Source organism: Eleutherodactylus coqui, unplaced genomic scaffold, assembly GCF_035609145.1.
Source record: "Eleutherodactylus coqui strain aEleCoq1 unplaced genomic scaffold, aEleCoq1.hap1 HAP1_SCAFFOLD_467, whole genome shotgun sequence".
Lineage (NCBI taxonomy): Eukaryota > Metazoa > Chordata > Amphibia > Anura > Eleutherodactylidae > Eleutherodactylus > Eleutherodactylus coqui.
The window spans coordinates 1,217-72,823 of record NW_027102348.1 but is presented as its reverse complement, the minus strand read 5'-3'; the positions used below and the strand labels follow the sequence as shown (position 1 = coordinate 72,823).

At 49.3% G+C, this 71,607-nt stretch overlaps 2 protein-coding genes across 2 annotated transcripts in view; both read right to left on the bottom strand.

The window, feature by feature from the left end:
• LOC136601930 (octapeptide-repeat protein T2-like) overlaps nt 1-751 on the bottom strand; it is a 3,189-nt gene extending 2,438 nt beyond the window's left edge. Inside the window, exon 1 of the mRNA XM_066588852.1 lies at nt 422-751. Within this exon, the coding sequence (XP_066444949.1) occupies nt 422-751 (330 nt within the window). The remainder of the gene's footprint in view (nt 1-421) is intronic.
• Nucleotides 752-22,618: 21,867 nt separating this feature from the next.
• LOC136601929 (gastrula zinc finger protein XlCGF66.1-like) lies at nt 22,619-59,619 on the bottom strand. The gene is made up of 4 exons (XM_066588851.1): nt 59,582-59,619; nt 42,417-42,540; nt 22,849-23,001; nt 22,619-22,777 (listed from the first exon to the last, which is right to left on the bottom strand). The coding sequence occupies exons 2-4, from the start codon at nt 42,504-42,506 to the stop codon at nt 22,634-22,636; spliced, it is 387 nt and encodes a 128-aa protein (XP_066444948.1). The 5' UTR covers nt 42,507-42,540; nt 59,582-59,619; the 3' UTR covers nt 22,619-22,633.
• Nucleotides 59,620-71,607: the final 11,988 nt, after the last annotated feature.

The following is a 71,607-nucleotide window of genomic DNA, read 5'->3' as shown; positions in this document are numbered from 1 at the left end:
TCTCTCTCTGTCGCTCGCTCTCTCTCTGTCGCTCGCTCTCTGTGTCGCTCGCTCTCTGTGAGAGAGAGAGCGCGACACAGAGAGAGAGCGCGACACAGAGAGAGAGCGCGACACAGAGAGAGAGCGCGACACAGAGAGAGCGTGACAGAGTGAGCTCTCCGTGTCGATCGCTCTCTCTCCGTGTCGCTCTCTCTCTCTCTCCGTGTCGCTCGCTCTCTCTCTCTCCGTGTCGCTCTCTCTCTCCGTGTCGCTCGCTCTCACTGGGTCGCTCGCTTTCTCTCTGTCGCTCTCTCTCTGTCGCTCGCTCTCTCACTGTCGTGCTCTCTCTCTCACTGTCGTGCTCTCTCTCTCTGTGTCGCTCGCTCTCCCTGTGTCACTCGCTCTCTCCATCCGTGTCGCTCTCTCTCTCCATGTCGCTCGCTCGCTCTCTCCGTGTCGATCGCTCTCTCTCTCCGTGTCGATCGCTCTCTCTCTCCGTGCTGATCGCTCTCTCCCTCTTTGTGCCGATCGCTCTCTCTCTTTGTGCCGACGCTCTCTCTCTTTGTGCCGACGCTCTCTCTCTCTTTGTGCCGATCGCTCTCTCTCTGTCGCTCGCTCTGTGTCGCTCGCTCTCTCTGTCGCTCTCTCTCTCTCTCTCTGTGTGTGTTGTTCGCTCCCTCTCTGTGTGTCGTTCGCTCTCTCTGCCGCGCTCTCTGTCGCGCTCGCTCTGTGTTGCGCTCTGTCTGTCGTGCTCTCCCCCTCTCTGTGTCATTCTCTCTCTCTGTCGCTCGCTCTCTGTGTCGCTCGCTCTCTCTCTCTGTGTCGCTCGCTGTTTCTCTCTCTCTGTCACTCTCTCTCTCTGTCGCGCGCTCTCTCTGTGTCGCGCTCTCTCTCTCTGTGTCGCGCTCGCTTTCTCTCTTTTGCGCTCGCTCTGTGGCGCTCTCTCTCTGTGTCACACTCTCTCTGTCGCGCTCTCCCCCTGTGTCGCTCGCTCTCTCTGTGTCGCTCTCTCTCTCTGTGTCGCTCTCTCTCTGTGTCGCTCTCTCTCTCTGTCGCTCTCTCTCTCTGTCGCTCTCTCTCTCTGTCGCTCTCTCTCTCTCTGTCGCTCTCTCTCCCTCTGTGTCGCTCTCTCTCCCTCTGTGTCGCTCTCTCTGTCGCTCTCTCTCTCTGTCGCTCTCTGTCGCGCTCTCTGTCGCTCTCTCTCTGTGTCGCGCTCTCTCTCTGTGTCGCGCTCGCTGTGTCGCGCTTGCTCTCTCTCTGTGTCGCGCTCTCTCTCTGTGTCGCGCTCGCTCTCTGTGTCGCGCTCGCTCTCTCTCTGTGTCGCTCTCTCTGTGTCGCTCTCTCTCTGTGTCGCTCTCTCTTTGTGTCGCGCTCTCTCTGTGTCGCGCTCTCTGTGTCGCGCTCTCTCTGTGTCGCGCTCTCTCTGTGTCGCGCTCTCTCTCTCTCTGTGTCGCACTCTCTCTCTCTGTCGCGCTCTCTCTCTCTGTGTCGCTTCCTCTCTCTCTCTGTGTCGCGCTCTCTCTCTGTGTCGCGCTCTCTCTCTGTGTCGCGCTCTCTCTCTGTCGCGCTCTCTCTCTGTGTCGCGCTCTCTCTCTGTGTCGCGCTCTCTCTCTGTGTCGCGCTCTCTCTCTGTGTCGCGCTCTCTCTCTGTGTCGTTCGCTCTCTCTCTGTGTCGCTCGCTCTCTCTCTGTGTCGCTCGCTCTCTCTCTGTGTCGCTCGCTCTCTCTGTGTCGCGCTCGCTCTCTCTGTGTCGCGCTCGCTCTCTGTGTCGCGCTCGCTCTCTGTGTCGCGCTCGCTCTCTGTGTCGCGCTCGCTCTCTCTCTGTGTCGCTCTCTCTGTGTCGCGCTCTCTCTGTGTCGCGCTCTCTCTGTGTCGCGCTCTCTCTGTGTCGCGCTCTCTCTGTGTCGCGCTCTCTCTGTGTCGCGCTCTCTGTGTCGCGCTCTCTCTGTGTCGCGCTCTCTCTCTCTCTGTGTCGCACTCTCTCTCTGTGTCGCTTGCGCTCTCTCTCTGTGTCGCGCTCTCTCTCTGTGTCGCGCTCTCTCTCTGTGTCGCGCTCTCTCTCTGTGTCGCGCTCTCTCTCTGTGTCGCGCTCTCTCTCTGTGTCGCGCTCTCTCTCTGTGTCGCGCTCTCTCTCTGTGTCGCGCTCTCTCTCTGTGTCATTCGCTCTCTCTCTGTGTCGCTCGCTCTCTCTCTGTGTCGCTCGCTCTCTCTGTGTCGCTCGCTCTCTCTGTGTCGCTCGCTCTCTCTGTGTCGCGCTCGCTCTCTCTGTGTCGCGCTCGCTCTCTGTGTCGCGCTCGCTCTCTGTGTCGCGCTCGCTCTCTGTGTCGCGCTCGCTCTCTGTGTCGCGCTCGCTCTCTGTGTCGCGCTCGCTCTCTGTGTCGCGCTCGCTCTCTGTCTCTCGCTCTCTGTGTCGCTCGCTCTCTGTCACGCTCTCTCTCTGTCGCTCGCTCTCTGTCGCTCGCTCTCGCTCTCTGTGTCGTGCTCGCTCTGTGTCGCTCTCTGTGTTGCTCTCTCTTTCTCTGTATCGCTCGCTCTCTCTCTGTGTCACTCTCTCTCTCTGTGTCGCTCGCTCTCTCTCTCTGTGTCGCTCGCTCTCTCTCTCTGTGTCGCTCGCTCTCTCTCTCTGTGTCGCTCGCTCTCTCTGTGTCGCTCTCTCTCTCTCTGTGTCGCTCGCTCTCTCTCTCTGTGTCGCTCTCTCTCTCTGTTGGCTCGCTCTCTCTCTGTCGCTCGCTCTCTGTCGCTCGCTCTCTGTGTCGCTCGCTCTCTGTGTCGCTCGCTCTCTGTCACGCTCGCTCTGTCGCGCTCTCGCTCTCTGTGTCATGCTCGCTCTGTGTCGCTCTCTCTGTGTTGCTCTCTCTGTCGCTCGCTCTTTCTCTGTGTCGCTCTCTCTCTGTGTCGCTTGCTCTTTCTCTCTCTCTGTGTCGCTCTCTCTCTCTGTGTCGCTCGCTCTTTTTCTGTGTCGCTCTCTCTTTCTCTCTGTGTCGCTCTCTCTCTCTCTGTGTCGCTCGCTCTCTCTCTCTCTGTGTCGCTCTCTCTCTCTCTCTGTCGCTCTCTCTCTGTCGCTCTCGCTCTGTGTCGCTCTCGCTCTGTGTCGCGCTTGCTCTCTCTCTGTGTCGCTCTCTCTCTGTGTCGCTCTTGCTCTCTCTGTTTTGGCTCGCTCTCTCTGTGTCGCGCTCTCTCTCTCTGTGTCGCTCGCTCTCTCTCTGTGTCGCTCGCTCTCTCTCTCTGTGTCGCTCTCTCTCTCTCTGTGTCGCTCTCTCTCTCTCTGTGTCGCTCTCTCTCTGTGTCGCTCTCTCTCTCTCTGTGTCGCTCGCTCTCTCTCTGTGTCGCTCGCTCTCTCTCTGTGTCGCTCGCTCTCTCTCTCTCTGTGTCGCTCTCTCTCTCTCTGTGTCGCTCTCTCTCTCTCTGTGTCGCTCTCTCTCTCTCTGTGTCGCTCTCTCTCTCTCTGTGTCGCTCGCTCTCTGTGTCGCTCGCTCTCTCTCTGTCGCTCGCTCTCTCTCTGTGTCGCTCTCTCTCTCTCTGTGTCGCTCGCTCTGTGTCGCGCGCTCTCTCTCTCTGTGTCGCGCGCTCGCTCTCTGTGTCACGCGCTCGCTCTCTGTGTCACGCGTTCGCTCGCCCCCTCTGTGCAGCGCTCGCCCCCTCTGTGCAGCGCTCGCCCCCTCTGTGCAGCGCTCGCCCCCTCTGTGCAGCGATCGCCCCCTCTGTGCAGCGATCGCCCCCTCTGTGCAGCGCTCGCCCCCTCTGTGCAGCGATCGCCCCCTCTGTGCAGCGATCGCCCCCTCTGTGCAGCGATCGCCCCCTCTGTGCAGCGATCGCCCCCTCTGTGCAGCGATCGCCCCCTCTGTGCAGCGCTCGCCCCCTCTGTGCAGCGCTCGCCCCCTCTGTGCAGCGATCGCCCCCTCTGTGCAGCGATCGCCCCCTCTGTGCAGCGATCGCCCCCTCTGTGCAGCGATCGCCCCCTCTGTGCAGCGATCGCCCCCTCTGTGCAGCGATCGCCCCCTCTGTGCAGCGATCGCCCCCTCTGTGCAGCGATCGCCCCCTCTGTGCAGCGATCGCCCCCTCTGTGCAGCGCTCGCCCCCCTCTGTGCAGCGCTCGCCCCCTCTGTGCAGCGCTCGCCCCCTCTGTGCAGCGCTCGCCCCCTCTGTGCAGCGCTCGCCCCCTCTGTGCAGCGCTCGCCCCCTCTGTGCGTCGCTCGCTCTCTCTCTGTGTCGCTCGCTCTCTCTCTGTGTCGCTCGCTCTCTCTCTGTGACGCTCGCTCTCTCTGTGACGCTCGCTCTCTCTCTGTGACGCTCGCTCTCTCTCTGTGACGCTCGCTCTCTCTCTGTGACGCTCGCTCTCTCTCTGTGACGCTCGCTCTCTCTCTGTCTCTGTGTCGCTCTCTCTCTCTCTCTGTCGCGCTCTCTCTCCCTGTGTCGCGCTCGCTCTCTCTGTGTCTCTCGCTCTCTCTGTGTCGCTCGCTCTCTCTCTCTGTGTCGCTCGCTTTCTCTCTCTGTCGGCTCTCTCTCTCTCTCTGTCGGATCGCTCTCTCTCTCCGTCGGCTCGCGCTCTCTCTGTGTCGCGCTCTCTCTCTGTCGCGCTCGCTCTCTCTGTCGCGCTCGCTCTCTCTGTCGCGCTCGCTCTCTCTGTCGCGCTCGCTCTCTCTGTCGCGCTCGCTCTCTCTGTCGCGCTCGCTCTCTCTCTGTCGCTCGCTCTCTCTCTGTCGCTCGCTCTCTGTCGCTCGCTCTCTGTGTCGTGCTCTCTGTGTCGTGCTCTCTGTGTCGTGCTCTCTGTGTCGTTCTCTCTCTCTGTCGCTCGCTCTTTCTCTGTGTCGCTCTCTCTCTCTGTGTCGCTTGCTCTTTCTCTCTCTCTGTGTCGCTCTCTCTCTCTCTGTGTCGCTCTCTCTCTCTCTGTGTCGCTCTCTCTCTCTCTGTGTCGCTCTCTTTCTCTCTGTGTCGCTCTCTTTCTCTCTGTGTCGCTCTTTCTCTCTGTGTCGCTCTCTCTTTCTCTCTGTGTCGCTCTCTCTCTCTCTGTGTCCCTCTCTCTCTCTCTCTCTGTGTCCCTCTCTCTCTCTGTCGCTCGCTCTTTCTCTCTCTCTCTGTGTCGCTCGCTCTTTTTCTGTGTTGCTCTCTCTCTCTGTGTGTGTCGCTCGCTCTCTCTGTGTCGCTCGCTCTTTCTCTCTCTCTGTGTCGCTCGCTCTTTCTCTCTCTCTGTGTCGCTCGCTCTTTCTCTCTCTCTGTGTCGCTCGCTCTTTCTCTCTCTCTGTGTCGCTCGCTCTTTCTCTCTCTCTGTGTCGCTCGCTCTTTCTCTCTCTCTGTGTCGCTCGCCCTTTCTCTCTCTCTGTGTCGCTCGCCCTTTCTCTCTCTCTGTGTCGCTCGCCCTTTCTCTCTCTCTGTGTCGCTCGCCCTTTCTCTCTCTCTGTGTCGCTCGCTCTTTCTCTCTCTCTCTGTCGCTCGCTCTTTCTCTCTCTCTCTGTCGCTCGCTCTTTCTCTCTCTCTCTGTCGCTCGCTCTTTCTCTCTCTCTCTGTCGCTCGCTCTTTCTCTCTCTCTCTGTCGCTCGCTCTTTCTCTCTCTGTGTGTCGCTCGCTCTCTCTCCCTCTGTCGCTCGCTCTTTCTCTCTCTGTCGCTCTCTCTCTCTCTCTGTCGCTCGCTCTCTCTCTCTCTGTCGCTCGCTCTCTCTCTCTCTGTCGCTCGCTCGCTCTCTGTCGCTTGCTCTCTCTCTCTCTCTGTCGCTCGCTCTTTCTCTCTCTCTCTGTCCCTCTCTCTCTCTGTGTCGCTCGCTCTTTCTCTCTCTGTGTCGCTCGCTCTTTCTCTCTCTGTGTCGCTCGCTCTTTCTCTCTCTGTGTCGCTCGCTCTTTCTCTCTCTGTGTCGCTCGCTCTTTCTCTCTCTGTGTCGCTCGCTCTTTCTCTCTCTCTCTGTGTCGCTCGCTCTTTCTCTCTCTCTCTGTGTCGCTCGCTCTCTCTCTTTCTGTCGCTCGCTCTTTCTCTCTCTGTGTCGCTCTCTTTCTCTGTGTCGCTCGCTCTTTTTCTGTGTCGCGCTCTCTCTCTCTCTCTGTGTCCCTCTCTCTCTGTGTCGCTCGCTCTTTCTCTCTCTCTCTGTGTCGCTCGCTCTTTCTCTGTGTCGCTCGCTCTTTCTCTCTCTCTCTGTCGCTCGCTCTTTCTCTCTCTCTGTCGCTCGCTCTTTCTCTCTCTCTGTGTCGCTCGCTCTTTCTCTCTCTCTGTGTCGCTCGCTCTTTCTCTCTCTCTGTCGCTCGCTCTTTCTCTCTCTCTCTGTGTCGCTCTCTCTCTCTCTGTGTCGCTCTCTCTCTGTGTCGCTCTCTCTCTCTGTCGCTCTCTCTCTCTGTGTCGCTCTCTCTCTCTGTGTCACTCTCTCTCTCTGTGTCACTCTCTCTCTCTCTGTCGCTCTCTCTCTCTCTGTCGCTCTCTCTCCCTCTGTGTCGCTCTCTCTCCCTCTGTGTCGCTCTCTCTGTCGCTCTCTCTCTGTCGCGCTCTCTGTCGCTCTCTCTCTGTGTCGCGCTCTCTCTCTGTGTCGCGCTCGCTGTGTCGCGCTTGCTCTCTCTCTGTGTCACGCTCTCTCTCTGTGTCGCGCTCGCTCTGTGTCGCGCGCGCTCTCTGTGTCGCGCGCGCTCTCTGTGTCGCGCGCGCTCGCTCTCTCTGTCGCGCTCTCTCTCTCTGTCGCGCTCGCTCTCTCTGTCGCGCTCGCTCTCTCTGTCGCGCTCGCTCTCTCTCTGTGTCGCGCTCTCTCTGTGTCGCGCTCTCTCTGTGTCGCGCTCTCTCTGTGTCGCACTCTCTCTGTGTCGCACTCTCTCTGTGTCGCACTCTCTCTGTGTCGCACTCTCTCTCTCTGTCGCACTCTCTCTCTGTCGCGCTCTCTCTCTCTGTCGCGCGCTCTCTCTCTGTCGCGCTCTCTCTCTGTGTCGCGCTCTCTCTCTGTGTCGCTTCCTCTCTCTCTCTGTGTCGCGCTCTCTCTCTGTGTCGCGCTCTCTCTCTGTGTCGCGCTCTCTCTCTGTGTCGCGCTCTCTCTCTGTGTCGTTCGCTCTCTCTCTGTGTCGTTCGCTCTCTCTCTGTGTCGTTCGCTCTCTCTCTGTGTCGTTCGCTCTCTCTCTGTGTCGTTCGCTCTCTCTCTGTGTCGTTCGCTCTCTCTCTCTGTGTCGCTCGCTCTCTCTCTCTGTGTCGCGCTCGCTCTCTCTGTGTCGCGCTCGCTCTCTCTGTGTCGCGCTCGCTCTCTGTGTCGCGCTCGCTCTCTGTGTCGCGCTCGCTCTCTGTGTCGCGCTCGCTCTCTGTGTCGCGCTCGCTCTCTGTGTCGCGCTCGCTCTCTCTGTCTCTCTCTCTCTGTGTCGCTCGCTCTCTGTCACGCTCTCTGTCGCTCGCTCTCTGTCGCTCGCTCACGCTCTCTGTGTCGTGCTCGCTCTGTGTCGCTCTCTGTGTTGCTCTCTCTTTCTCTGTATCGCTCGCTCTCTCTCTCTGTGTCACTCTCTCTCTCTCTGTGTCGCTCGCTCTCTCTGTGTCGCTCGCTCTCTCTGTGTCGCTCGCTCTCTCTGTGTCGCTCGCTCGCTCTCTCTGTGTCGCTCGCTCTCTCTGTGTCGCTCGCTCTCTCTGTGTCGCTCGCTCTCTCTGTGTCGCTCGCTCTCTCTCTCTGTGTCGCTCTCTCTCTCTGTTGGCTCGCTCTCTCTCTGTCGCTCGCTCTCTGTCGCTCTCTCTCTCTCTGTCGCTCGCTCTCTGTCGCTCGCTCTCTGTGTCGCTCGCTCTCTGTGTCGCTCGCTCTCTGTCACGCTCGCTCTCTGTCACGCTCGCTCTGTCGCGCTCTCGCTCTCTGTGTCGTGCTCGCTCTGTGTCGCTCTCTCTGTGTTGCTCTCTCTGTCGCTCGCTCTTTCTCTGTGTCGCTCTCTCTCTGTGTCGCTTGCTCTTTCTCTCTCTCTGTGTCGCTCTCTCTCTCTGTGTCGCTCTCTCTTTCTCTCTGTGTCGCTCTCTCTCTCTCTGTGTCGCTCGCTCTCTCTCTCTCTGTGTCGCTCGCTCTCTCTCTCTCTGTGTCGCTCGCTCTCTCTCTCTGTCGCTCTCTCTCTGTCGCTCTCGCTCTGTCGCTCTCGCTCTGTGTCGCTCTCGCTCTGTGTCGCGCTTGCTCTCTCTCTGTGTCGCTCTCTCTCTGTGTCGCTCTTGCTCTCTCTGTTTTGGCTCGCTCTCTCTGTGTCGCGCTCTCTCTCTCTGTGTCGCTCGCTCTCTCTCTCTGTGTCGCTCGCTCTCTCTCTCTGTGTCGCTCGCTCTCTCTCTCTGTGTCGCTCTCTCTCTCTCTGTGTCGCTCTCTCGCTCTCTGTGTCGCTCTCTCTCTGTGTCGCTCTCTCTCTCTCTGTGTCGCTCTCTCTCTCTCTGTGTCGCTCGCTCTCTCTCTGTGTCGCTCGCTCTCTCTCTGTGTCGCTCGCTCTCTCTCTGTGTCGCTCGCTCTCTCTCTGTGTCGCGCGCTCTCTCTCTGTGTCGCGCGCTCGCTCTCTGTGTCACGCGCTCGCTCTCTGTGTCACGCGTTCGCTCGCCCCCTCTGTGCAGCGCTCGCCCCCTCTGTGCAGCGCTCGCCCCCTCTGTGCAGCGCTCGCCCCCTCTGTGCAGCGCTCGCCCCCTCTGTGCAGCGATCGCCCCCTCTGTGCAGCGATCGCCCCCTCTGTGCAGCGATCGCCCCCTCTGTGCAGCGATCGCCCCCTCTGTGCAGCGATCGCCCCCTCTGTGCAGCGATCGCCCCCTCTGTGCAGCGATCGCCCCCTCTGTGCAGCGCTCGCCCCCTCTGTGCAGCGATCGCCCCCTCTGTGCAGCGATCGCCCCCTCTGTGCAGCGCTCGCCCCCTCTGTGCAGCGCTCGCCCCCTCTGTGCAGCGCTCGCCCCCTCTGTGCAGCGCTCGCCCCCTCTGTGCAGCGCTCGCCCCCTCTGTGCAGCGCTCGCCCCCTCTGTGCGTCGCTCGCTCTCTCTCTGTGTCGCTCGCTCTCTCTCTGTGACGCTCGCTCTCTCTCTGTGACGCTCGCTCTCTCTCTGTGACGCTCGCTCTCTCTCTGTGACGCTCGCTCTCTCTCTGTGACGCTCGCTCTCTCTCTGTCTCTGTGTCGCTCTCTCTCTCTCTCTGTCGCGCTCTCTCTCCCTGTGTCGCGCTCGCTCTCTCTGTGTCTCTCTCTCTCTGTGTCGCGCGCGCTCTCTCTCTGTCGCTCGCTCTCTCTCTGTGTCGCTCGCTCTCTCTCTGTGTCGCTCGCTCTCTCTCTGTGTCGCTCTCTCTCTCTCTGTGTCGCTCGCTCTCTCTGTGTCGCTCGCTCTCTCTCTCTGTGTCGCTCGCTCTCTCTCTCTGTGTCGCTCGCTCTCTCTCTCTGTGTCGCTCGCTTTCTCTCTCTGTCGGCTCTCTCTCTCTCTCTGTCGGATCGCTCTCTCTCTCCGTCGGCTCGCGCTCTCTCTGTGTCGCGCTCGCTCTCTCTGTCGCGCTCGCTCTCTCTGTCGCGCTCGCTCTCTCTGTCGCGCTCGCTCTCTCTGTGTCGCTCGCTCTCTCTGTGTCGCTCGCTCTCTCTGTCGCTCGCTCTCTCTGTGTCGCTCGCTCTCTGTCGCTCGCTCTCTGTCACACTCTCTCTGTCGCTCGCTCTCTGTGTCGTGCTCTCTGTGTCGTGCTCTCTGTGTCGTTCTCTCTCTCTGTCGCTCGCTCTTTCTCTGTGTCGCTCTCTCTCTCTGTGTCGCTTGCTCTTTCTCTCTCTCTGTGTCGCTCTCTCTCTGTGTCGCTCTCTCTCTCTCTGTGTCGCTCTCTCTCTCTCTGTGTCGCTCTCTCTCTCTGTGTCGCTCTCTTTCTCTGTGTCGCTCTCTCTTTCTCTCTGTGTCGCTCTCTCTCTCTCTCTGTGTCGCTCTCTCTCTCTCTCTGTGTCGCTCTCTCTCTCTCTCTGTGTCCCTCTCTCTCTCTGTCGCTCGCTCTTTCTCTCTCTCTCTGTGTCGCTCGCTCTTTTTCTGTGTCGCTCTCTCTCTCTGTGTGTGTCGCTCGCTCTCTCTGTGTCGCTCGCTCTTTCTCTCTCTCTGTGTCGCTCGCTCTTTCTCTCTCTCTGTGTCGCTCGCTCTTTCTCTCTCTCTGTGTCGCTCGCTCTTTCTCTCTCTCTGTGTCGCTCGCCCTTTCTCTCTCTCTGTGTCGCTCGCCCTTTCTCTCTCTCTGTGTCGCTCGCCCTTTCTCTCTCTCTGTGTCGCTCGCCCTTTCTCTCTCTCTGTGTCGCTCGCCCTTTCTCTCTCTCTGTGTCGCTCGCCCTTTCTCTCTCTCTGTGTCGCTCGCTCTTTCTCTCTGTCGCTCGCTCTTTCTCTCTCTCTCTGTCGCTCGCTCTCTCTCTCTCTCTGTCGCTCGCTCTCTCTCCCTCTGTCGCTCGCTCGCTCTCTCTCTCTGTCGCTCGCTCTCTCTCTCTGTCGCTCGCTCTCTCTCTCTGTCGCTCGCTCTCTCTCTGTCGCTCGCTCTCTCTCTGTCGCTCGCTCTCTCTCTGTCGCTCGCTCTCTCTCTGTCGCTCGCTCTCTCTGTCGCTCTCTCTCTCTCTGTCGCTCGCTCTCTCTCTCTGTCGCTCGCTCTCTCTCTCTGTCGCTCGCTCTCTCTCTCTGTCGCTCGCTCTTTCTCTCTCTGTCGCTCGCTCTTTCTCTCTCTCTCTGTCCCTCTCTCTCTCTGTGTCGCTCGCTCTTTCTCTCTGTGTCGCTCGCTCTTTCTCTCTCTGTGTCGCTCGCTCTTTCTCTCTCTGTGTCGCTCGCTCTTTCTCTCTCTGTGTCGCTCGCTCTTTCTCTCTCTGTGTCGCTCGCTCTTTCTCTCTCTGTGTCGCTCGCTCTCTCTCTCTCTCTCTGTGTCGCTCGCTCTCTCTCTTTCTGTCGCTCGCTCTCTCTCTTTCTGTCGCTCGCTCTTTCTCTCTCTGTGTCGCTCTCTTTCTCTGTGTCGCTCGCTCTTTTTCTGTGTCGCGCTCTCTCTCTCTCTCTGTGTCCCTCTCTCTCTGTGTCGCTCGCTCTTTCTCTCTCTCTCTGTGTCGCTCGCTCTTTCTCTCTCTCTCTGTGTCGCTCGCTCTTTCTCTGTGTCGCTCGCTCTTTCTCTCTCTCTCTGTCGCTCGCTCTTTCTCTCTCTCTGTCGCTCGCTCTTTCTCTCTCTCTGTGTCGCTCGCTCTTTCTCTCTCTCTCTGTCGCTCGCTCTTTCTCTCTCTCTCTGTGTCGCTCGCTCTTTCTCTCTCTCTCTGTCGCTCGCTCTCTCTCTCTCTGTGTCGCTCGCTCTCTCTCTCTCTCTGTGTCGCTCGCTCTTTCTCTCTCTCTCTGTCGCTCGCTCTTTTTCTGTGTCGCGCTCTCTCTCTCTCTGTGTCGCTCGCTCTGTGTCGCTCGCTCTTTTTCTGTGTCGCTCTCTCTCTCTCTCTCTCTCTCTGTGTCGCTCGCTCTTTCTCTCTCTCTGTGTCGCTCGCTCTTTCTCTCTCTCTGTGTCGCTTGCTCTCTCTCTGTCGCTCGCTCTCTCTCTCTGTCGCTCTCTCTCTCTGTCGCTCGCTCTCTCTCTCTGTCGCTCGCTCTCTCTCTCTGTCGCTCGCTCTTTCTCTCTCTCTCTGTCGTTCGCTCTTTCTCTCTCTCTGTCGCTCGCTCTTTCTCTCTCTCTCTCTGTCGCTTTCTCTCTCTTTCTCTGTCGCTCGCTCTTTCTCTCTCTCTCTCTGTCGCTCGCTCTCTTTCTCTCTGTCGCTCGCTCTCTTTCTCTCTGTCGCTCGCTCTCTCTCTCTCTGTCGCTCGCTCTCTCTCTCTGTCGCTCGCTCTTTCTCTCTCTCTCTGTCGCTCGCTCTTTCTCTCTCTCTCTCTGTCGCTCGCTCTTTCTCTCTCTCTCTCTGTCGCTCGCTCTTTCTCTCTCTCTCTCTGTCGCTCGCTCTTTCTCTCTCTCTCTCTGTCGCTCGCTCTTTCTCTCTCTCTCTCTGTCGCTCTCTCTCTCTCTCTCTCTGTGTCGCTCGCTCTTTCTCTCTCTCTCTCTCTGCCGCTCGCTCTTTCTCTCTCTCTCTCTCTGTCGCTCGCTCTCTCTCTCTCTCTCTGTGTCGCTCGCTCTTTCTCTCTCTCTCTCTGTGTCGCTCGCTCTCTCTCTCTGTGTTGCTCTCTCTCTGTGTTGCTCTCTCTCTGTGTTGCTCTCTCTCTGTGTTGCTCTCTCTCTGTGTTGCTCTCTCTCTGTGTTGCTCTCTCTCTGTGTTGCTCTCTCTCTGTGTCGCTCTCTCTCTGTGTCGCTCTCTCTCTCTGTGTCGCTCTCTTTCTCTGTGTCGCTCTCTCTCTCTGTGTCGCTCTCTCTCTCTGTGTCGCTCTCTCTCTCTGTGTCGCTCTCTCTCTCTGTGTCGCTCTCTCTCTCTGTGTCGCTCTCTCTCTCTGTGTCGCTCTCTCTCTCTGTGTCGCTCTCTCTCTCTCTGTGTCGCTCTCTCTCTCTCTGTGTCGCTCTCTCTCTGTGTCGCTCTCTCTCTGTGTCGCTCTCTCTCTGTGTCGCTCTCTCTCTGTGTCGCTCTTTCTCTCTCTGTCGCTCGCTCTTTCTCTCTCTGTCGCTCGCTGTTTCTCTCTGTGTCGCTCGCTCTTTCTCTCTCTCTCTGTGTCGCTCGCTCTTTCTCTCTCTCTCTGTGTCGTTCGCTCTTTCTCTCTCTCTCTGTCGCTCGCTCTTTTTCTGTGTCGCGCTCTCTCTCTCTCTGTGTCGCTCGCTCTGTGTCGCTCGCTCTTTTTCTGTGTTGCTCTCTCTCTCTCTCTGTGTCGCTCGCTTTTTCTGTGTCGCTCGCTCTTTCTCTCTCTCTGTGTCGCTCGCTCTTTCTCTCTCTCTGTGTCGCTCGCTCTTTCTCTCTCTCTGTGTCGCTCGCTCTTTCTCTCTCTCTCTCTGTCGCTCGCTCTTTCTCTCTCTCTCTCTGTCGCTCGCTCTTTCTCTCTCTCTCTCTGTCGCTCGCTCTTTCTCTCTCTCTGTGTCGCTCGCTCTTTCTCTCTCTCTCTGTCGCTCGCTCTCTCTCTCTGTCGCTCGCTCTTTCTCTCTCTCTCTCTGTCGCTCGCTCTTTCTCTCTCTCTCTCTGTCGCTCGCTCTCTCTCTCTCTCTCTGTCGCTCGCTCTTTCTCTCTCTCTCTCTGTCGCTCGCTCTTTCTCTCTCTCTCTCTCGCTCGCTCTTTCTCTCTCTCTCTCTCGCTCGCTCTTTCTCTCTCTCTCTCTGTTGCTCGCTCTTTCTCTCTCTGTCGCTCGCTCTTTCTCTCTCTCTGTCGCTCGCTCTTTCTCTCTCTCTCTGTGTCGCTCGCTCTTTCTCTCTCTCTCTCTGTGTCGCTCACTCTCTCTGTGTCGCTCGCTCTCTCTGTGTCGCTCGCTCTCTCTGTGTCGCTCGCTCTCTCTGTGTCGCTCGCTCTCTCTGTGTCGCTCGCTCTCTCTGTGTCGCTCGCTCTCTCTGTGTCGCTCGCTCTCTCTGTGTCGCTCGCTCTTTCTCTCTCTCTGTGTCGCTCGCTCTTTCTCTCTCTCTCTGTGACGCTCGCTCTTTCTTTCTGTCGCTTGCTCTTTCTCTCTCTCTCTGTGTCGCTCTCTCTGTGTCCCTCTCTCTCTCTGTGTCGCTCGCTCTTTCTCTCTCTGTGTCGCACTCTCTCTCTGTGTCGCTCGCTCTTTCTCTCTCTCTGTGTCGCTCGCTCTCTCTGTCGCTCGCTCTTTCTCTCTCTCTGTGTCGCTCGCTCTCTGTGTCGCTCGCTCTCTCTGTCGCTCGCTCTTTCTCTCTCTCTGTGTCGCTCGCTCTTTCTCTCTCTCTCTGTCGCTCGCTCTTTCTCTCTCTCTGTGTCGCTCGCTCTTTCTCTCTCTCTGTGTCGCTCGCTCTTTCTCTCTCTCTGTGTCGCTCGCTCTTTCTCTCTCTCTGTGTCGCTCGCTCTTTCTCTCTCTCTGTGTCGCTCGCTCTTTCTCTCTCTCTGTGTCGCTCGCTCTTTCTCTCTCTCTGTGTCGCTCGCTCTTTCTCTCTCTCTGTGTCGCTCGCTCTTTCTCTCTCTCTGTGTCGCTCGCTCTTTCTCTCTCTCTGTGTCGCTCGCTCTTTCTCTCTCTCTGTGTCGCTCGCTCTTTCTCTCTCTCTGTGTCGCTCGCTCTTTCTCTCTCTCTGTGTCGCTCGCTCTTTCTCTCTCTCTGTGTCGCTCGCTCTTTCTCTCTCTCTGTGTCGCTCGCTCTTTCTCTCTCTCTGTGTCGCTCGCTCTTTCTCTCTCTCTGTGTCGCTCGCTCTTTCTCTCTCTCTGTGTCGCTCGCTCTCTCTCTCTCTCTGTGTCGCTCGCTCTCTCTCTCTCTCTGTGTCGCTCGCTCTCTCTCTCTCTCTGTGTCGCTCGCTCTCTCTCTCTCTGTGTCGCTCGCTCTCTCTCTCTCTGTCGCTCGCTCTCTCTCTCTCTGTGTCGCTCGCTCTCTCTCTCTCTCTGTGTCGCTCGCTCTCTCTCTCTCTGTCGCTCGCTCTTTCTCTCTCTCTCTGTGTCGCTCGCTCTTTCTCTCTCTCTCTGTGTCGCTCGCTCTTTCTCTCTCTCTCTGTGTCGCTCGCTCTTTCTCTCTCTCTCTGTGTGTGTTGCTCTCTCTCTCTGTGTCGCTCGCTCTCTCTCTCTCTGTGTCGCTCGCTCTTTCTCTCTCTCTGTGTCGCTCGCTCTTTCTCTCTCTCTCTGTGTCGCTCGCTCTTTCTCTCTCTCTCTCTGTGTGTTGCTCTCTCTCTCTGTGTCGCTCGCTCTCTCTCTCTCTGTGTCGCTCGCTCTTTCTCTCTCTCTGTGTCGCTCGCTCTTTCTCTCTGTGTCGCTCGCTCTTTCTCTCTGTGTCGCTCGCTCTTTCTCTCTCTGTGTCGCTCGCTCTTTTTCTGTGTCGCGCTCTCTCTCTGTGTCCCTCTCTTTCTCTCTGTGTCACTCGCTCTTTCTCTCTCTGTGTCGCTCTCTCTCTCTGTGTGGCTCGCTCTTTCTCTCTCTGTGTCGCTCGCTCTTTCTCTCTGTCGCTCGCTCTTTCTCTCTCTCTCTGTCGCTCGCTCTTTCTCTCTCTGTGTCGCTCGCTCTTTCTCTCTCTCTGTGTCGCTCGCTCTTTCTCTCTCTCTGTGTCGCTCGCTCTTTCTCTCTCTCTGTGTCGCTCGCTCTTTCTCTCTCTCTCTGTCGCTCGCTCTTTCTCTCTCTCTCTGTCGCTCGCTCTTTCTCTCTCTCTCTGTCGCTCGCTCTTTCTCTCTCTCTCTGTCGCTCGCTCTTTCTCTCTGTGTGTCGCTCGCTCTCTCTCCCTCTGTCGCTCGCTCTTTCTCTCTGTCGCTCGCTCTCTCTCTCTGTCGCTCGCTCTCTCTCTCTGTCGCTCGCTCTCTCTGTCGCTCGCTCTCTCTCTCTGTCGCTCGCTCTTTCTCTCTCTGTCGCTCTTTCTCTCTCTGTCGCTCTTTCTCTCTCTGTCGCTCGCTCTTTCTCTCTCTCTGTCGCTCGCTCTTTCTCTCTCTCTGTGTCTCTCGCTCTCTCTCTCTGTGTCGCTCGCTCTTTCTCTCTGTGTCGCTCGCTCTTTCTCTCTCTCTGTCGCTCGCTCTTTCTCTCTCTCTGTCGCTCGCTCTTTCTCTCTCTCTGTCGCTCGCTCTCTCTCTCTCTGTGTCGCTCGCTCTTTCTCTCTGTATCACTCGCTCTTTCTCTCTCTCTGTGTCGCTCGCTCTCTCTCTGTCGCTTGCTCTTTCTCTCACTGTGTCGCTCTCTTTCTCTGTGTCACTCGCTCTTTTTCTGTGTCGCGCTCTCTCTCTCTGTGTCCCTCTCTCTCTGTGTCGCTCGCTCTTTCTCTCTCTCTCTGTGTCGCTCTCTCTCTCTGTGTCGCTAGCTCTTTTTCTGTGTCGCTCTCTCTCTCTGTGTGTGTCGCTCTCTCTCTCTCTCTGTGTGTCGCTCGCTCTTTCTCTCTCTCTGTGTCGCTCGCTCTTTCTCTCTCTGTGTCGCTCGCTCTTTCTCTCTCTCTCTGTCGCTCGCTCTTTCTCTCTCTCTCTGTCGCTCGCTCTTTCTCTCTCTCTCTGTCGCTCGCTCTTTCTCTCTCTCTCTCTGTCGCTCGCTCTTTCTCTCTCTCTCTCTGTCGCTCGCTCTTTCTCTCTCTCTCTGTGTCGCTCTCTCTCTGTGTCGCTCTCTCTCTGTGTCGCTCTCTCTCTCTGTGTCGCTCTCTCTCTCTGTGTCGCTCTCTCTCTCTGTGTCGCTCTCTCTCTCTGTGTCGCTCGCTCTCTCTGTGTCGCTCGCTCTCTCTGTGTCGCTCGCTCTCTGTGTTGCGCTCTCTCTGTGTCGCTCTCTCTCTCTCTCTCTCTCTCTCTGTGTCGCTCGCTCTTTCTCTCTTTCTGTCGCTTGCTCTTTCTCTCTCTCTCTCTGTGTCGCTCTCTCTGTGTCCCTCTCTCTCTCTGTGTCGCTCGCTCTTTCTCTCTCTGTGTCGCACTCTCTCTCTGTGTCGCTCGCTCTTTCTCTCTCTCTGTGTCGCTCGCTCTCTCTGTCGCTCGCTCTTTCTCTCTCTCTCTCTGTGTCGCTCGCTCTTTCTCTCTCTCTCTGTGTGTCGCTCGCTCTTTCTCTCTCTCTCTGTGTCGCTCGCTCTTTCTCTCTCTCTCTGTGTTGCTCTCTCTCTGTGTCGCTCGCTCTTTCTCTCTCTCTCTGTGTCGCTCGCTCCTTCTCTCTCTCTCTGTCGCTCGCTCTTTCTCTCTCTCTCTGTCGCTCGCTCTTTCTCTCTCTCTCTGTCGCTCGCTCTTTCTCTCTCTCTCTGTCGCTCGCTCTTTCTCTCTCTCTCTGTCGCTCGCTCTTTCTCTCTCTCTCTGTCGCTCGCTCTTTCTCTCTCTCTCTGTCGCTCGCTCTTTCTCTCTCTCTCTGTCGCTCGCTCTTTCTCTCTCTCTCTGTCGCTCGCTCTTTCTCTCTGTCGCTCGCTCTTTCTCTCTCTCTCTCTGTCGCTCGCTCTTTCTCTCTCTCTCTCTGTCGCTCGCTCTTTCTCTCTCTCTCTCTGTCGCTCGCTCTTTCTCTCTCTCTCTCTCTCTGTCGCTCGCTCTTTCTCTCTCTCTCTGTGTCGCGCGCTCTTTCTCTCTCTCTCTGTGTCGCTCGCTCTTTCTCTCTCTCTCTGTGTCGCTCGCTCTTTCTCTCTCTCTCTGTCGCTCGCTCTCTCTGTGTCGCTCACTCTTTCTCTCTCTCTGTGTCGCTCGCTCTTTCTCTCTGTGTCGCTCGCTCTTTCTCTCTCTCTCTGTGTCGCTCGCTCTTTCTCTCTCTCTCTGTGTCGCTCGCTCTCTCTCTCTCTCTGTGTCGCTCGCTTTTTCTCTCTCTCTCTGTGTCGCTCGCTCTTTCTCTCTTTCTGTCACTTGCTCTCTCTGTCGCTCTCTCTGTGTCGTGCTCTCTCTCTCTGTGTCCCTCTCTCTCTTTCTCTCTCTGTGTCGCTCTCTCTCTCTGTGCCGCTCTCTCTCTCTCTCTGTGTCGCTCTTTCTCTCTCTCTCTGTGTCGCTCGCTCTTTCTCTCTCTCTGTGTCGCTCGCTCTTTCTCTCTCTCTGTGTCGCTCGCTCTTTCTCTCTCTCTCTGTGTCGCTCGCTCTTTCTCTCTCTCTCTGTGTCGCTCGCTCTTTCTCTCTCTCTGTCGCTCGCTCTTTCTCTCTCTCTGTCGCTCGCTCTTTCTCTCTCTCTGTCGGTCGCTCTTTCTCTCTCTGTCGCTCGCTCTTTCTCTCTCTGTCGCTCGCTCTTTCTCTCTCTGTCGCTCGCTCTTTCTCTCTCTGTCGCTCGCTCTTTCTCTCTCTGTCGCTCGCTCTTTCTCTCTCACTCTGTGTCGCTCGCTCTTTCTCTCTCTCTGTGTCGCTCGCTCTTTCTCTCTTTCTGTCACTTGCTCTTTCTCTCTGTGTCGCTCGCTCTGTGTCGCTCGCTCTTTTTCTGTGTCGCGCTCTCTCTCTCTCTCTGTGTCCCTCTCTCTCTGTGCCGCTCGCTCTTTCTCTCTGTGTCGCTCTCTCTCTCTGTGCCGCTCGCTCTTTCTCTCTCTGTGTCGCTCTCTCTCTCTGTGTCGCTCGCTCTTTCTCTCTCTCTCTCTGTGTCGCTCGCTCTTTCTCTCTCTCTCTGTGTCGCTCGCTCTCTCTGTGTCGCTCGCTCTTTCTCTCTCTCTGTGTCGCTCGCTCTTTCTCTCTCTCTGTGTCGCTCGCTCTTTCTCTCTCTCTCTGTCGCGCTCGCTCTTTCTCTCTCTCTCTGTCGCGCTCGCTCTTTCTCTCTCTCTCTGTCGCGCTCGCTCTTTCTCTCTCTCTGTCGCTCGCTCTTTCGCTCTCTCTCTCTGTCGCTCGCTCTTTCGCTCTCTCTCTCTGTCGCGCTCGATCTTTCTCTCTCTCTGTCGCGCTCGCTCTTTCTCTCTGTCGCTCGCTCTTTCTCTCTCTCTGTCGCTCGCTCTTTCTCTCTCTCTCTGTCGCTCGCTCTTTCTCTCTCTCTGTGTCGCTCGCTCTTTCTCTCTCTCTCTGTGTCGCTCTCTCTCTCTCTGTGTCGCTCGCTCTCTCTCTCTGTGTCGCTCGCTCGCTCTTTCTCTCTCTCTCTGTCGCTCGCTCACTCTCTCTCTCTCTCTCTCTCTGTGTCGCTCGCTCTTTCTCTCTCTCTCTGTCGCTCGCTCTTTCTCTCTCTCTCTGTCGCTCGCTCTTTCTCTCTCTCTCTGTCGCTCGCTCTTTCTCTCTCTCTCTGTCGCTCGCTCTTTCTCTCTCTCTCTGTCGCTCGCTCTTTCTCTCTCTCTCTGTCGCTCGCTCTTTCTCTCTCTCTCTGTCGCTCGCTCTTTCTCTCTCTCTCTGTCGCTCGCTCTTTCTCTCTCTCTCTGTCGCTCGCTCTTTCTCTCTCTCTCTGTCGCTCGCTCTTTCTCTCTCTCTCTGTCGCTCGCTCTTTCTCTCTCTCTCTGTCGCTCGCTCTTTCTCTCTGTGTGTCGCTCGCTCTCTCTCCCTCTGTCGCTCGCTCTTTCTGTCGCTCGCTCTCTCTCTCTGTCGCTCGCTCTCTCTCTCTGTCGCTCGCTCTCTCTCTCTGTCGCTCGCTCTTTCTCTCTGTCGCTCGCTCTCTCTCTCTGTCGCTCGCTCTTTCTCTCTCTCTCTCTGTCGCTCGCTCTCTCTCTGTCGCTCGCTCTTTCTCTCTCTCTCTGTCGCGCTCGCTCTTTCTCTCTCTCTCTGTCGCGCTCGCTCTTTCTCTCTCTCTCTGTCGCGCTCGCTCTTTCTCTCTCTCTCTGTCGCGCTCGCTCTTTCTCTCTCTCTGTCGCTCGCTCTTTCTCTCTCTCTGTCGCTCGCTCTTTCTCTCTCTCTCTGTGTCGCTCGCTCTTTCTCTCTCTGTGTCGCTCGCTCTTTCTCTCTCTCTGTGTCGCTCGCTCTTTCTCTCTCTCTGTGTCGCTCGCTCTTTCTCTCTCTCTGTGTCGCTCGCTCTTTCTCTCTCTCTGTGTCGCTCGCTCTTTCTCTCTCTCTGTGTCGCTCGCTCTTTCTCTCTCTCTGTGTCGCTCGCTCTTTCTCTCTCTCTGTGTCGCTCGCTCTTTCTCTCTCTCTGTGTCGCTCGCTCTTTCTCTCTGTGTCGCTCGCTCTTTCTCTCTGTGTCGCTCGCTCATTCTCTCTGTGTCGCTCGCTCTTTCTCTCTCTGTGTCGCTCGCTCTTTCTCTCTTTCTGTCACTTGCTCTTTCTCTCTGTGTCGCTCTCTCTGTGTCGCTCGCTCTTTTTCTGTGTCGCGCTCTCTCTCTCTCTCTGTGTCCCTCTCTCTCTCTGTGCCGCTCGCTCTTTTTCTCTCTGTGTCGCTCTCTCTCTCTGTGCCGCTCGCTCTTTCTCTCTCTGTGTCGCTCTCTCTGTGCCGCTCGCTCTCTCTCTCTGTGTCGCTCTCTCTCTCTGTGTCGCTCGCTCTTTCTCTCTCTCTCTGTGTCGCTCTCTCTCTCTGTGTCGCTCGCTCTTTCTCTCTCTCTCTGTGTCGCTCGCTCTTTCTCTCTCTCTGTGTCGCTCGCTCTTTCTCTCTCTCTGTGTCGCTCGCTCTCTCTCTCTCTCTGTGTCGCTCGCTCTCTCTCTGTCGCTCGCTCTCTCTCTGTCGCTCGCTCTTTCTCTCTCTCTCTGTCGCGCTCGCTCTTTCTCTCTCTCTCTGTCGCGCTCGCTCTTTCTCTCTCTCTGTCGCTCGCTCTTTCTCTCTCTCTCTGTCGCTCGCTCTTTCTCTCTCTCTCTGTGTCGCTCGCTCTTTCTCTCTCTCTCTGTCGCTCGCTCTTTCTCTCTCTCTCTGTCGCTCGCTCTTTCTCTCTCTCTCTGTCGCTCGCTCTTTCTCTCTCTCTGTGTCGCTCGCTCCTTCTCTCCCTCTGTGTCGCTCGCTCCTTCTCTCTCTCTGTGTCGCTCGCTCCTTCTCTCTCTCTGTGTCGCTCGCTCCTTCTCTCTCTCTGTGTCGCTCGCTCTTTCTCTCTCTCTGTGTCGCTCGCTCTTTCTCTCTCTCTGTGTCGCTCGCTCTTTCTCTCTCTCTCTGTCGCTCGCTCTTTCTCTCTCTCTCTGTCGCTCGCTCTTTCTCTCTCTGTCGCTCGCTCTTTCTCTCTCTGTCGCTCGCTCTTTCTCTCTCTGTCGCTCGCTCTTTCTCTCTCTGTCGCTCGATCTTTCTCTCTCTGTCGCTCGCTCTTTCTCTCTCTGTCGCTCGCTCTTTCTCTCTCTCTCTCTGTCGCTCGCTCTTTCTCTCTCTCTCTGTCGCTCGCTCTTTCTCTCTCTCTCTGTCGCTCGCTCTTTCTCTCTCTCTCTCTGTCGCTCGCTCGCTCTTTCTCTCTCTCTCTCTGTCGCTCGCTCGCTCTTTCTCTCTCTCTCTCTGTCGCTCGCTCTTTCTCTCTCTCTCTCTGTCGCTCGCTCTTTCTCTCTCTCTCTCTGTCGCTCGCTCTTTCTCTCTCTCTCTGTCGCTCGCTCTTTCTCTCTCTCTCTGTCGCTCGCTCTTTCTCTCTCTCTCTGTCGCTCGCTCTTTCTCTCTCTCTCTGTCGCTCGCTCTTTCTCTCTCTCTCTGTCGCTCGCTCTTTCTCTCTCTCTCTGTCGCTCGCTCTTTCTCTCTCTCTCTTTACCATGCAAGGTAAATAATACATTCCTTTGATAGATCAGACTTTTACGGACGCGGCGATACCAAATATGTATTATTAAGATTCTTTTATTACAAATATGGCAAAAGGATTTTTAAAAAACTTTTATAACATTTTTTTAAAACCCTTTTAGCGATAGGATGCACAGTTGCATGCTGCGGGGTCGCGGTATGTATGAAGAGGGATCACAGGGTGATCTCTCGTCATACAGCCTGGGCGCCAGCTCTTTATTACAGCAGACATCTGGCAGCAGCAGCTTTAATCAGCCACGCGGCTGATCGGGGCTGCTAACCCCTTAAATGCCACTTTAAAATCTGACAGCGGCATTTAAATCCCCAGAACGCCGTTGATGGGATCGCAGGGAGCCGTGTGGGTGTCATAGCAGCCGAGGGCCTCCTGAAAGGCCACAGGGCTGTCTTGGCAGAATGTCTATCAAGCCGTCCCTTTTCGGGACTTAGTAAAACTTTATTGATAAGTAATAAAAGTTTAAATCCCCCCTGTTGCTAGATTTATAATAGAAGAAACTAAATAATAAAACAGAAATACTTGTTTGGCATCGCCACGTCCATAAAAGTCTAATCTACCAAAGTAGAGCATTATTTACCCCGCACGTCGTCCGGGAAAAAAAATAAAAATTAAGAATGTCAGAAATGCTCTTTTTCAGTTACCCTGTCCTCCAGAAAAAATGCAATAAAAAGCAATCAAAAAGTTGTATGTATTCTGAAATGCTACCAACGTAAAGTACAGGACGCCCTGCAAAAAACGAGCCCTCGCACAACTACCTCGATGGAAAAATAAAGTTATTGTGCGCAGAAGATGGCGGCAGAAAATTTACTGGATCAAGGTACTGATTGGATGGCCAACTTCTTCCTCCTTCTCTAACTCCTCCTACCTTATCTGTGTAATGTAAGTGGTGTACCTATTTATATTGGTTATACCTTACACCGATTTGACACTTTCCACAAAGAGACCACAGTATTCCCTCCATCTACATCATAGGACTCTCACCCAATGAACCAGAACCCTGCTATGCACAGCCGAAGTACAAGAACCACCAAACAGCCATCTGCTGATGGGTCCCTTTCCTTCCGGAGAAGACTCCGGTTTGGCTGAGATTCTTAGTTATGCTTCAAGACCTCTTAAAGTGTCATATGTTGATTTGTAGGGAAGCCATATGCCAAATATTTGTACTAAAGCAACAGTTTATATCTCCATCCAAGAAGAAGGTAATTTGCATACCCTTTTCCCATGAAGAACTGGATGGCCTATAAGATGCCGTAAGCCTACTTGTTGCTCTCCGCAAGCATAAACCTTCATAGAGAAACTCTCACCTCTCCGGTTATCAGGTGGATCATGTCTAGGGTGAGGTCTAATATCCCCGCAGCCATGTTCCTTCTGTCCTTGCCCATCTTTGGGGGGTCATCGATGAGAAGAAGCATCATCTATCAACAACAACAAGATGGACTAGAGCGCCTACTGCAGGCGGCCGGAGGAGTCTAGTAGGAAGCTGCATTACATCAACCTATAGAGGATTTGTAGAATCTCAGTGTCATCTACCTGCTGGTTCTCCGGGACATCTTCCTCTGGACGGTCCTGGGAATACAGACGGCAGGGACATCCCTCTGGTGGGGATCTCCTCTTGGATCCATCTATAGGTAATAACCAGAGACAGAATACATTGTATATGTGATGATGGGTGAGTCTAGGTGACCCTCATACCCGCTCCCCTCTATAATCAGGAAGGTCTCCTCTTACCCCGAGATGTACGAGGCCGGTGGTCCTCCATCATGATGTCCTTGTACCGATCCCAGTGTCCCTCTAAATACTCCCACTCCTCCATGGAGAAATAGACAGCCACATCCTGACACCTTATAGGAACCTGACAACACAATATCCAGTCATCAGCCAGAGCCCCCCGGTATAATGTCCCCCCACATTCCCAGCAGTCACCTCTCCTGTCAGCAGCTCCGTCATCTTGTTGGTGAGTTCTAGAAGCTTCTGGATCAGGGAGTGAGGGGGAGGAGCTGTGATGAGGCTCCACCCTCCTGACTCCTGGAGATGGATGATGGGAGTCACAGCCGCTGTCTTCACTACTGTGTACTCCTGTGGATGGTGAGACAGTGATCAAAAGGAATCCTTACTAACTTCAAATCTGGCCGAGAATAAACAACTATCAACCATCGTCTCGAGACATCCAAAACCAATAACTTTAACCCCTTAGTGACCACTTATATGTGTTCTCAGGTCCCGGGTGTCTGGACTTTATTCTACAAGGCTGTAAAAACACGTTGGCCCTGTAGACTAAATGCCCAGGGTCTGTGACTGTGATAGCTCCCTGGTGTCAGCTCCCTGGAGCAGAGAGCCTGGAGCTGTCAGCAGCCACGGTGTACGGTGTACGGTCCCCCAGTCACGCGATTGTGGTTATGCAATGGATAACGGCAATCACATCAGATCCATGAGGGAAGACGAAACTACTCATCTCTGGCCTCCGCAACGTCCGGCAACAATCTGGTCCTGCAAGGACCTGTCGCCAGCTTCTGCGCATGCGCGCCACCTGCAAACTGTCAGGCACTTGCGCAGAAGCCAGGAGAGCCTGGGAAATCTAAAAATCTCCCTGCTCCTGGCTGAGAACATGGAGATTTCACGGGGGACTGCGGTCAGGTGTTTGCCATTATCCAATGGATGAAGGCGATCAAGTCAGAGTAAAAAAATAAGTTAAAATTTCATCTTCCCTCACAGATACGATCCATGAAAGATACAATTAGTTAACCAACGTCCCAGGATCAGACTGACGGGAACTTCACCCACGGACCTATACCTTCTCTCCTCCAATAACATAAATAAAGGTTTCCATCATGTCCTCCTCTCCCTTCTCTCCTCCTATAACATATATAAAGGTTTCCATCATGTCCTCCTCTCCCTTCTCTCCTCCTATAACATATATACAGGTTTCCATCATGTCCTCCTCTCCCTTCTCTCCATGTAACATATATACAGGTTTCCATCATGTCCCCCTCTCCCTCCTCTCCTTCTGTAACATATATAAAGGTTTCCATCATGTCCTCCTCTCCCTTCTCTCCCCCTGTAACATATATAAAGGTTTCCATCATGTCCTCCTCTCCCTTCTCTCCTCCTGTAACATATATAAAGGTTTCCATCATGTCCTCCTCTCCCCTCTCCTCCTATAACATATATAAAGGTTTCCATCATGTCCTCCTCTCCCTTCTCTCCTCCTGTAACATATATAAAGGTTTCCATCATGTCCTCCTCTCCCCTCTCCTCCTATAACATATATAAAGGTTTCCATCATGTCTTCCTCTCCCTTCTCTCCTCCTGTAACATATATAAAGGTTTCCATCATGTCCTCCTCTCCCTTCTCTCATCCGGTAACATATATAAAGGTTTCCATCATGTCCTCCTCTCCCTTCTCTCATCCTGTAACATATATAAAGGTTTCCATCATGTCCTCCTCTCCCTCTCCTCCTGTAACATATATAAAGGTTTCCATCATGTCCTCCTCTCCCTTCTCTCCCCCTGTAACATATATAAAGGTTTCCATCATGACCCCCTCTCCCTCCTCTCCTCCTGTAACATATATAAAGGTTTCCATCATGTCCTCCTCTCCTCCTGTAACATATATAAAGGTTTCCATCATGTCCTCCTCTCCCTTCTCTCCTCCTGTAACATATATAAAGGTTTCCATCATGTCCTTCTTTCCTCCTGTAACCTATATAAAGGTTTCCATCATGTCCTCCTCTCCCTTCTCTCCTCCTGTAACATATATAAAGGTTTCCATCATGTCCTCCTCTCCCTTCTCTCCTCCTGTAACATATATAAAGGTTTCCATCATGTCCTCCTCTCCCTTCTCTCATCCGGTAACATATATAAAGGTTTCCATCATGTCCTCCTCTCCCTTCTCTCCTCCTGTAACATATATAAAGGTTTCCATCATGTCCTCCTCTCTCTTCTCTCCTTCTGTAACATATATAAAGGTTTCCATCATGTCCTCCTCTCCCTTCTCTCCTCCTATAACATATATAAAGGTTTCCATCATGTCCTCCTCTCCTCCTGTAACATATATAAAGGTTTCCATCATGTCCTCCTCTCCCTTCTCTCCTCCTGTAACATATATAAAGGTTTCCATCATGTCCTTCTTTCCTCCTGTAACCTATATAAAGGTTTCCATCATGTCCTCCTCTCCCTTCTCTCCTCCTGTAACATATATAAAGGTTTCCATCATGTCCTCCTCTCCCTTCTCTCCTCCTGTAACATATATAAAGGTTTCCATCATGTCCTCCTCTCCCTTCTCTCATCCGGTAACATATATAAAGGTTTCCATCATGTCCTCCTCTCTCTTCTCTCCTCCTGTAACATATATAAAGGTTTCCATCATGTCCTCCTCTCCCTTCTCTCACCCGGTAACATATATAAAGGTTTCCATCATGTCCTCCTCTCCCTTCTCTCATCCGGTAACATATATAAAGGTTTCCATCATGTCCTCCTCTCTCTTCTCTCCTCCTGTAACATATATAAAGGTTTCCAATGTGTCCTCCTCTCCCTTCTCTCATCCGGTAACATATATAAAGGTTTCCATCATGTCCGCCTCTCCCTTCTCTCCTCCTGTAACATATATAAAGGTTTCCATCATGTCCTCCTCTCCCTTCTCTCCTCCTGTAACATATATAAAGGTTTCCATCTTGTCCTCCTCTCTCTTCTCTCCTCCTGTAACATATATAAAGGTTTCCATCATGTCCTCCTCTCCCTTCTCTCATCCGGTAACATATATAAAGGTTTCCATCATGTCCTCCTCTCCCTTCTCTCCTCCTGTAACATATATAAAGGTTTCCATCATGTCCTCCTCTCCCTTCTCTCCTCCTGTAACATATATAAAGGTCTCCATCATGTCCTCCTCTCCCTTCTCTCCTCCTGTAACATATATAAAGGTTTCCATCATGTCCTCATCTCCCTTCTCCTCCTGTAACATATATAAAGGTTTCCATCATATCCTCCTCTCCCTTCTCTCCTCCTGTAACATATATAAAGGTTTCCATCATATCCTCCTCTCCCTTCTCTCCTCCTGTAACATATATAAAGGTTTCCATCATGTCCCCTTCTCCCTTCTCTCCTCCTGTAACATATATAAAGGTTTCCATCATGTCCTCCTCTCCCTTCTCTCCTGTAACATATATATAGGTTCCCATCATGTCTCTCCTCTCCCTTCTCTCATCCGGTAACATATATAAAGGTTTCCATCATGTCCTCCTCTCCCTTCTCTCCTCCTGTAACATATATAAAAGTCTCCATCATGTCCTCCTCTCCCTTCTCTCCTCCTGTAACATATATAAAGGTCTCCATCATGTCCTCCTCTCCCTTCTCCTCCTGTAACATATATAAAGGTTTCCATCATGTCCTCCTCTCCCTTCCCTCACCCTGTAACATATATAAAGGTTTCCATCATGTCCTCCTCTCCCTTCTCCTCCTGTAACATATATAAAGGTTTCCATCATGTCCTCCTCTCCCTTCTCTCCTCCTGTAACATATATAAAGGTTTCCATCATGTCCTCCTCTCCCTTCTCTCCTCCTGTAACATATATAAAGGTCTCCATCATGTCCTCCTCTCCCTTCCCTCACCCTGTAACATATATAAAGGTTTCCATCATATCCTCCTCTCCCTTCTCTCCTCCTGTAACATATATAAAGGTTTCCATGATGTCCCCTCTCCCTTCTCTCCTCCTGTAACATATATAAAGGTTTCCATCATGTCCCCTTCTCCCTTCTCTCCTCCTATAACATATATAAAGGTTTCCATCATGTCCCCCTCTCCCTTCTCTCCTCCTGTAACATATATAAAGGTTTCCATCATGTCCCCCTCTCCCTTCTCTCCTCCTGTAACATATATAAAGGTTTCCATCATGTCAACCTCTCCCTTCTCTCCTCCTGTAACATATATAAAGGTTTCCATCATGTCCCCCTCTCCCTTTTCTCTTCCACTAACATATATAAAGGTTTCCATCATGTCCTCCTCTCCCTTCTCTCCTCCTGTAACATATATAAAGGTTTCCATCATGTCCCCCTCTCCCTTCTCTCCTCCTGTAACATATATAAAGGTTTCCATCATGTCCTCCTCTCCCCTCTCCTCCTATAACATATATAAAGGTTTCCATCATGTCCTCCTCTCCCCTCTCCTCCTATAACATATATAAAGGTTTCCATCATGTCCCCGTCTCCCTTCTCCTCCTATAACATATATAAAGGTTTCCATCATGTCCCCGTCTCCCTTCTCCTCCTGTAACATATATAAAGGTTTCCATCATGTCCTCCTCTCCCTTCTCCTCCTATAACATATATAAAGGTTTCCATCATGTCCTCCTCTCCCCTCTCCTCCTATAACATATATAAAGGTTTCCATCATGTCCTCCTCTCCCCTCTCCTCCTATAACATATATAAAGGTTTCCATCATGTCCCCGTCTCCCTTCTCCTCCTGTAACATATATACAGGTTTCCATCATGTCCCCCTCTCCCTTCTCTCCTCCTGTAACATATATAAAGGTTTCCATCATGTCCCCTTCTCCCTTCTCTCCTCCTATAACATATATAAAGGTTTCCATCATGTCCCCCTCTCCCTTCTCCTCCTGTAACATATATACAGGTTTCCATCATGTCCCCCTCTCCCTTCTCTCCTCCTGTAACATATATAAAGGTTTCCATCATGTCCCTCCTCTCCCTTCTCTCCTCCTGTAACATATATAAAGGTTTCCATCATGTCCTCCTCTCCCTTCTCTCCTCCTGTAACATATATAAAGGTTTCCATCATGTACCCCTCTCCCTTCTCTCCTCCTATAACATATATAAAGGTTTCCATCATGTCCTCCTCTCCCTTCTCTCCTCCTGTAACATATATAAAGGTTTCCATCATGTCCTCCTCTCCCTTCTCTCCTCCTGTAACATATATAAAGGTTTCCATCTTGTCCTCCTCTCCCTTCTCTCATCCTATAACATATATAAAGGTTTCCATCATGTCCCCCTCTCCCTTCTCCTCCTGTAACATATATACAGGTTTCCATCATGTCCCCCTCTCCCTTCTCTCCTCCTGTAACATATATAAAGGTTTCCATCATGTCCTCCTCTCCCTTCTCTCCTCCTGTAACATATATAAAGGTCTCCATCATGTCCTCCTCTCCCTTCCCTCCTCCTGTAACATATATAAAGGTTTCCATCATGTCCTCCTCTCCCTTCCCTCCTCCTGTAACATATATAAAGGTTTCCATCATGTCCTCCTCTCCCTTCTCTCCTCCTGTAACATATATAAAGGTTTCCATCATGTCCTCCTCTCCCTTCTCTCCTCCTGTAACATATATAAAGGTTTCCATCATGTCCTCCTCTCCCTTCTCTCCTCCTGTAACATATATAAAGGTTTCCATCATGTCCTCCTCTCCCTTCTCTCCTCCTGTAACATATATAAAGTTTTCCATCATGTCCTCCTCTCCCTTCTCTCCTCCTGTAACATATATAAAGGTTTCCATCATGTCCCCCTCTCCCTTCTCTCCTCCTGTAACATATATAAAGGTTTCCATCAGGTCCTCCTCTCCCTTCTCTCCTCCTGTAACATATATAAAGGTTTCCATCATGTCCTCCTCTCCCTTCTCTCCTCCTATAACATATATAAAGGTTTCCATCATGTCTTCCTCTCCCTTCTCCTCCTGTAACATATATAAAGGTTTCCATTATGTCCCCCTCTACCTTCTCTCCTCCTGTAACATATATAAAGGTTCCATCATGTCCCCTCTCCCTTCTCTCCTCCTATAACATATATAAAGGTTTCCATCATGTCTTCCTCTCCCTTCTCCTCCTGTAACATATATAAAGGTTTCCATCATGTCCTCCTCTCCCTTCTCCTCCTGTAACATATATAAAGGTTTCCATCATGTCCTCCTCTCCCTTCTCCTCCTGTAACATATATAAAGGTTTCCATCATGTCCCCCCTCTCTCTTCTCTCCTCCTGTAACATATATAAAGGTTTCCATCATGTCCTCCTCTCCCTTCTCTCCATGTAACATATATACAGGTTTCCATCATGTCCCCCTCTCCCTTCTCTCCTCCTGGAATATATATAAAGGTTTCCATCATGTCCCCCTCTCCCTTCTCTCCTCCTATAACATATATAAAGGTTTCCATCATGTCTTCCTCTCCCTTCTCCTCCTGTAACATATATAAAGGTTTCCATCATGTCCTCCTCTCCCTTCTCTCCTCCTGTAACATATATAAAGGTTTCCATCATGTCCCCCCTCTCTCTTCTCTCCTCCTGTAACATATATAAAGGTTTCCATCATGTCCCCCTCTCCCTTCTCTCCATGTAACATATATAAAGGTTTCCATCATGTCCTCCTCTCCCTTCTCTCCTCCTATAACATATATAAAGGTTTCCATCATGTCCTCCTCTCCCTTCTCACCTCCTGTAACATATATAAAGGTTTCCATCATGTCCCCCTCACCCTTCTCTCCTCCTGTAACATATATAAAGGTTTCCATCATGTCCTCCTCTCCCTTCTCTCCTCCTGTAACATATATAAAGGTTTCCATCATGTCCCCCTCTCCCTTCTCTCCTCCTGTAACATATATAAAGGTTCCATCATGTCCCCTCTCCCTTCTCTCCTCCTGTAACATATATAAAGGTTTCCATCATGTCCTCCTCTCCCTTCTCTCCTCCTGAGAGAATGGAGTTCTTCAGCTGAAGCAAACAGAATTCAGAGGTGGCATTAGTTCTCTTATTTTCTAATCAATTGATTCCAAGTCATAGAATATCCAGAATTACTGGTAAATTAGCCCGTTAAAAGCCAGGCACGGTAAATTTATGGCGCTTGGTTCTCGGATTTTAATCCCGACCAATATAAAAAAATACATTGCTGGATTAAAGCTCTTGCTTCTACAATCAAGGCGGAGCAGGTTGGGTCCTTGGCTGTCAGACACAACAGAGGACCTGGAGGAGAAGACAGAAGCAGTTTTTAACCACTTCTGCCTTTTGCTTTCCAGGCTACATAGGACTCATTGAGCACTATGTAGTGCAGAGAGAAAGCAGGAGTGTTCCGCTTATCGACCTGGCAGTCATGTGACCGCTGGCTGCCCCCTGGAGCAGCAGATTGGCAGGGTTCTAGCAGACCCAAATCAGCTCTGTTAGTGACTACTGTCACACTTGGGGGAGGTTTTCCCCTGTTACTGGGGCCCCTATGGACACCCCATCTACAGGGGAAGTGTGCGAGATTTTTTTTTTTTTAAGTGTGACTGTTCACAATAAGAGAAACCAAGTAATCTCGTAAATACGATACCTTTTTATGGTTAACAAAAATACATGATGTTACAGCAAGCTTTCAGGTTCTTATCGACCCTTCATCAGGCTGATGAAACTAGTTTGGATGGCACACAAATATAACATACAGATATAGAGGGGGGGACGGACACCCCTCTTGATCTAGATAAATGTTCACACACAGAAATTTGATACTTAAAAGAACACATTAAGTAAAATAAGACAATCTGAGCAAAGATATAAATACTAAATCAGTCCACTGAGCTGAGGAATGTGACAGTTTTTATGATGCCTGTTATCTACTACTTTACAGACTGCACATAGAAGATGGAAATACTACCTCTGCAGCATCACCTATTGGATGGCAACATTCTTACAATCAATTTCTGAATTTTCATGGAAAAAAAAACAAGAAAACAAACAATGATTGGGAAGAGGATACCCGTCTTAACCTCTTTCAGACCTTTCATATTCTCCACTTATGCAAGAATCCTGGGCTAAGGTTGGCCATAAACTTAGCCATAAACTTGTACTCCCAAATTCTTCTGTGACACTGTGACTGGAAACTGCCCTTCAGTATGATTACTCTCATCTGTTCTTTGCAGTGTCCCTGACCACAAAAATGTTTTGCCACAGGTAATTCCATCTTTTCCTCTCCATTGAGTGGCGACGAGATCTCATCCTGGCCCTCAGTTTCTGTCCCGTTTCCCTGATATTAAGCCCCCCAACACGACATTTACTGCACTTGATCAGGTACACAAGAGACGTGAAACATGTGAATGTCCCCGGGGTCTCCTAGTCCTGCTGTTTGTTGGGGATCCATATCCTGTCCGCGGTCCGTACATGTCAGCAGGTCTTGCAGCTCCTTACATTACAGGGATAAGTTCCTTTTTGTGTGTCAGAGGGTAATGCACTCCTGATTATAAGGTTCCTCAAATTAGGAGGTTGCCTGTAACACAGGAGCAGAGGGCCCGGGAATATGGCAGTCAGACGGTCATCCCTGTGTGGGTATGATGGAGTGTCTTTTGTCTTTGCAGTCTTCCTTAGTACCTCTAGCTGTGGATTGTAGGTCACTACTAGAGCTACACGGCCATTTTTTCTTTCTCCTTGTATTAGAGTAGTTGATTACTGTAAGTCCCTTTGAGAGCAAACCGAGCTCCAAATTACTGGGGTGGTGAGATGACAGATTAATAACACAGCTGGTTCCACCTGTGTCCGTGTCCTGTTGGGGGCTCTGTTCCATCCTGCCGGACTCGGGCTGCTCCTGACCGGTGATTAGGCACAGGCCTGCTCCGGACTCGGGCTGCTCCTGACCGGTGATTAGGCACAGGCCTGCTCCGGACTCGGGCTGCTCCTGACCGGTGATTAGGCACAGGCCTGCTCCGGACTCGGGCTGCTCCTGACCGGTGATTAGGCACAGGCCTGCTCCGGACTCGGGCTGCTCCTGACCGGTGATTAGGCACAGGCCTGCTCCGGACTCGGGCTGCTCCTGACCGGTGATTAGGCACAGGCCTGCTCCGGACTCGGGCTGCTCCTGACCGGTGATTAGGCACAGGCCTGCTCCGGACTCGGGCTGCTCCTGACCGGTGATTAGGCACAGGCCTGCTCCGGACTCGGGCTGCTCCTGACCGGTGATTAGGCACAGGCCTGCTCCGGACTCGGGCTGCTCCTGACCGGTGATTAGGCACAGGCCTGCTCCGGACTCGGGGGGTGGGGTTCCTGAACGGTGGTTAGGTACAGGCCTGCTCCGGACTCGGGGTGTTCCTGACCGGTGGTTAGGTTCAGGCCTGCTCCGGACTCGGGGGGTGGGGTTCCTGAACGGTGGTTAGGTACAGGCCTGCTCCGGACTCGGGGTGTTCCTGAACGGTGGTTAGGTACAGGCCTGCTCCGGACTCGGGGTGTTCCTGAACGGTGGTTAGGTACAGGCCTGCTCCGGACTCGGGGTGTTCCTGAACGGTGGTTAGGTACAGGCCTGCTCCGGACTCGGGGTGTTCCTGAACGGTGGTTAGGTACAGGCCTGCTCCGGACTCGGGGTGTTCCTGAACGGTGGTTAGGTACAGGCCTGCTCCGGACTCGGGGTGTTCCTGAACGGTGGTTAGGTACAGGCCTGCTCCGGACTCGGGGTGTTCCTGAACGGTGGTTAGGTACAGGCCTGCTCCGGACTCGGGGTGTTCCTGAACGGTGGTTAGGTACAGGCCTGCTCCGGACTCGGGGTGTTCCTGAACGGTGGTTAGGTACAGGCCTGCTCCGGACTCGGGGTGTTCCTGAACGGTGGTTAGGTACAGGCCTGCTCCGGACTCGGGGTGTTCCTGAACGGTGGTTAGGTACAGGCCTGCTCCGGACTCGGGGTGTTCCTGAACGGTGGTTAGGTACAGGCCTGCTCCGGACTCGGGGTGTTCCTGAACGGTGGTTAGGTACAGGCCTGCTCCGGACTCGGGGTGTTCCTGAACGGTGGTTAGGTACAGGCCTGCTCCGGACTCGGGGTGTTCCTGAACGGTGGTTAGGTACAGGCCTGCTCCGGACTCGGGGTGTTCCTGAACGGTGGTTAGGTACAGGCCTGCTCCGGACTCGGGGTGTTCCTGAACGGTGGTTAGGTACAGGCCTGCTCCGGACTCGGGGTGTTCCTGAACGGTGGTTAGGTACAGGCCTGCTCCGGACTCGGGGTGTTCCTGAACGGTGGTTAGGTACAGGCCTGCTCCGGACTCGGGGTGTTCCTGAACGGTGGTTAGGTACAGGCCTGCTCCGGACTCGGGGTGTTCCTGAACGGTGGTTAGGTACAGGCCTGCTCCGGACTCGGGGTGTTCCTGAACGGTGGTTAGGTACAGGCCTGCTCCGGACTCGGGGTGTTCCTGAACGGTGGTTAGGTACAGGCCTGCTCCGGACTCGGGGTGTTCCTGAACGGTGGTTAGGTACAGGCCTGCTCCGGACTCGGGGTGTTCCTGAACGGTGGTTAGGTACAGGCCTGCTCCGGACTCGGGGTGTTCCTGAACGGTGGTTAGGTACAGGCCTGCTCCGGACTCGGGGTGTTCCTGAACGGTGGTTAGGTACAGGCCTGCTCCGGACTCGGGGTGTTCCTGAACGGTGGTTAGGTACAGGCCTGCTCCGGACTCGGGGTGTTCCTGAACGGTGGTTAGGTACAGGCCTGCTCCGGACTCGGGGTGTTCCTGAACGGTGGTTAGGTACAGGCCTGCTCCGGACTCGGGGTGTTCCTGAACGGTGGTTAGGTACAGGCCCGCTCCGGACTCGGGGTGTTCCTGAACGGTGGTTAGGTACAGGCCCGCTCCGGACTCGGGGTGTTCCTGAACGGTGGTTAGGTACAGGCCCGCTCCGGACTCGGGGTGTTCCTGAACGGTGGTTAGGTACAGGCCCGCTCCGGACTCGGGGTGTTCCTGAACGGTGGTTAGGTACAGGCCCGCTCCGGACTCGGGGTGTTCCTGAACGGTGGTTAGGTACAGGCCCGCTCCGGACTCGGGGTGTTCCTGAACGGTGGTTAGGTACAGGCCCGCTCCGGACTCGGGGTGTTCCTGAACGGTGGTTAGGTACAGGCCCGCTCCGGACTCGGGGTGTTCCTGAACGGTGGTTAGGTACAGGCCCGCTCCGGACTCGGGGTGTTCCTGAACGGTGGTTAGGTACAGGCCCGCTCCGGACTCGGGGTGTTCCTGAACGGTGGTTAGGTACAGGCCCGCTCCGGACTCGGGGTGTTCCTGAACGGTGGTTAGGTACAGGCCCGCTCCGGACTCGGGGTGTTCCTGAACGGTGGTTAGGTACAGGCCCGCTCCGGACTCGGGGTGTTCCTGAACGGTGGTTAGGTACAGGCCCGCTCCGGACTCGGGGTGTTCCTGAACGGTGGTTAGGTACAGGCCCGCTCCGGACTCGGGGTGTTCCTGAACGGTGGTTAGGTACAGGCCCGCTCCGGACTCGGGGTGTTCCTGAACGGTGGTTAGGTACAGGCCCGCTCCGGACTCGGGGTGTTCCTGAACGGTGGTTAGGTACAGGCCTGCTCCGGACTCGGGGTGTTCCTGAACGGTGGTTAGGTACAGGCCTGCTCCGGACTCGGGGTGTTCCTGAACGGTGGTTAGGTACAGGCCTGCTCCGGACTCGGGGTGTTCCTGAACGGTGGTTAGGTACAGGCCTGCTCCGGACTCGGGGTGTTCCTGAACGGTGGTTAGGTACAGGCCTGCTCCGGACTCGGGGTGTTCCTGAACGGTGGTTAGGTACAGGCCTGCTCCGGACTCGGGGTGTTCCTGAACGGTGGTTAGGTACAGGCCTGCTCCGGACTCGGGGTGTTCCTGAACGGTGGTTAGGTACAGGCCTGCTCCGGACTCGGGGTGTTCCTGAACGGTGGTTAGGTACAGGCCTGCTCCGGACTCGGGGTGTTCCTGAACGGTGGTTAGGTACAGGCCTGCTCCGGACTCGGGGTGTTCCTGAACGGTGGTTAGGTACAGGCCTGCTCCGGACTCGGGGTGTTCCTGAACGGTGGTTAGGTACAGGCCTGCTCCGGACTCGGGGTGTTCCTGAACGGTGGTTAGGTACAGGCCTGCTCCGGACTCGGGGTGTTCCTGAACGGTGGTTAGGTACAGGCCTGCTCCGGACTCGGGGTGTTCCTGAACGGTGGTTAGGTACAGGCCTGCTCCGGACTCGGGGTGTTCCTGAACGGTGGTTAGGTACAGGCCTGCTCCGGACTCGGGGTGTTCCTGAACGGTGGTTAGGTACAGGCCTGCTCCGGACTCGGGGTGTTCCTGAACGGTGGTTAGGTACAGGCCTGCTCCGGACTCGGGGTGTTCCTGAACGGTGGTTAGGTACAGGCCTGCTCCGGACTCGGGGTGTTCCTGAACGGTGGTTAGGTACAGGCCTGCTCCGGACTCGGGGTGTTCCTGAACGGTGGTTAGGTACAGGCCTGCTCCGGACTCGGGGTGTTCCTGAACGGTGGTTAGGTACAGGCCTGCTCCGGACTCGGGGTGTTCCTGAACGGTGGTTAGGTACAGGCCTGCTCCGGACTCGGGGTGTTCCTGAACGGTGGTTAGGTACAGGCCTGCTCCGGACTCGGGGTGTTCCTGAACGGTGGTTAGGTACAGGCCTGCTCCGGACTCGGGGTGTTCCTGAACGGTGGTTAGGTACAGGCCTGCTCCGGACTCGGGGTGTTCCTGAACGGTGGTTAGGTACAGGCCTGCTCCGGACTCGGGGTGTTCCTGAACGGTGGTTAGGTACAGGCCTGCTCCGGACTCGGGGTGTTCCTGAACGGTGGTTAGGTACAGGCCTGCTCCGGACTCGGGGTGTTCCTGAACGGTGGTTAGGTACAGGCCTGCTCCGGACTCGGGGTGTTCCTGAACGGTGGTTAGGTACAGGCCTGCTCCGGACTCGGGGTGTTCCTGAACGGTGGTTAGGTACAGGCCCGCTCCGGACTCGGGGTGTTCCTGAACGGTGGTTAGGTACAGGCCCGCTCCGGACTCGGGGTGTTCCTGAACGGTGGTTAGGTACAGGCCTGCTCCGGACTCGGGGTGTTCCTGATCAGTGATATATATCTAGCAGTAAAACCACCACAGGGGTAACATCCCAATACAGCGTCTGGCCCTTAAGGGGTTAAGCAGTACAACTTGTCCCACAAACAACAGACCGCACACGGCTGCGCTGATGGCAAAGTTAATAAGTTATGAAAGCGAAAACTGTCCGACCCGGAAAGTTACTCAACTGCATGAAGCAGTAACGGGGAAAAGGTAGGATTATACCTACCCGATAATCAGGTTTCCAGGAGTCTCCACGACAGCACCACCTGAGATCGCCTCCTCCTGATAGGACAGGAACACACCGAGAGGTTAAAGTTCCCCCCCCGTCCTCCCCTCCTCAGTGTATTATAACGAAACTGCCGGGGTAGGAGCTAACTTAAATTTTTTCCTATCTGGTATACTTTTTATTTTATTATCTTTTATTTATTTAATTATTTCTATATACATTATTCTTTCTTGGGGAGGGAATGTACGGGTGCTGTCGTGGAGACTCCTGGAAACCTGATTATCGGGTAGGTATAATCCTACCTTTCCCAGGGAGTCTCCACGACAGCACCACCTGAGACGTATCAACTAAAGTAATTCTAGGGTGGGATTGCCGCTGAGAGGACCTTACGACCGAAGGACATGTCCTCGTCTAGCTGCACCTTTACCCTGTAGTGTTTGACGAAAGTATGGGGCTTTTTCCATACTGCTGCCTTACATATCTGCTCTACTGATGCCGAGCCATGCTCGGCCCATGAGGTCGCTACTGCCCTTGTGGAATGGGCTTTAAGAGCCGAGGGGGCCTCCTTCCCCAAAGCCTTATATGCCTCGCTAATGGCCAGGCGAATCCACCTGGCTATAGAGCTTTTGGCTGCCTTCTTTCCCTTATTAGGGCCTGAATATTGGACGAACAGGTTGTCGTCCTGCCTCCATGGGCCTGTGGCCTCGATGTACGTCAAGACTGTTCTTCTGACGTCCAAACAGCTTAGGGTTCGCTCGCTCTCGTCTTTTGGGTGATTATAGAACGAGGGTATTATTATGTCATGGGCCCTATGGAATGGGGATACCACCTTAGGTAAAAAGGTCGGGTCTGTTTTAAAGACTAACTTGGTATCTGTAATCTTGAGGAGCGGGTGGCGTATGGATAGGGCCTGTAGCTCGCTGACCCGCCTGGCTGAGGAAATTGCCACTAGGAAGATAGTTTTTACTGTGAGCATTTTTAATGAGAGCCCCTCCATTGGTTCGAAGGGGTCCCCTGTCATGGCCCTCAAGACTAAATTAAGGTTCCAGTCTGGGCAAATATTGGTGGACCTGGGTCGAAGCCTATCTGCCGCTGCCAGGAATCTATTGATCCACCTGTCCCCGGATAACTTAGTGTCAAACAGGGCGCTAAGGGCTGCCGTTTGGACTCTTAGGGTGCTTGGGGCGAGGCCCATATCCAGGCCGTCCTGTAGAAAGTCCAGGATCAGAGGGACGTCCGCACTGCTGCCTGAGGAGCCTCTCTCTTGTCTCCAAGAGGTAAACCTCCTCCAGATTCTCTGGTATATGCGGTTGGTAGTCTCTTTCCTGCTTGCCATTAGCGTTCTGACTACCTTGGTTGAGAATCCCCTGCCCCTCAGTATGGATTCTTCAGTAACCAAGCTGTTAGATGAAGTCTGCTTACGTCGGGGTAGTTCAGGGGTCCCTGCGTTAGGAGATTCTCCTGAGCCGGAAGGGTAACTGGCTCCTGGATGCTCAAGTCTCTCAGGAGGCTGAACCAGCTCCTTCTTGGCCAAAAGGGAGCCACAAGGATCAGGGTGCACGGTTGTGACCTGAAGTACTGTAGTACCCTTGGGATTAGTGGGATCGGGGGAAATGCGTACGCCAGCTCTCCTCCCCAGTCCTGGCTGAGGGCGTCCACCGCTGTCGGTTGGTCTTCCCGTCTGAGGGAGAAGAAGTTCGTCACCTTGGCGTTTTGTTTTGACGCGAATAGGTCTATTTGCGGGGGACCCCATTTGTCCGTCACTATCCGGAACGCCTCCTGGGATAAGGACCATTCTCCTGGGTCTAAGCGCCCCCGGCTGAGGAAGTCTGCTCTTTGATTCAGAGATCCCTTTAAGTGTACCGCTGACAGTGAGATGATGCGGCCCTCCGCCCAGCGAAATATCCTTTGCGCGATACTTTGCAGAGCTGGTGACCTCGTGCCCCCCTGGTGTCGGATATGGGCCACTGCCGTGGTGTTGTCCGACAGTACCCGTATATGTTGGTTTCTTACCGTCTCCCCCAGGTGCTGCAGGGCCTTCCAGATTGCTTGTAGCTCCCTGTAGTTTGAGGATTGATGCTTCGTCTGCGGTGGCCATGGGCCCTGTAGGAGCTGGTCTCCGACGTGCGCCCCCCACCCCCAGGAGCTTGCATCTGTCGTGATCTGTACTGCCGGGTGCAATATCCAGTGGACTCCTTTTCTTAGATTTCTTGGGGACGTCCACCAGCTTAAGGATACCCTTACCGAGTTCCTGATCTGTATTCTGTTTTCTAACGAAGCCTGCCTGCCGTCCCACGCTGCGAGGACTGCAGCTTGCAGGGGTCTGGTATGTGCCTGTGCCCATGCTACCCCCGGGATGCATGATGTTAGACTTCCTAGGAGGGACATAGCCTCCCGGATTGTGCATGACCGTCTCTGCATAAAGGATTTTACCATGTGCCGAATTTTCTGCCCCTTTGCCTCGGGGAGGAAGGAGCATTGGGCCTCTGAGTCGAGTGTTACGCCTAAAAACACCTTCTCCGTGCTGGGGTTTAGGCTGGACTTCTCCCAATTTATGATCCAACCTAGGAACTGTAACAGGCTGAGCACTGTTGCCAAGTTCTCTACTAGGCGTTCCCTGGACTCGGCTATGATTAGTATGTCGTCCAGGTATGGGATTATTAGGATCGACCTCTGCCTTAGGTAGGCTGCAACCTCCGCCATGATCTTCGTGAAGATGCGGGGTGCTGAGGAGATTCCAAAGGGAAGGCATCTGAATTGAAGATGCCTTGTCTTGCTGCCCATTTCCAACGCGAACCTTAGGTACTTCCTTGAGTCCCTGTGGATCGGTACATGCAGATAGGCGTCTTTCAGGTCGATCGAGGCCATGTAGGCCCCCCTGGGGATCAACTTTACCGCTGATGTGATGGACTCCATCCTGAATTTTCGATATTTTATGAAAACGTTCAGGGGTTTTAGATTTATTATTAGGCGTGAACCTCCCCCGGGTTTCTTTACTAGAAAGAGTCTGGAGTAATGCCCCCAGGTCTCCTCTTCCTGTGGCACGAGGGACACTGCCTTTAGATGTCTTAGGTCCTGTACCGCCTGCTGAAGCGGGTACAGTTGTTGTACTGGACCTCGCGTGATAATATATTTTCTCCTGGGGGGGGATACTAACTCGATTCTGTATCCCTCCTGCAGGATCTCCGGGATCCACGGGCTCCTGCAAATCGAGGCCCACCGATCCGCAAAGCCCTGCAGCCTCGCCCCCACTGGGATGGCGTCAGGGCTTCTGCTTGGCTGGGTCCCCCTGGTGCGGGTTGAAGAGGAAGTTTCTCCCTCTGCCTCCCTTGGGGTAACTCCATCGGCCCGTCTTGCCCTTGCCTTTATAGGGTTCCGATTGTTGTGCCGGGGTTCGGAAGAAGGTCTTCCCCTTACGTTGTCTTTCCTCCGGGAATCCCTTCTTCTTATCCGACGCTTTCTCTAGTATTTTATCTAGATCCGGACCAAAGAGGAATTGGCCGTGAAAGGGTAGCGAGCACAATTTATTCTTGGATGTTAGGTCGCCCGACCATGACTTCAGCCAGAGGACCCTCCTGGCCGAGTTGGTTAGGGCCGTTGCTTTTGCCGAAAGCTTCACTGACTCCGCTGCTGCGTCTGCCAGGAAGTTAGTGGCCATCTTTAACATAGGGAGGGAATCTATGATCTGCTCCCTTGGTGTTTTGCTCGAGATGTGCAGCTCCAGTTGTTCGAGCCACACACCCAGGGTTCTGGCGACGCACGTGGCTGCCACCCCCGGCCTGAGCGTACTGGCCGCTGCCTCCCAGGATCTTCTTAGCAGGCCCTCCGCCTTGCGATCCATTGGGTCTCTAAGCTGTGTGGCGTCCTCGAAGGGCAATGTTGTCCTCCTAGCCACCTTAGCCACTGGGACATCTACCTTGGGTACTTCCTCCCAATTCGCACATACCCCCTCCTCAAACGGGTAGCGCCTCTTCACCCCCTTAGACGAGAAGGATCCCGTGTCGGGCTTCTCCCACTCCTTAAGTATTAATTTTGTTACGTTGCTATGGACCGGGAAGGTATGTTTCTTCCTCTCCCCTAAACCCCCAAAGACCTCGTCCTGCATTGAACGGGGTTCCTTGGGCTCCTCCATTTTCAGTGTAGCTCTAACGGAGTTAATCAGCTCCGTTAAATCTTCTCTATGGAAGAGGTACTTTTGGTATTCCTCTTCCTCTGAGGACTCCTCAAGCATCAGCTCTTCCGGTTCAGATCCTGAACTCTCTGAGTCTGAGAGCACCTGCGGGGTATGCGCTTTTCTTCGGCGCTTTGTCCCCGATGCCCCTCTGGGTGGAGTTTTTGGGGTCGACAGTGCTGACCGCACTTCCTCTTGGACGAGTTTTCTGACATCCTCGAGGAATCCCCCTGATTCCTCCTTGACCAACTTGGCTATGCATGCTTTGCATAATGGCCTGGCATGCGAAGCCGATAGTCTTGTGCCACATTCTGCGCACTTTTTAGCTTTGGCTCTGGGAGGGGCAACTCTTCTATCCCCCTGGCAGACAACAAAATTTACGTGTAAGGATGCAAAATTCATTAACAACGTATACGAATATGCATGCCTTGTTTGCCCCACTGGCTACTTACGGTTGCCGCCGCGGTGGAGCATTCCGCGACCTCTGGTGCTGGAGCACTCATTGCTTTATTAACTGGTGCTGCAGACACTCTTGGGGCATTTAAGCCAATACTCACTGAGTGGCTTTCTTGCTCGGCGCCATCTTCTCTCAGGTTCCTTTTTCTTTTTTGAATTTTGGCGCCTTTAAATTTTAGCCCCGCCCCCTCCGAGCGCCGGCCGTGCTGCGCGATGACGTCATCACGCTCGCCGCTTGCCGCGGCGCCCCGCCCCCTCCCCTGCTCGTTAAGGGGAAGCCGGAGGCGCCGCGCACGTTCCTAAGCCGGCGCGTAGGAGAGCTGGAGCCCCGCATTGCACCCCCCATGGGCCGCCGCGGGAGGAACCTGGCCCGGGGGGACCACCCCATGTGGCGTCCCGGGAGTCGCTCTGCAAGAAGGGAGGACAGGCTGGAGCACTGCCCTCCGATCTGCCGGTATGCTTCTTTCTTTCGGGCTGGCGTCTCCACCAGCCCCTCTCGGTGACCCTGCCTCCTGGCAGGACAGGAAAACACTGAGGAGGGGAGGACGGGGGGGGAACTTTAACCTCTCGGTGTGTTCCTGTCCTATCAGGAGGAGGCGATCTCAGGTGGTGCTGTCGTGGAGACTCCCTGGGAAATCCAGAATTTGCGTAAAGTGCGTTATTTTCTAGCACCAGCTACGGATGTAGAAGCAGCGACCTGCGAGCCATCGGAGGACAAGGAGCGCAGTGCAGGAGGTCCGCAGAGGCTTGTTCACCCCCCTCGTCAATAGGCAGTCAACGCTCTCCTACAAGGAACTTTCCGTTCCCGCTTCATGCCACAAGGCAACAGTTTATGCACCGGAAAAATGTGCTTTTTGCTTTGTTCACGGCCACAAAACATTTCATCCTGAGCGGCCCGGGGAATATGAAGACCCTGAAGGCTGCTAGTAGCACTTACCGAAGCCCACAAGGACAATGCAGGGGCCGGACTCCATACCTACGGACGCTGGCCGCTTCTGGCGCTCGCTCAGACTACAGCCATTAACAGGTCTGAGGCCAAATCAAAGCAGCTAACTGGAGGGGGGCCCACGGTCCCTCAGCACCCCCCCCTATGGGGTGTCAGTGGGTTTACATGACAGCCCAGAGACTAGTGTAAACTCCTGCGGCAGGGCTTAATAGACTAACATGGAAAAAGCACATTGTAGGGTTGGACCAAGATGGCTGGTCATCTGCTGAGACTCCTGACGACCTCGGGGCCGGAGGTCCTGTGTCCCCCGTCCTTGTCTCTGCACCCCCTGCAGTGAGAAGGAGAATAAACGGAGCGCTGATCGTGCAAACACACCAACTGACTCCACCCACAGCGTCCGCAGGGTCTCCGAGCTCAGACACGGCTATTAGTGGAGACCCTCAGCTTTATAGTGTTACCCTCAGGCCTCAGGGCCACATCCTTCAATCTAGGGCCAAATCTACTGCCAATCACTGCAAAAGATTGCATGTCATCACTAGAGGGCGCTCTGTAGATACAGGCGGGCCGGTCTGCCTTCCAGGTCTCCAGTGATGTCACCATGGGGCAACGGGTACGACTGAAGGGGCCCCCTGTCACCGAGGACCCCCTCTCCCACCAGAGAAGGAAGGATCACTGACCCACATGGCAGGCACCACAAAGTAAGTGAACCTCAGGACTGTCCCAAGACAAGCCGATCCGGCAGCATCTCCTACAGGGCTGACAAGCTCCTCCCCCACCCGGAGGGGGCAAGAAAGCGCTAAGTGGTGCTGGAGGACCCTTTATGCTTCCTGTCCGTACCCGGTGGGATCATCTCATGGTCAGGAGGCAACAAGGGCGGAGACGGGAAAAGGTCATAGAAAGATTGTATCACCTCTCCGGTCAGCAGGTAGATGATCTCCAAGGCGACGTCCAATATCCTTCTGGAGGTCTCCTTTATGTCCATCCTTGGGGGAGGGGTCATTCAGATGATGGGGGTTGTAGTACCGCAGCAGGCTCTACGAGAGGAGAAGATCATTAGTGACACCCAGAACCTCCCATCAACACATGGATTACAGGGGCCCCCAACACAGACATTTCAGGGTAGAAGGGTCTTCCGGATGCTCAGCTGTGAACACCTTAGACCGGACCCCTAGCACACGGCTAGTACCAGCATGGCCTATGGGGGGCACACTATACAGTCAGCATTAGATAGGAGCTGTCTGCATCTGAAGAGGTTCTGCAGCAGCTTCAGTTTGCATTCTATTTAACCTCTTAGTGACTCAGCCTACTTTGGTCTGAAGGCGGCAACGATTTTTGGGGATTTTCAAATCCTCATTTCAAAAACTAAAACTTTTTGTATTGCGTGGCCACGGCCGTGTGTGGAGGAGTAATGCGTGGTCACGGCTGTCTGTATGGGGGGTAATGCGTGGCCACGGCCGTGTGTGTGTGTGGGGGGGGGGGGGTAATGCGTGGCCACGGCCGTGTGTGTGGGGGGGTAATGCGTGGCCACGGCCGTGTGTGGAGGAGTAATGCGTGGTCACGGCTGTCTGTATGGGGGGTAATGTGTGGTCACGGCCGTGTGTGTGGGGGGGTAATGCGTAGTCATGGCCGTGTGTGGGTGGGGGTAATGCGTGGTCATGGCCGTGTGTGGGTGGGGGTAATGCGTAGCCACGGCCGTGTGGGGGGGTAATGCGTGCCACGGCCGTGTGTGTGTGGGGGGTAATGCGTGGCCACGGCCGTGTGTGTGTGGGTTAATGCTTTGCCACGGCCGCGTGTGTGTGTGTGGGGGGTAATGCGTGGCCACGGCCGTGTGTGTGGGGGGGGGGGTAATGCGTGGCCACGGCCGTGTGTGGAGTAATGCGTGGTCACGGCTGTCTGTAAGGGGGGTAATGTGTGGTCACGGCCGTGTGTGTGGGGGGGGTAATGCGTAGTCATGGCCGTGTGTGGGTGGGGGTAATGCGTGGTCATGGCCGTGTGTGGGTGGGGGTAATGCGTAGCCACGGCCGTGTGGGGGGTAATGCGTGCCACGGCCGTGTGTGTGTGGGGGGTAATGCGTGGCCACGGCCGTGTGTGTGGGTTAATGCTTGGCCACGGCCGCGTGTGTGTGTGTGTGGGGTAATGCGTGGCCACGGCCGTGTGTGTGGGGGGGGTAATGCGTGGCCACGGCCGTGTGTGGGGGTAATGCTTGGCCACGGCCATGTGTGTGGGGGGGAGGGGTAATGGGTGGCCACGGCCGTGTGTGTAGGGGGGGTAATGCATAGCCACGGCCATGTGTGCAGGGGGGTAATGCGTGGTCACGCCCGTGTGGGGGGGTAATGCATGGCCACGGCCATGTGTGTGTGTGTGGGTAATGCGTGGCCACGGCCATCTGTGTGTAGGGGGGGTAATGCATAGCCACGGCCATGTGTGCAGGGGAGTAATGCGTGGTCACGGCCGTGTGGGGGGGTAATGCGTGCCACGGCCGTGGGTGTGTGTGGGGGGGGGGGTAATGCTTGCCCGCGGCCATGTGTGTGTGGGTTAATGCTTGGCCACGGCCGTGTGTGTGTGGGGGTAATGCTTGGCCACGGCCGCGTGTGTGTGAGAGGTAATGCGTGGCCACGGCCGCGTGTGTGGTAATGCGTGGCCACAACCGTGTGTGTGGGGGGGGGGTAATGCGTGGCCACGGCCGTGTGGGGGGGGGGGGTAATGCGTGGCCATGGCCGTGTGTGTGGGGGGGAGGGGTAATGGGTGGCCATGGCCGTGTGTGTAGGGGGGTAATGCATAGCAACGGCTATGTGTGCAGGGGGGTAATGCGTGGTCACGGCCATATGTGTGTGCGTGGGTAATGCGTGGCCACGGCCGTGTGTGTGTGGGGGTAATGCATAGCCACGGCCATGTGTGCAGGGGGGTAATGCATGGTCACGGCCATATGTGTGTGCGTGGGTAATGCGTGGCCACGGCCGTGTGTGTGTGGGGGTAATGCATTGTCACGGCCGTGTGTGTGTAGGGGGGGGTAATGCATAGCCACGGCCATGTGTGCAGGGGGGTAATGCGTGGTCACGGCCGTGTGGGGGGGTAATGCATGGCCACGGCCATGTGTGTGTGTGGGTTAATGCGTGGCCACGGCCATGCGCGTGTGTGTGTGGGGTAATGCTTGGCCACGGCCGTGTGTGTGTGGGGTAATGCTTGGCCACGGCCGTGTGTGTGTGGGGTAATGCTTGGCCACGGCCGTGTGTGTGTGTGTGGTAATGCGAGGCCACGGCCGCGTGTGTGTGGGGTAATGCGAGGCCACGGCCGCGTGTGTGTGGGGTAATGCGAGGCCACGGCCGCGTGTGTGTGGGGTAATGCGAGGCCACGGCCGCGTGTGTGTGAGAGGTAATGCGTGGCCACGGCCATGTGTGTGGGGGGGGGGGCTAATGCGTTGTCACGGCCGTGTGTGTGTGGGGGGGGGGCGTGGCCACGGCCGTGTGTGGGGGGGGGTGCGTGGCCACCGGCGTGTGTGTGTGTGGGGTAATGCAAGGCCACGGCCGCGTGTGTGTGGGGTAATGCAAAGCCACGGCCGCGTGTGTGAGGGGTAATGCGTGGCCACGGCCGCGTGTGTGAGGGGTAATGCGTGGCCACGGCCGTGTGTGTGTGGGGGGGGGTAATGCGTGGCCACGGCCGTGTGTGTGTGGGGGGGGGTAATGCGTGGCCACGGCCGTGTGTGTGGGGGTAATGCGTGGCCACGGCCGTGTGTGTGGGGGTAATGCGTGGCCACGGCCGTGTGTGTGGGGGTAATGCGTGGCCACGGCCGTGTGTGTGGGGGTAATGCGTGGCCACGGTCAGGTGTGTGTGGGGGGGGGGGTAATGCGTTGTCACGGCCGTGTGTGTGTGTGGGGGGGGTGCGTAGCCACGGCCGTGTGTGGGGGTAATGCGAGGCCACAGCCGTGTGTGTGGGGGGGAGGGGTGATGGGTGGCCACGGACGTGTGTGTAGGGGGGGTAATGCATAGCCACGGATATGTGTGCAGGGGGGTAATGCGTGGTCACGGCCGTGTGGGGGGGTAATGCATGGCCACGGCAGAATGTACTGAATATACTGAGTAGGTGGCTAAACCAGTTTTATGTGCAAACTAGAAACAATGCCCCCTCTTTTGATGTGCAAATTCGATTGACTTGGAGACAAGGTTGAACTTAACATGATGGACTTTTAAGATTACATTCTGGTCTGGGAAGAGATGTAATTAAGTTTGTACTCAGACAGTGTGGAGTCAATCTTTATGATCATACGTAACTGTTTGATGTTCACTTCACACAGGAGTGTGCTGATACCTCTTAGAAGGCCTTGATTTACAGCCACATTGTAATCTGTTGGAATGAGGACTTGGTCAGCAATATTAGAATGTAAAGTAGTTTGAAACTTAGTATCAGGCAACATTTGGAAGCGCCTTCTTTTCCTCTTGTATAAAAACTGGCAATGTTCAACAATAAAGGAGAATTCATTCCGATTCACTAGATTGTGTGTGTGTAGTGGCTTATTATGGTTCTCCTACGAGTACTCATTATAACTTTCCTTTGAATTTGGACTCAGGCAACATCAGCACTGGTCTCCATTGACAGACCCCCGACAGTTTATACACCCATGTGAGCGGCTGATACCAGAGAATGCGGCTCGCTCACACTCCACCATCTATATGGTATACACCCATGTGAGCGGCTGATACCAGAGAATGCGGCTCCCTCACACTCCACCATCTATATGGTATATACACCCATGTGAGCGGCTGATACCAGAGAATGCGGCTCGCTCACACTCCACCATCTATATGGTATATACCCATGTGAGTGGCTGATACCAGAGAATGCAGCTCGCTCACACTCCACCATCTATATGGTATATACACCCATGTGAGCGGCTGATACCAGAGAATGCAGCTCGCTCACACTCCACCATCTATATGGTATATACCCATGTGAGCGGCTGATACCAGAGAATGCGGCTCCCTCACACTCCACCATCTATATGGTATATACTCATGTGAGCGGCTGATACCAGAGAATGCAGCTCGCTCACACTCCACCATCTATATGGTATATACACCCATGTGAGCGGCTGATACCAGAGAATGCAGCTCCCTCACACTCCACCATCTATATGGTATATACCCATGTGAGCGGCTGATACCAGAGAATGCGGCTCCCTCACACTCCACCATCTATATGGTATATACTCATGTGAGCGGCTGATACCAGAGAATGCGGCTCGCTCACACTCCACCATCTATATGGTATATACACCCATGTGAGCGGCTGATACCAGAGAATGCAGCTCGCTCACACTCCACCATCTATATGGTATATACCCATGTGAGCGGCTGATACCAGAGAATGCAGCTCGCTCACACTCCACCATCTATATGGTATATACACCCATGTGAGCGGCTGATACCAGAGAATGCGGCTCCCTCACACTCCACCATCTATATGGTATATACACCCATGTGAGTGGCTGATACCAGAGAATGCGGCTCGCTCACACTCCACCATCTATATGGTATATACACCCATGTGAGCGGCTGATACCAGAGAATGCAGCTCCCTCACACTCCACCATCTATATGGTATATACCCATGTGAGCGGCTGATACCAGAGAATGCGGCTCCCTCACACTCCACCATCTATATGGTATATACCCATGTGAGCGGCTGATACCAGAGAATGCGGCTCGCTCACACTCCACCATCTATATGGTATATACACCCATGTGAGCGGCTGATACCAGAGAATGCGGCTCGTTCACACTCCACCATCTATATGATATATACACCCATGTGAGCGGCCGATACCAGAGAATGCGGCTCGCTCACACTCACCTATCTATATGGTATATACACCCATGTGAGCGGCTGATACCAGAGAATGCGGCTCGCTCACACTCCAACATCTATATGGTATATACGCCCATGTGAGCGGCTGATACCAGAGAATGCGGCTCCCTCACACTCACCTATCTATATGGTATATACACCCATGTGAGCGGCTGATACCAGAGAATGCAGCTCCCTCACACTCCACCATCTATATGGTATATACACCCATGTGAGCGGCTGATACCAGAGAATGCGGCTCGCTCACACTCCACCATCTATATGGTATATACACCCATGTGAGTGGCTGATACCAGAGAATGCAGCTCGCTCACACTCCGCCATCTATATGGTATATACACCCATGTGAGCGGCTGATACCAGAGAATGCGGCTCGCTCACACTCCACCATCTATATGGTATATACACCCATGTGAGCGGCTGATACCGGAGAATGCGGCTCGCTCACACTCCGCCATCTATATGATATATACACCCATGTGAGCGGCTGATACCAGAGAATGCGGCTCGCTCACACTCCTCCATCTATATGGTATATACACCCATGTGAGCGGCTGATACCAGAGAATGACAGCTCCCTCACACTCCACCATCTATATGGTATAGACACCCATGTGAGCGGCTGATACCAGAGAATGCAGCTCCCTCACACTCCACCATCTATATGGTATATACCCATCTGAGTGGCTGATACCAGAGAATGCGGCTCGCTGACACTCCACCATCTATATGGTATATACCCATGTGAGCGGCTGATACCAGAGAATGCGGCTCGCTCACACTCCACCATCTATATGGTATATACACCCATGTGAGCGGCTGATACCAGAGAATGCGGCTCGCTCACACTCCACCATCTATATGGTATATACCCATGTGAGTGGCTGATACCAGAGAATGCGGCTCGCTCACACTCCTCCATCTATATGGTATATACACCCATGTGAGCGGCTGATACCAGAGAATGACAGCTCCCTCACACTCCACCATCTATATGGTATAGACACCCATGTGAGCGGCTGATACCAGAGAATGCGGCTCGCTCACACTCCACCATCTATATGGTATACACCCATGTGAGCGGCTGATACCAGAGAATGCGGCTCCCTCACACTCCACCATCTATATGGTATATACACCCATGTGAGCGGCTGATACCAGAGAATGCGGCTCGCTCACACTCCACCATCTATATGGTATATACCCATGTGAGTGGCTGATACCAGAGAATGCAGCTCGCTCACACTCCACCATCTATATGGTATATACACCCATGTGAGCGGCTGATACCAGAGAATGCAGCTCGCTCACACTCCACCATCTATATGGTATATACCCATGTGAGCGGCTGATACCAGAGAATGCGGCTCCCTCACACTCCACCATCTATATGGTATATACTCATGTGAGCGGCTGATACCAGAGAATGCAGCTCGCTCACACTCCACCATCTATATGGTATATACACCCATGTGAGCGGCTGATACCAGAGAATGCAGCTCCCTCACACTCCACCATCTATATGGTATATACCCATGTGAGCGGCTGATACCAGAGAATGCGGCTCCCTCACACTCCACCATCTATATGGTATATACTCATGTGAGCGGCTGATACCAGAGAATGCGGCTCGCTCACACTCCACCATCTATATGGTATATACACCCATGTGAGCGGCTGATACCAGAGAATGCAGCTCGCTCACACTCCACCATCTATATGGTATATACCCATGTGAGCGGCTGATACCAGAGAATGCAGCTCGCTCACACTCCACCATCTATATGGTATATACACCCATGTGAGCGGCTGATACCAGAGAATGCGGCTCCCTCACACTCCACCATCTATATGGTATATACACCCATGTGAGTGGCTGATACCAGAGAATGCGGCTCGCTCACACTCCACCATCTATATGGTATATACACCCATGTGAGCGGCTGATACCAGAGAATGCAGCTCCCTCACACTCCACCATCTATATGGTATATACCCATGTGAGCGGCTGATACCAGAGAATGCGGCTCCCTCACACTCCACCATCTATATGGTATATACCCATGTGAGCGGCTGATACCAGAGAATGCGGCTCGCTCACACTCCACCATCTATATGGTATATACACCCATGTGAGCGGCTGATACCAGAGAATGCGGCTCGTTCACACTCCACCATCTATATGATATATACACCCATGTGAGCGGCCGATACCAGAGAATGCGGCTCGCTCACACTCACCTATCTATATGGTATATACACCCATGTGAGCGGCTGATACCAGAGAATGCGGCTCGCTCACACTCCAACATCTATATGGTATATACGCCCATGTGAGCGGCTGATACCAGAGAATGCGGCTCCCTCACACTCACCTATCTATATGGTATATACACCCATGTGAGCGGCTGATACCAGAGAATGCAGCTCCCTCACACTCCACCATCTATATGGTATATACACCCATGTGAGCGGCTGATACCAGAGAATGCGGCTCGCTCACACTCCACCATCTATATGGTATATACACCCATGTGAGTGGCTGATACCAGAGAATGCAGCTCGCTCACACTCCGCCATCTATATGGTATATACACCCATGTGAGCGGCTGATACCAGAGAATGCGGCTCGCTCACACTCCACCATCTATATGGTATATACACCCATGTGAGCGGCTGATACCGGAGAATGCGGCTCGCTCACACTCCGCCATCTATATGATATATACACCCATGTGAGCGGCTGATACCAGAGAATGCGGCTCGCTCACACTCCTCCATCTATATGGTATATACACCCATGTGAGCGGCTGATACCAGAGAATGACAGCTCCCTCACACTCCACCATCTATATGGTATAGACACCCATGTGAGCGGCTGATACCAGAGAATGCAGCTCCCTCACACTCCACCATCTATATGGTATATACCCATCTGAGTGGCTGATACCAGAGAATGCGGCTCGCTGACACTCCACCATCTATATGGTATATACCCATGTGAGCGGCTGATACCAGAGAATGCGGCTCGCTCACACTCCACCATCTATATGGTATATACACCCATGTGAGCGGCTGATACCAGAGAATGCGGCTCGCTCACACTCCACCATCTATATGGTATATACCCATGTGAGTGGCTGATACCAGAGAATGCGGCTCGCTCACACTCCGCCATCTATATGGTATATACACCCATGTGAGCGGCTGATACCAGAGAATGCGGCTCGCTGACACTCCACCATCTATATGGTATATACCCATGTGAGCGGCTGATACCAGAGAATGCGGCTCGCTCACACTCCACCATCTATATGGTATATACACCCATGTGAGCGGCTGATACCAGAGAATGCGGCTCGCTCACACTCCACCATCTATATGGTATATACCCATGTGAGTGGCTGATACCAGAGAATGCGGCTCCATCACACTCCACCATCTATATGGTATATACACCCATGTGAGCGGCTGATACCAGAGAATGCAGCTCCCTCACCCTCCACCATCTATATGGTATACACCCATGTGAGCGGCTGATACCAGAGAATGCGGCTCGCTCACACTCCACCATCTATATGGTATATACACCCATGTGAGCGGCTGATAGCAGAGAATGCGGCTCGCTCACACTCCACCATCTATATGGTATATACCCATGTGAGCGTCTGATACCAGAGAATGCAGCTCTCTCACACTCCACCATCTATATGGTATAAACACCCATGTGAGCGGCTGATACCAGAGAATGCAGCTCGCTCACACTCCACCATCTATATGGTATATACACCCATGTGAGCGGCTGATACCAGAGAATGCGGCTCGCTCACACTCCACCATCTATATGGTATATACCCATATGAGCGGCTGATACCAGAGAATGCGGCTCGCTCACACTCCACCATCTATATGGTATATACCCATGTGAGCGGCTGATACCAGAGAATGCGGCTCGCTCACACTCCACCATCTATATGGTATATACCCATGTGAGCGGCTGATACCAGAGAATGCAGCTCGCTCACACTCCACCATCTATATGGTATATATCCATGTGAGCGGCTGATACCAGAGAATGCAGCTCGCTCACACTCCGCCATCTATATGGTATATACACCCATGTGAGCGGCTGATACCAGAGAATGCAGCTCCCTCACACTCCACCATCTATATGGTATATACACCCATGTGAGCGGCTGATACCAGAGAATGCAGCTCCCTCACACTCCACCATCTATATGGTATATACCCATGTGAGCGGCTGATACCAGAGAATGCGGCTCGCTCACACTCCACCATCTATATGGTATATACACCCATGTGAGTGGCTGATACCAGAGAATGCGGCTCGCTCACACTCCGCCATCTATATGGTATATACACCCATGTGAGCGGCTGATAGCAGAGAATGCGGCTCGCTCACACTCCACCATCTATATGGTATATACACCCATGTGAGCGGCTGAAACCAGAGAATGCGGCTCGCTCACACTCCACCATCTATATGGTATATACACCCATGTGAGCGGCTGATACCAGAGAATGCGGCTCGCTCACACTCCGCCATCTATATGATATATACACCCATGTGAGCGGCTGATACCAGAGAATGCGGCTCGCTCACACTCCTCCATCTATATGGTATATACACCCATGTGAGCGGCTGATACCAGAGAATGACAGCTCCCTCACACTCCACCATCTATATGGTATAGACACCCATGTGAGCGGCTGATACCAGAGAATGCAGCTCCCTCACACTCCACCATCTATATGGTATATACCCATCTGAGTGGCTGATACCAGAGAATGCGGCTCGCTGACACTCCACCATCTATATGGTATATACCCATGTGAGCGGCTGATACCAGAGAATGCGGCTCCCTCACACTCCACCATCTATATGGTATATACACCCATGTGAGTGGCTGATACCAGAGAATGCGGCTCCCTCACACTCCACCATCTATATGGTATATACACCCATGTGAGCGGCTGATACCAGAGAATGCGGCTCGCTCACACTCCACCATCTATATGGTATATACCCATGTGAGTGGCTGATACCAGAGAATGCAGCTCGCTCACACTCCACCATCTATATGGTATATACACCCATGTGAGCGGCTGATACCAGAGAATGCAGCTCGCTCACACTCCACCATCTATATGGTATATACCCATGTGAGCGGCTGATACCAGAGAATGCGGCTCGCTCACACTCCACCATCTATACGGTATATACACCCATGTGAGCGGCTGATACCAGAGAATGCGGCTCCCTCACACTCCACCATCTATATGGTATATACACCCATGTGAGTGGCTGATACCAGAGAATGCGGCTCGCTCACACTCCACCATCTATATGGTATATACACCCATGTGAGCGGCTGATACCAGAGAATGCAGCTCCCTCACACTCCACCATCTATATGGTATATACCCATGTGAGCGGCTGATACCAGAGAATGCGGCTCCCTCACACTCCACCATCTATATGGTATATACTCATGTGAGCGGCTGATACCAGAGAATGCGGCTCGCTCACACTCCACCATCTATATGGTATATACACCCATGTGAGCGGCTGATACCAGAGAATGCGGCTCGTTCACACTCCACCATCTATATGGTATATACCCATCTGAGTGGCTGATACCAGAGAATGCGGCTCGCTGACACTCCACCATCTATATGGTATATACCCATGTGAGCGGCTGATACCAGAGAATGCGGCTCCCTCACACTCCACCATCTATATGGTATATACACCCATGTGAGTGGCTGATACCAGAGAATGCGGCTCCCTCACACTCCACCATCTATATGGTATATACCCATGTGAGCGGCTGATACCAGAGAATGCAGCTCGCTCACACTCCGCCATCTATATGGTATATATACCCATGTGAGCGGCTGATACCAGAGAATGCGGCTCGCTCACACTCCACCATCTATATGGTATATACACCCATGTGAGCGGCTGATACCAGAGAATGCGGCTCGCTCACACTCCACCATCTATATGGTATATACACCCATGTGAGCGGCTGATACCAGAGAATGCTGCTCCCTCACACTCCACCATCTATATGGTATATACCCATCTGAGTGGCTGATACCAGAGAATGCGGCTCGCTGACACTCCACCATCTATATGGTATATACCCATGTGAGCGGCTGATACCAGAGAATGCGGCTCCCTCACACTCCACCATCTATATGGTATATACACCCATGTGAGTGGCTGATACCAGAGAATGCGGCTCCCTCACACTCCACCATCTATATGGTATATACACCCATGTGAGCGGCTGATACCAGAGAATGCGGCTCGCTCACACTCCACCATCTATATGGTATATACCCATGTGAGTGGCTGATACCAGAGAATGCAGCTCGCTCACACTCCACCATCTATATGGTATATACACCCATGTGAGCGGCTGATACCAGAGAATGCAGCTCGCTCACACTCCACCATCTATATGGTATATACCCATGTGAGCGGCTGATACCAGAGAATGCGGCTCGCTCACACTCCACCATCTATACGGTATATACACCCATGTGAGCGGCTGATACCAGAGAATGCGGCTCCCTCACACTCCACCATCTATATGGTATATACACCCATGTGAGTGGCTGATACCAGAGAATGCGGCTCGCTCACACTCCACCATCTATATGGTATATACACCCATGTGAGCGGCTGATACCAGAGAATGCAGCTCCCTCACACTCCACCATCTATATGGTATATACCCATGTGAGCGGCTGATACCAGAGAATGCGGCTCGCTCACACTCCACCATCTATATGGTATATACCCATGTGAGCGGCTGATACCAGAGAATGCGGCTCGCTCACACTCCACCATCTATATGGTATATACACCCATGTGAGCGGCTGATACCAGAGAATGCGGCTCGTTCACACTCCACCATCTATATGATATATACACCCATGTGAGTGGCTGATACCAGAGAATGCGGCTCCCTCACACTCCACCATCTATATGGTATATACACCCATGTGAGCGGCCGATACCAGAGAATGCGGCTCCCTCACACTCACCTATCTATATGGTATATACACCCATGTGAGCGGCTGATACCAGAGAATGCGGCTCGCTCACACTCCACCATCTATATGGTATATACGCCCATGTGAGCGGCTGATACCAGAGAATGCGGCTCCCTCACACTCACCTATCTATATGGTATATACACCCATGTGAGCGGCTGATACCAGAGAATGCAGCTCCCTCACACTCCACCATCTATATGGTATATACACCCATGTGAGCGGCTGATACCAGAGAATGCGGCTCGCTCACACTCCACCATCTATATGGTATATACACCCATGTGAGTGGCTGATACCAGAGAATGCAGCTCGCTTACACTCCGCCATCTATATGGTATATACACCCATGTGAGCGGCTGATAGCAGAGAATGCGGCTCGCTCACACTCCGCCATCTATATGGTATATACACCCATGTGAGCGGCTGATACCAGAGAATGCGGCTCGCTCACACTCCACCATCTATATGGTATATACACCCATGTGAGCGGCTGATACCAGAGAATGCGGCTCGCTCACACTCCGCCATCTATATGATATATACACCCATGTGAGCGGCTGATACCAGAGAATGCGGCTCGCTCACACTCCTCCATCTATATGGTATATACACCCATGTGAGCGGCTGATACCAGAGAATGACAGCTCCCTCACACTCCACCATCTATATGGTATAGACACCCATGTGAGCGGCTGATACCAGAGAATGCAGCTCCCTCACACTCCACCATCTATATGGTATATACCCATCTGAGTGGCTGATACCAGAGAATGCGGCTCGCTGACACTCCACCATCTATATGGTATATACCCATGTGAGCGGCTGATACCAGAGAATGCGGCTCGCTCACACTCCACCATCTATATGGTATATACACCCATGTGAGCGGCTGATACCAGAGAATGCGGCTCGCTCACACTCCACCATCTATATGGTATATACCCATGTGAGTGGCTGATACCAGAGAATGCGGCTCGCTCACACTCCGCCATCTATATGGTATATACCCATGTGAGTGGCTGATACCAGAGAATGCGGCTCCATCACACTCCACCATCTATATGGTATATACACCCATGTGAGCGGCTGATACCAGAGAATGCAGCTCCCTCACCCTCCACCATCTATATGGTATACACCCATGTGAGCGGCTGATACCAGAGAATGCGGCTCGCTCACACTCCACCATCTATATGGTATATACACCCATGTGAGTGGCTGATACCAGAGAATGCGGCTCCCTCACACTCCACCATCTATATGGTATATACACCCATGTGAGCGGCTGATACCAGAGAATGCGGCTCGCTCACACTCCACCATCTATATGGTATATACACCCATGTGAGTGGCTGATACCAGAGAATGCGGCTCGCTCACACTCCACCATCTATATGGTATATACACATGTGAGCGGATGATACCAGAGAATGCAGCTCTCTCACACTCCACCATCTATATGGTATAAACACCCATGTGAGCGGCTGATACCAGAGAATGCAGCTCGCTCACACTCCACCATCTATATGGTATATACACCCATGTGAGCGGCTGATACCAGAGAATGCGGCTCGCTCACACTCCACCATCTATATGGTATATACCCATATGAGCGGCTGATACCAGAGAATGCGGCTCGCTCACACTCCACCATCTATATGGTATATACCCATGTGAGCGGCTGATACCAGAGAATGCGGCTCGCTCACACTCCACCATCTATATGGTATATACCCATGTGAGCGGCTGATACCAGAGAATGCAGCTCGCTCACACTCCACCATCTATATGGTATATACCCATGTGAGCGGCTGATACCAGAGAATGCAGCTCGCTCACACTCCGCCATCTATATGGTATATACACCCATGTGAGCGGCTGATACCAGAGAATGCAGCTCCCTCACACTCCACCATCTATATGGTATATACACCCATGTGAGCGGCTGATACCAGAGAATGCAGCTCCCTCACACTCCACCATCTATATGGTATATACCCATGTGAGCGGCTGATACCAGAGAATGCGGCTCGCTCACACTCCACCATCTATATGGTATATACACCCATGTGAGTGGCTGATACCAGAGAATGCGGCTCGCTCACACTCCGCCATCTATATGGTATATACACCCATGTGAGCGGCTGATAGCAGAGAATGCGGCTCGCTCACACTCCACCATCTATATGGTATATACACCCATGTGAGCGGCTGATACCAGAGAATGCGGCTCGCTCACACTCCACCATCTATATGGTATATACACCCATGTGAGCGGCTGATACCAGAGAATGCGGCTCGCTCACACTCCGCCATCTATATGATATATACACCCATGTGAGCGGCTGATACCAGAGAATGCGGCTCGCTCACACTCCTCCATCTATATGGTATATACACCCATGTGAGCGGCTGATACCAGAGAATGACAGCTCCCTCACACTCCACCATCTATATGGTATAGACACCCATGTGAGCGGCTGATACCAGAGAATGCAGCTCCCTCACACTCCACCATCTATATGGTATATACCCATCTGAGTGGCTGATACCAGAGAATGCGGCTCGCTGACACTCCACCATCTATATGGTATATACCCATGTGAGCGGCTGATACCACAGAATGCGGCTCGCTCACACTCCACCATCTATATGGTATATACACCCATGTGAGCGGCTGATACCAGAGAATGCGGCTCGCTCACACTCCACCATCTATATGGTATATACCCATGTGAGTGGCTGATACCAGAGAATGCGGCTCGCTCACACTCCGCCATCTATATGGTATATACCCATGTGAGTGGCTGATACCAGAGAATGCGGCTCCATCACACTCCACCATCTATATGGTATATACACCCATGTGAGCGGCTGATACCAGAGAATGCAGCTCCCTCACCCTCCACCATCTATATGGTATATACACCCATGTGAGCGGCTGATACCAGAGAATGCGGCTCGCTCACACTCCACCATCTATATGGTATATACCCATGTGAGCGGCTGATAGCAGAGAATGCGGCTCGCTCACACTCCACCATCTATATGGTATATACACCCATGTGAGCGGCTGATACCAGAGAATGCGGCTCGCTCACACTCCACCATCTATATGGTATATACACCCATGTGATTGGCTGATAGCAGAGAATGCGGCTCGCTCACACTCCACCATCTATATGGTATACACCCATGTGAGCGGCTGATACCAGAGAATGCGGCTCGCTCACACTCCACCATCTATATGGTATATACCCATGTGAGTGGCTGATACCAGAGAATGCAGCTCGCTCACACTCCACCATCTATATGGTATATACACCCATGTGAGCGGCTGATACCAGAGAATGCGGCTCGCTCACACTCCACCATCTATATGGTATATACCCATATGAGCGGCTGATACCAGAGAATGCGGCTCGCTCACACTCCACCATCTATATGGTATATACCCATGTGAGCGGCTGATACCAGAGAATGCGGCTCGCTCACACTCCACCATCTATATGGTATATACCCATGTGAGCGGCTGATACCAGAGAATGCAGCTCGCTCACACTCCACCATCTATATGGTATATACCCATGTGAGCGGCTGATACCAGAGAATGCAGCTCACTCACACTCCGCCATCTATATGGTATATACACCCATGTGAGCGGCTGATACCAGAGAATGCGGCTCGCTCACACTCCACCATCTATATGGTATATACCCATGTGAGCGGCTGATACCAGAGAATGCGGCTCGCTCACACTCCACCATCTATATGGTATATACCCATGTGAGCGGCTGATACCAGAGAATGCAGCTCCCTCACACTCCACCATCTATATGGTATATACCCATATGAGCGGCTGATACCAGAGAATGCGGCTCGCTCACACTCCACCATCTATATGGTATATACACCCATGTGAGCGGCTGATACCAGAGAATGCGGCTCGCTCACACTCCACCATCTATATGGTATATACCCATGTGAGCGGCTGATACCAGAGAATGCAGCTCGCTCACACTCCACCATCTATATGGTATATACCCATGTGAGCGGCTGATACCAGAGAATGCAGCTCGCTCACACTCCGCCATCTATATGGTATATACACCCATGTGAGCGGCTGATACCAGAGAATGCAGCTCCCTCACACTCCACCATCTATATGGTATATACACCCATGTGAGCGGCTGATACCAGAGAATGCAGCTCGCTCACACTCCACCATCTATATGGTATATACCCATGTGAGCGGCTGATACCAGAGAATGCAGCTCCCTCACACTCCACCATCTATATGGTATATACACCCATGTGAGTGGCTGATACCAGAGAATGCAGCTCCCTCACACTCCACCATCTATATGGTATATACCCATGTGAGCGGCTGATACCAGAGAATGCGGCTCGCTCACACTCCACCATCTATATGGTATATACACCCATGTGAGTGGCTGATACCAGAGAATGCGGCTCGTTCACACTCCACCATCTATATGGTATATACCCATCTGAGTGGCTGATACCAGAGAATGCAGCTCGCTCACACTCCACCATCTATATGGTATATACCCATGTGAGCGGCTGATACCAGAGAATGCGGCTCCCTCACACTCCGCCATCTATATGGTATATACCCATGTGAGCGGCTGATACCAGAGAATGCAGCTCCCTCACACTCCACCATCTATATGGTATATACCCATGTGAGCGGCTGATACCAGAGAATGCAGCTCGCTCACACTCCACCATCTATATGGTATATACCCATGTGAGTGGCTGATACCAGAGAATGCGGCTCGCTGACACTCCACCATCTATATGGTATATACCCATGTGAGCGGCTGATACCAGAGAATGCGGCTCGCTCACACTCCACCATCTATATGGTATATACCCATGTGAGCGGCTGATACCAGAGAATGCAGCTCGCTCACACTCCACCATCTATATGGTATATACCCATGTGAGCGGCTGATACCAGAGAATGCAGCTCGCTCACACTCCGCCATCTATATGGTATATACACCCATGTGAGCGGCTGATACCAGAGAATGCAGCTCCCTCACACTCCACCATAACAACGAGGCCAATTCCTACTTCTGGGGTAAATTACTGACCTGCTGCAAGTCCTCAGAGCGGAGGGAAGGGCTGGTGGCTGCAGGACCTGTGTGACGTCACTGTCATGTGATCATAGGGGAGGAGGTCTAGTGGCTACAGGACCTGTGTGACATCACTGTCACGTGATCATAGGGGAGGAGGTCTAGTGGCTACAGGACCTATGTGACATCACTGTCATGTGATCATAGGGGAGGAGGTCTAGTGGCTACAGGACCTATGTGACGTCACTGCCATGTGATCATAGGGGGGGAGGTCTAGGGGCTGCAGGACCTGTGTGACGTCACAGGCATGTGATCAAACGGGAGGAGGGAAACTCTTAGCGGTTGCAGGACCTGTGTGACGTCACTGTCATGTGATCAAACAGGAGGAGGGAAGTCCTTAGTGGCTGCAGGACCTGCGTGATATCACGGTCCTGTGATCAGAGAGGAGCTTCAGGTGGCTGCATGACCTGTGGGATGTCAGTCATGTGATCATATAAGATTGTTTTTTTTGGTGGTTGCAACACTTCTGCTCAATTCAACCCAAACAACCAATCACCGTGAATCAGCCAACCCAAACAACCAATCACCGTGAATCAGCCAACCCAAACAACCAATCACCGTGAATCAGCCAACCCAAACAACCAATCACCGTGAATCAGCCAACCCAAACAACCAATCACCGTGAATCGGCCAACCCAAACAACCAATCACCGTGAATCGGCCAACCCAAACAACCATTCACCGTGAATCGGCCAACCCAAACAACCAATCACCGTGAATCGGCCAACCGAAAAAAAAAAAAAATCACTGTGAATCGGCCAACCCAAACAACCAATCACCGTGAATCAGCCAACCCAAACAACCAATCACTTTCAATCGGCCAACTCAAACAACCAATTCGGTTGTGATTTGAGTAGAAGTGTTGTGGAATATAGATATATGCCTGCAGGACCTGTGTGATGTCACAGTCACATGACTGCAGCCCTGAGCAGGCAGCACGTGAAAAGACGGCCGGTGATCACATGACTGCTGTACGTGAGGAGGTGGGGAAGGAGAGCAGGATCTGCGCCTTATTATAGAGGTCTGTGTAATATAGTAGACTGTATATATAGGTGTATACTGTGTGTGTATATAGGTGTATAGTTATATAATACAGGGGTGTATATAATGTAGTATACTGTATATAGTGTATACTGTGTGTATATAGGAGTATAGTTATATAATACAGGGGTGTATATAATGTAGTATACTGTATATAGTGTATACTGTGTGTATATATAGGTGTATAGTTATATAATACAGGGTGTATATAATGTAGTATACTGTATATAGTGTATACTGTGTGTATATATAGGTGTATAGTTATATAATACAGGGTGTATATAATGTAGTATACTGTATATAGTGTATACTGTGTATATATAGGTGTATAGTTATATAATACAGGGTGTATATAATGTAGTATACTGTATATAGTGTATACTGTGTGTATATAGGTGTATAGTTATATAATACAGGGTGTATATAATGTAGTATACTGTATATAGTGTATACTGTGTGTATATAGGTGTATAGTTATATAATACAGGGGTGTATATAATGTAGTATACTGTATATAGTGTATACTGTGTGTATATATAGGTGTATAGTTATATAATACAGGGTGTATATAATGTAGTATACTGTATATAGTGTATACTGTGTGTATATAGGTGTATAGTTATATAATACAGGGTGTATATAATGTAGTATACTGTATATAGTGTATACTGTGTATATATAGGTGTATAGTTATATAATACAGGGTGTATATAATGTAGTATACTGTATATAGTGTATACTGTGTGTATATAGGTGTATAGTTATATAATACAGGGTGTATATAATGTAGTATACTGTATATAGTGTATACTGTGTGTATATAGGTGTATAGCTATATAATACAGGGTGTATATAATGTAGTATGCTGTATATAGTGTATACTGTGTGTATATAGGTGTATAGTTATATAATACAGGGTGTATATAATGTAGTATACTGTATATAGTGTATACTGTGTGTATATAGGTGTATAGTTATATAATACAGGGGTGTATATAATGTAGTATACTGTATATAGTGTATACTGTGTGTGTATATAGGTGTATAGTTATATAATACAGGGTGTATATAATGTAGTATACTGTATATAGTGTATACTGTGTGTATATATAGGTGTATAGTTATATAATACAGGGTGTATATAATGTAGTATACTGTATATAGTGTATACTGTGTGTATATATAGGTGTATAGTTATATAATACAGGGGTGTATATAATGTAGTATACTGTATATAGTGTATACTGTGTATATATAGGTGTATAGTTATATAATACAGGGTGTATATAATGTAGTATGCTGTATATAGTGTATACTGTGTGTATATAGGTGTATAGTTATATAATACAGGGTGTATATAATGTAGTATACTGTATATAGTGTATACTGTGTGTATATAGGTGTATAGTTATATAATACAGGGTGTATATAATGTAGTATACTGTATATAGTGTATACTGTGTGTATATAGGTGTATAGTTATATAATACAGGGGTGTATATAATGTAGTATACTGTATATAGTGTATACTGTGTGTATATATAGGTGTATAGTTATATAATACAGGGTGTATATAATGTAGTATACTGTATATAGTGTATACTGTGTGTATATATAGGTGTATAGTTATATAATACAGGGTGTATATAATGTAGTATACTGTATATAGTGTATACTGTGTATATATAGGTGTATAGTTATATAATACAGGGGTGTATATAATGTAGTATACTGTATATAGTGTATACTGTGTGTATATAGGTGTATAGTTATATAATACAGGGTGTATATAATGTAGTATACTGTATATAGTGTATACTGTGTGTATATATAGGTGTATAGTTATATAATACAGGGTGTATATAATGTAGTATACTGTATATAGTGTATACTGTGTGTATATATAGGTGTATAGTTATATAATACAGGGGTGTATATAATGTAGTATACTGTATATAGTGTATACTGTGTATATATAGGTGTATAGTTATATAATACAGGGTGTATATAATGTAGTATGCTGTATATAGTGTATACTGTGTGTATATAGGTGTATAGTTATATAATACAGGGTGTATATAATGTAGTATACTGTATATAGTGTATACTGTGTGTATATAGGTGTATAGTTATATAATACAGGGTGTATATAATGTAGTATACTGTATATAGTGTATACTGTGTGTATATAGGTGTATAGTTATATAATACAGGGGTGTATATAATGTAGTATACTGTATATAGTGTATACTGTGTGTATATATAGGTGTATAGTTATATAATACAGGGTGTATATAATGTAGTATACTGTATATAGTGTATACTGTGTGTATATAGGTGTATAGTTATATAATACAGGGTGTATATAATGTAGTATACTGTATATAGTGTATACTGTGTGTATATAGGTGTATAGTTATATAATACAGGGTGTATATAATGTAGTATACTGTATATAGTGTATACTGTGTATATATAGGTGTATAGTTATATAATACAGGGTGTATATAATGTAGTATACTGTATATAGTGTATACTGTGTGTATATAGGTGTATAGTTATATAATACAGGGTGTATATAATGTAGTATACTGTATATAGTGTATACTGTGTGTATATAGGTGTATAGCTATATAATACAGGGTGTATATAATGTAGTATGCTGTATATAGTGTATACTGTGTGTATATAGGTGTATAGTTATATAATACAGGGTGTATATAATGTAGTATACTGTATATAGTGTATACTGTGTGTATATAGGTGTATAGTTATATAATACAGGGGTGTATATAATGTAGTATACTGTATATAGTGTATACTGTGTGTGTATATAGGTGTATAGTTATATAATACAGGGTGTATATAATGTAGTATACTGTATATAGTGTATACTGTGTGTATATATAGGTGTATAGTTATATAATACAGGGTGTATATAATGTAGTATACTGTATATAGTGTATACTGTGTGTATATATAGGTGTATAGTTATATAATACAGGGGTGTATATAATGTAGTATACTGTATATAGTGTATACTGTGTATATATAGGTGTATAGTTATATAATACAGGGTGTATATAATGTAGTATGCTGTATATAGTGTATACTGTGTGTATATAGGTGTATAGTTATATAATACAGGGTGTATATAATGTAGTATACTGTATATAGTGTATACTGTGTGTATATAGGTGTATAGTTATATAATACAGGGGTGTATATAATGTAGTATACTGTATATAGTGTATACTGTGTGTGTATATAGGTGTATAGTTATATAATACAGGGTGTATATAATGTAGTATACTGTATATAGTGTATACTGTGTGTATATATAGGTGTATAGTTATATAATACAGGGTGTATATAATGTAGTATACTGTATATAGTGTATACTGTGTGTATATATAGGTGTATAGTTATATAATACAGGGTGTATATAATGTAGTATACTGTATATAGTGTATACTGTGTATATATAGGTGTATAGTTATATAATACAGGGGTGTATATAATGTAGTATACTGTATATAGTGTATACTGTGTGTATATAGGTGTATAGTTATATAATACAGGGTGTATATAATGTAGTATACTGTATATAGTGTATACTGTGTGTATATATAGGTGTATAGTTATATAATACAGGGTGTATATAATATAGTATACTGTATATAGTGTATACTGTGTGTATATATAGGTGTATAGTTATATAATACAGGGGTGTATATAATGTAGTATACTGTATATAGTGTATACTGTGTGTATATATAGGTGTATAGTTATATAATACAGGGGTGTATATAATGTAGTATACTGTATATAGTGTATACTGTTTGTATATATAGGTGTATAGTTATATAATACAGGGTGTATATAATGTAGTATACTGTATATAGTGTATACTGTGTATATATAGGTGTATAGTTATATAATACAGGGTGTATATAATGTAGTATACTGTATATAGTGTATACTGTGTATATATAGGTGTATAGTTATATAATACAGGGTGTATATAATGTAGTATACTGTATATAGTGTATACTGTGTGTGTATATAGGTGTATAGTTATATAATACAGGGGTGTATATAATGTAGTATACTGTATATAGTGTATACTGTGTGTATATATAGGTGTATAGTTATATAATACAGGGTGTATATAATATAGTATACTGTATATAGTGTATACTGTGTGTATATATAGGTGTATAGTTATATAATACAGGGTGTATATAATGTAGTATACTGTATATAGTGTATACTGTGTGTGTATATAGGTGTATAGTTATATAATACAGGGTGTATATAATGTAGTATACTGTATATAGTGTATACTGTGTATATATAGGTGTATAGTTATATAATACAGGGGTGTATATAATGTAGTATACTGTATATAGTGTATACTGTGTGTATATAGGTGTTTAGTTATATAATACAGGGGTGTATATAATGTAGTATACTGTATATAGTGTATACTGTGTGTATATATAGGTGTATAGTTATATAATACAGGGTGTATATAATGTAGTATACTGTATATAGTGTATACTGTGTGTATATATAGGTGTATAGTTATATAATACAGGGTGTATATAATGTAGTATACTGTATATAGTGTATACTGTGTGTATATATAGGTGTATAGTTATATAATACAGGGTGTATATAATGTAGTATAGTGTATACTGTGTGTGTATATAGGTGTATAGTTATATAATACAGGGTGTATATAATGTAGTATACTGTATATAGTGTATAGTTATATAATACAGGGTGTATATAATGTAGTATACTGTATATAGTGTATACTGTGTGTATATATAGGTGTATAGTTATATAATACAGGGGTGTATATAATGTAGTATACTGTATATAGTGTATACTGTGTGTATATATAGGTGTATAGTTATATAATACAGGGTGTATATAATGTAGTATACTGTATATAGTGTATACTGTGTGTATATATAGGTGTATAGTTATATAATACAGGGTGTATATAATGTAGTATACTGTATATAGTGTATACTGTGTGTATATATAGGTGTATAGTTATATAATACAGGGTGTATATAATGTAGTATACTGTATATAGTGTATACTGTGTGTATATATAGGTGTATAGTTATATAATACAGGGTGTATATAATGTAGTATACTGTATATAGTGTATACTGTGTGTATATATAGGTGTATAGTTATATAATACAGGGTGTATATAATGTAGTATACTGTATATAGTGTATACTGTGTGTATATATAGGTGTATAGTTATATAATACAGGGTGTATATAATGTAGTATACTGTATATAGTGTATACTGTGTGTATATATAGGTGTATAGTTATATAATACAGGGTGTATATAATGTAGTATACTGTATATAGTGTATACTGTGTGTATATATAGGTGTATAGTTATATAATACAGGGGTGTATATAATGTAGTATACTGTATATAGTGTATACTGTGTATATATAGGTGTATGGTTATATAATACAGGGGTGTATATAATGTAGTATACTGTATATAGTGTATACTGTGTGTATATAGTGTATAGTTATATAATACAGGGTGTATATAATGTAGTATACTGTATATAGTGTATACTGTGTGTATATAGGTGTATAGTTATATAATACAGGGTGTATATAATGTAGTATACTGTATATAGTGTATACTGTGTGTATATATAGGTGTATAGTTATATAATACAGGGTGTATATAATGTAGTATACTGTATATAGTGTATACTGTGTGTATATATAGGTGTATAGTTATATAATACAGGGTGTATATAATGTAGTATACTGTATATAGTGTATACTGTGTGTATATATAGGTGTATAGTTATATAATACAGGGGTGTATATAATGTAGTATAGTGTATATAGTGTATACTATGTGTATATATAGGTGTATAGTTATATAATACAGGGGTGTATATAATGTAGTATACTGTATATAGTGTATACTGTGTGTATATAGGTATATAGTTATATAATACAGGGTGTATATAATGTAGTATACTGTATATAGTGTATACTGTGTGTATATAGGTGTATAGTTATATAATACAGGGTGTATATAATGTAGTATACTGTATATAGTGTATACTGTGTGTATATATAGGTGTATAGTTATATAATACAGGGGTGTATATAATGTAGTATACTGTATATAGTGTATACTGTGTATATATAGGTGTATAGTTATATAATACAGGGGTGTATATAATGTAGTATACTGTATATATAGTGTATACTGTGTGTATATATAGGTGTGTAGTTATATAATACAGGGGTGTATATAATGTAGTATACTGTATATATAGTGTATACTGTGTGTATATAGGTATATAGTTATATAATACAGGGTGTATATAATGTAGTATACTATATATAGTGTATACTGTGTGTATATATAGGTGTATAGTTATATAATACAGGGGTGTATATAATGTAGTATACTGTATATATAGTGTATACTGTGTGTATATAGGTATATAGTTATATAATACAGGGTGTATATAATGTAGTATACTGTATATAGTGTATACTATGTGTATATATAGGTGTATAGTTATATAATACAGGGGTGTATATAATGTAGTATACTGTATATAGTGTATACTGTGTGTATATAGGTGTATAGTTATATAATACAGGGTGTATATAATGTAGTATACTGTATATAGTGTATACTGTATATATATATAGGTGTATAGTTATATAATACAGGGTGTATATAATGTAGTATACTGTATATAGTGTATACTGTGTATATATAGGTGTATAGTTATATAATACAGGGTGTATATAATGTAGTATACTGTATATAGTGTGTGCTATGTATATATAGGTGTATAGTTATATAATACAGGGTGTATATAATGTAGTATACTGTATATAGTGTATACTGTGTATATATAGGTGTATAGTTATATAATACAGGGTGTATATAATGTAGTATACTGTATATAGTGTATACTGTGTGTATATAGGTGTATAGTTATATAATACAGGGTGTATATAATGTAGTATACTGTATATAGTGTATACTGTGTATATATAGGTGTATAGTTATATAATACAGGGGTGTATATAATGTAGTATACTGTATATAGTGTATACTGTGTATATATAGGTGTATAGTTATATAATACAGGGTGTATATAATGTAGTATACTGTATATAGTGTATACTGTGTGTATATATAGGTGTATAGTTATATAATACAGGGGTGTATATAATGTAGTATACTGTATATAGTGTATATTGTGTATATATAGGTGTATAGTTATATAATACAGGGTGTATATAGTGTATACTGTGTGTGTATATAGGTGTATAGTTATATAATACAGGGTGTATATAATGTAGTATACTGTATATAGTGTATACTGTGTGTATATAGGTGTATAGTTATATAATACAGGGGTGTATATAATGTAGTATACTGTATATAGTGTATACTGTGTGTATATATAGGTGTATAGTTATATAATACAGGGTGTATATAATGTAGTATACTGTATATAGTGTATACTGTGTGTATATATAGGTGTATAGTTATATAATACAGGGGTGTATATAATGTAGTATACTGTATATAGTGTATACTGTGTGTATATATAGGTGTATAGTTATATAATACAGGGTGTATATAATGTAGTATACTGTATATAGTGTATACTGTGTGTATATAGGTGTATAGTTATATAATACAGGGGTGTATATAATGTAGTATACTGTATATAGTGTATACTGTGTGTATATAGGTGTATAGTTATATAATACAGGGGTGTATATAATGTAGTATACTGTATATAGTGTATACTGTGTATATATAGGTGTATAGTTATATAATACAGGGGTGTATATAATGTAGTATACTGTATATAGTGTATACTGTGTGTATATAGGTATATAGTTATATAATACAGGGTGTATATAATGTAGTATACTGTATATAGTGTATAGTTATATAATACAGGGTGTATATAATGTAGTATACTGTATATAGTGTATACTGTGTGTATATATAGGTGTATAGTTATATAATACAGGGGTGTATATAATGTAGTATACTGTATATAGTGTATACTGTGTGTGTATATAGGTGTATAGTTATATAATACAGGGTGTGTATAATCTAGTATACTGTATATAGTGTATACTGTGTGTATATATAGGTGTATAGTTATATAATACAGGGTGTGTATAATGTAGTATACTGTATATAGTGTATACTGTGTGTATATATAGGTGTATAGTTATATAATACAGGGTGTATATAATGTAGTATACTGTATATAGTGTATACTGTGTATATATAGGTGTATAGTTATATAATACAGGGTGTATATAATGTAGTATACTGTATATAGTGTATACTGTGTATATATAGGTGTATAGTTATATAATACAGGGTGTATATAATGTAGTATACTGTATATAGTGTATACTGTGTGTATATATAGGTGTATAGTTATATAATACAGGGGTGTATATAATGTAGTATACTGTATATAGTGTATACTGTGTGTATATAGGTGTATAGTTATATAATACAGGGGTGTATATAATGTAGTATACTGTATATAGTGTATACTGTGTGTATATAGGTGTATAGTTATATAATACAGGGGTGTATATAATGTAGTATACTGTATATAGTGTATACTGTGTGTATATATAGGTGTATAGTTATATAATACAGGGGTGTATATAATGTAGTATACTGTATATAGTGTATACTGTGTATATATAGGTGTATAGTTATATAATACAGGGTGTATATAATGTAGTATACTGTATATAGTGTATACTGTGTGTATATATAGGTGTATAGTTATATAATACAGGGTGTATATAATGTAGTATACTGTATATAGTGTATACTGTGTGTATATATAGGTGTATAGTTATATAATACAGGGTGTATATAATGTAGTATACTGTATATAGTGTATACTGTGTGTATATATAGGTATATAGTTATATAATACAGGGTGTGTATAATGTAGTATACTGTATATAGTGTATACTGTGTATATATAGGTGTATAGTTATATAATACAGGGGTGTATATAATGTAGTATACTGTATATAGTGTATACTGTGTGTATATAGGTATATAGTTATATAATACAGGGGTGTATATAATGTAGTATACTGTATATAGTGTATACTGGGTGTATATATATATAGGTGTATAGTTATATAATACAGGGTGTATATAATGTAGTATACTATATATAGTGTATACTGTGTGTATATATAGGTGTATAGTTATATAATACAGGGTGTATATAATGTAGTATACTGTATATAGTGTATACTGTGTGTATATAGGTGTATAGTTATATAATACAGGGGTGTATATAATGTAGTATACTGTATATAGTGTATACTGTGTGTATATAGGTGTATAGTTATATAATACAGGGGTGTATATAATGTAGTATACTGTATATAGTGTGTATACTGTGTATATATAGGTGTATAGTTATATAATACAGGGTGTATATAATGTAGTATACTGTATATAGTGTATACTGTGTGTGTATATAGGTGTATAGTTATATAATACAGTGTATATAATGTAGTATACTGTATATAGTGTATACTGTGTGTGTATATAGGTGTATAGTTATATAATACAGGGTGTATATAATGTAGTATACTGTATATAGTGTATACTGTGTATATATAGGTGTATAGTTATATAATACAGGGGTGTATATAATGTAGTATACTGTATATAGTGTATACTGTGTGTATATAGGTGTATAGTTATATAATACAGGGGTGTATATAATGTAGTATACTGTATATAGTGTGTATACTGTGTATATATAGGTGTATAGTTATATAATACAGGGTGTATATAATGTAGTATACTGTATATAGTGTATACTGTGTGTATATATAGGTGTATAGTTATATAATACAGGGTGTATATAATGTAGTATACTGTATATAGTGTATGCTGTGTGTATATATAGGTGTATAGTTATATAATACAGGGTGTATATAATGTAGTATACTGTATATAGTGTATACTGTGTATATATAGGTGTATAGTTATATAATACAGGGTGTATATAATGTAGTATACTGTATATAGTGTATACTGTGTGTATATATAGGTGTATAGTTATATAATACAGGGTGTATATAATGTAGTATACTGTGTGTATATAGGTGTATAGTTATATAATACAGGGGTGTATATAATGTAGTATACTGTATATAGTGTATACTGTGTGTATATAGGTGTATAGTTATATAATACAGGGTGTATATAATGTAGTATACTGTATATAGTGTATACTGTGTGTATATAGGTGTATAGTTATATAATACAGGGTGTATATAATGTAGTATACTGTATATAGTGTATACTGTGTGTATATATAGGTGTATAGTTATATAATACAGGGTGTATATAATGTAGTATACTGTATATAGTGTATACTGTGTGTATATATAGGTGTATAGTTATATAATACAGGGTGTATATAATGTAGTATACTGTATATAGTGTATACTGTGTATATATAGGTGTATAGTTATATAATACAGGGTGTATATAATGTAGTATACTGTATATAGTGTATACTGTGTGTATATAGGTGTATAGTTATATAATACAGGGTGTATATAATGTAGTATGCTGTATATAGTGTATACTGTGTGTATATAGGTGTATAGTTATATAATACAGGGTGTATATAATGTAGTATACTGTATATAGTGTATACTGTGTGTATAGTTATATAATACAGGGGTGTATATAATGTAGTATACTGTATATAGTGTATACTGTGTGTATATAGGTGTATAGTTATATAATACAGGGGTGTATATAATGTATACTGTATATAGTGTATACTGTTTGTATATATAGGTGTATAGTTATAT

What these genes read in the sequence shown, in the direction of transcription:
- LOC136601929 (XM_066588851.1), bottom strand. Translation starts at nt 42,506, where the DNA reads ATGACCCCTCCCCCAAGGATGGACATAAAGGAGACCTCCAGAAGGATA. An exon ending in TCTACCTGCTGACCGGAGAG is followed by an intron (nt 23,002 to 42,416) that starts GTGATACAATCT and finishes CACCATCCACAG; the next exon opens with GAGTACACAGTAGTGAAGAC. An exon ending in CGGAGCTGCTGACAGGAGAG is followed by an intron (nt 22,778 to 22,848) that starts GTGACTGCTGGG and finishes TTGTGTTGTCAG; the next exon opens with GTTCCTATAAGGTGTCAGGA.